The sequence below is a fragment of the Eptatretus burgeri genome, chromosome 2 (assembly GCF_056783735.1).
Source record: "Eptatretus burgeri isolate ZD-2024b chromosome 2, Ebu_testis_v1, whole genome shotgun sequence".
Taxonomy (NCBI): Eukaryota; Metazoa; Chordata; class Myxini; order Myxiniformes; family Myxinidae; genus Eptatretus; species Eptatretus burgeri.
Window position 1 is genome coordinate 111,661,199 of NC_140962.1, and position 72,089 is coordinate 111,733,287.

General features: G+C 46.7%; 1 protein-coding gene, 1 long non-coding RNA gene and 1 pseudogene across 4 annotated transcripts in view; 2 read left to right on the forward strand and 1 right to left on the reverse strand.

Annotated features, from left to right (window-relative positions):
- Positions 1-2,314, forward strand: part of LOC147032842 (uncharacterized) — a 3,921-nt pseudogene extending 1,607 nt beyond the window's left edge.
- A 16,053-nt stretch (positions 2,315-18,367) lies between these two features.
- Positions 18,368-51,944, reverse strand: LOC147032843 (uncharacterized). The gene is made up of 3 exons (XR_015055373.1): positions 51,721-51,944; positions 18,756-18,855; positions 18,368-18,548 (listed from the first exon to the last, which is right to left on the reverse strand). It is a non-coding gene; the product is annotated as an uncharacterized LOC147032843 (long non-coding RNA).
- Positions 51,945-54,412: 2,468 nt separating this feature from the next.
- LOC147032844 (dual specificity protein phosphatase CDC14AB-like) overlaps positions 54,413-72,089 on the forward strand; it is a 166,066-nt gene continuing 148,389 nt past the window's right edge. For 2 of the 3 annotated variants that reach the window (XM_085870753.1, XM_085870752.1), the window contains exon 1: positions 54,413-54,749. In XM_085870753.1, the coding sequence (XP_085726879.1) occupies positions 54,704-54,749 (46 nt within the window). In that variant the 5' untranslated portion in view covers positions 54,413-54,703. Of the gene's footprint in view, positions 54,750-58,073; positions 58,183-72,089 lie in introns of all 3 variants that reach the window. The other variant, XM_085870754.1, reaches the window with a different exon arrangement.

Below are 72,089 nucleotides of genomic sequence, written 5' to 3' on the forward strand. Positions count from 1 at the left end.
TCATCCTGGTGCAAGAGAACTGCTGGAAAGAGGGGCAATCAGTGCTGCGAGATCATTCATTCCAGGGAATAGATGCCAGGTGGACAAAACTATGGAAGAAACCTTCATGAAGAACGCAAAAAGTCACAGTGGACCTGGAGTAAGTGGCATGGGTGTTTGTGGAATTGCAACAAACTATGGTGCATACCAGCAATGGGTGAGAACTATGCATGAAAGCACCAAATTTGTGGAAGCCACACTCAGCATGGCTGATATGCTAGAAAGCTGAAGTTCAGGAAAGAAGCACAGAGATCTTCGGCCTGCAGAAATTCTGAAAAGTGAAGAAGCGGTGTCTGACATGCAAGACTCAATTAAGGGGTTTACAAACCCATTCAATGTTGAAGTCAAGACCAATCTGTACTGCATTTCATCAGGTGCATGCATTCCAGAAGAGAACGAGCATGATATACTCAAGGCTGAGGACAAAGGCAAGGCAGCTAAGGAAGCATTCATCAAAGACCGATTGGAGAAAAAGGAGAAGTTCTTTGAACCAGTGAAAAATATGAAGCTCAAGACCATGGAAGACACGGGCAAAGCTGTGAAGGTCAAAGCTGGAAGTAATAAAGTAGTGGAGTATCGACAGCAAGGCAATATCGCCTTTCAACTGCTGGTGAAATCCCAGTGTCAGGAACCAAAAGTGGATCTCGCAGAAATGCTGAAGTACCCTTTTTGACTCCAGTGCCCTACAGTATTGGCACTGCCGATGGCTTCCGAGCAAAGAATGAAAAATCCAAGGGATTCAAGTACCTTATGAAGGACACTGACATGGCAACTCCTCCTCCACAGGACCAGACACTCCTCGTGATTGAGGATGTCAACGCCTTGTTCCACTCCATGACAGACATGCCGAAGAACTTCAGTGGAATATGTGACAAGTTGTTCAACATGATGCCCCACAATGTTGACGTAATATTCAGTACTGACATGTACAAGAAAGGGTCTGTGAAAGCCATGGAAAGAGTACGCCGGGGTGGTGCCGAGAAGCTTCTGCTGCAAGGTGGAAACACCAAAAGGCCTGCACATTGGAAAGCATTTCTCATAAATGACGAGAATAAACAACAGCTTGTTCAAGTCATGCTCGATACATGGAACAAAGATGAATATGCAGCGCGACTTCAGCACCGAGAGATCATCCTGATCAGTGAAGGGAAGGCCTACAGATTCACATCCGAAGATGGAAAGGCAACAATAAGGACACCCCTTGAAGTACTGAACTCAAGCCAAGAGGAAACTGACAATCGGGTTATATTCTACACTCTGTACGGAAAGGAGATGGGGTACAATAATATCAAGGTGAAAACTCCGGACAGCGATATCTTTTTCATACTTCTGAGCGACATCTCCAGATTGGATGGTGTTTCAGTGCTATTTGAAATAGGATCCGGGAACAACAAGAAGCTTCTCGACATATCAGAGATTGGCAATGCTCTCACACACCAGCACAGGAAAGCACTGTTGGGACTTCATGCCTGTACCGGCTGTGACTCGGCAAGTGCATTCAAAGGCAAGGGAAAGGTCAGACCAATTCAGATTCTTGAAAGAATGCTGGTATATGTACCAGCATTAGCACGACTTGGTGAGACATGGAATGTGCCTCCAGACTTGATGCTTAAGTTGGAACAGTTCACTTGCGTCATGTATGGCAAGAGTCGATTTCAGGAAGTGGATGAAGTAAGGGTGCTCATGATAAGGGAGAAGTGTGGGGACAAGCCTCTGGACGCAGGCCGCAACATTGACCTTGGGAAACTACCTCCATGTAGAAAGTTCTTCGTGCAGCACATCTGAAGAGCTAATTATCAAGCAGCTGTTTGGAAGCGTTCTCATATCGCAGATCCGAATATACAAGATGACATGCAGGAACATGGCTGGACATACACAGATGGTGTTATGGAGCCACTGTGGATATCAGGCGATATTCTACCCAAGAAGTCGATTGGTTCACTGCAGGAGGCACTGGAAGAAGACAGTGATGATGAGGATAATGACGAGCCATGCAAATGTGAAGATTGTGTGGACTCGGACATTGAATAGAATGAAGGCCAATGAAGGAGATAGCAAGCAAACATCAGGCTCAGAATCTGCGAACTAAGGACACGTCTTCTATATATGACTGATAGTTAATCGAAACAGCGTGATTATCAACTGGTCGAGATTGTCAAACTCAGATGTATGCCACAAAGTTTGCTTAGACTCCAACAGATTGCAGATCATCTACTCATAGTTTTTGCCATTGTATCGATGTACTTCATAGTAGAGTGCACATGCAGGCGAACAATGTGAAGATAAATCATTTGTCAGATCTGGTGTGTGGCTAGTTGGCTCTCAAACATCTGGTAACTCTGGAAGAAAGGGGATACAGTAAATATTATTAGATTAATGTTTTTATATCCGAATGCATTCAAAGTGTGAGATCTTCAATTACTGCACTCAGATAGGCCATATGAATACATTTTTATTGTATATGCTCTCCTTTAGCCGCAACTAATTACACAACAGTTTAACTTTTGTGCCTCCAGGATGGTCACTATTTCCAGCCTCTGGTAGAGATACATTATGATATAATGACATCCACTCACCTTATTTACGTACCATTACATTTAAAAATATTTGATTTAACTTCAAGGCCCAATCTTATCAAAATATGTAGTCATGATGCTTATGTGAAACTCAAAACGGAGGACACATCGCTCCGTGCATTCTGTTCGTAGGGAATAAAGATGTATAGGAAATTCATTGTTCCATGATTTTTGCATGTAATTGAGCTATCCAAACATTATTCTTCATCTCTGACAACAAAGGAAATATGTTCACTCAATTCCTTGACCCTCCAAACATAGGTGTAGATTCCTCATTTACAAATTTCCATGTACCAGAATTTGAGATATTTACGAAAATGAGAATTTCCATAATGGCGGATCCTAATTAGCATATCAATGCATTTAAAATTATTTCCACTACTTTTACTCAAACAGAAAATAGTTATGTTTCCCTTAAACACCAACAGACATCATAAGTCGCAGTTATGTATTATATCAGGCCCAGGTAATTAATTCTATTGATTAATCTGATTTCGCATGATTTTCGAACGATTCATTGTGCTTTGTATTTTATGCTAATTAGCCTACTTTAAAAAATTCAAAAATTTTAATATTTTTTTGCCAACCTGGCTTGTATCTGACAACACTTAAGTAATGTTTTTTTGACAAAAAAACTGACATATGTGGTAATTACAAGGAAAGAGAATTGAAATTCTTGCATTTTTGTGGGAATTATTGTCTTTAAGTCAAATTTAATTAATATGCAAATGAGCTAATTAGCATAAGCAAAATACATTTTAATACGTAAATGTATAAGCTTAAATTTGACACCAATTTTGTGATTTTATGTTTATATTTGACAGAGATATTGACATTTTGCCGATCTTTGTGAGATTCGTCTATTTTTGATTGGTTGTCATGGAAACGGCTTAATAAAGCATAGTGCAAATGAGTTATTTTTCTGGGAACATCTTTTTTCTGATACTTGGGATATATATGAACACTGTGGTGTCAGTGAAAAATTGTCGTGGGGGGCGGAGGGGGGGGTGCAAGGTAGGTCCCACTGGCCCCCGGCCTACGAGTCTTCAAGCAAGGAAACAGCATGTACCATTTTTTAAGTGTTTGGTATGAATCATGACTCGGCTGTGGTTCGAACCGCTAACCTCCCACACTCAGAGGAAATGCTCTAACCATGACGTCACTGAATCTCGAGCTGGAAGCACGAGTGGGAGCATGAGGCTGGGAGCATGACAATTCTGAGGCTCAGGCGTGGGTAGATCGGGTACAAGAGGTTCGATGCGAGTGATTCATTCATTGATTCCCCATGAGATTTAACCATTCACTTTCACTAAGACCATAGGACAATCCTGATTCAATCATGGTAAATTTATTTAAACTCTGAGTATACTTTTGCGGGCCGGGTGAGAAGACACGAGCTACGTCGATTCCCACCAGACTCCCTGGAATTGAAAGCCGTCGCTCACGGATAATTCCGTGACGCGGCAGGTCGCTTAACCAACCGTGGACGCCAATAACTCAACCGCATGATCTAGGGTCCTCCCGCCTATGGAATCGGGTTACCTAATTAACCACGTGGTTTAACCACCGGGGAACCACGCCCTCCGTTCGCCTTGTCTGAACCGGATCACTTTACCGGATCGGATTACCTTTCTGGATCGGATGCAGCCGAGCGACACTGCCAAGGATGTACCGGCTCGAAGGAACGGACCGTTGGGAATAAAGACCTGGCTAAACCTGGATTCGAACCATGCTGAACCAATGAGGGAAAAGACAAAGGCAAGCTGGGAACATTTCTACAACAATTATTTATTTACAGAAAGCGAGGAAAAGCATGTGGCACAACAAAGGTTTATTGGGTATGTAACGCAGGGAAAGAGGAGAGGGGTGTGGGGGTGCGACAATTATACAAGCAACTTACCAAAGCAGACACAGTGCAGACTTGATGTGAGATTATTCACAGTAACAACAATAAAAGATCTTCTACAGGCTTACTTAACAGACAGGCGCCAGCACACTCAGACACACACACACACACACACACACACACACACACACACACACACACACACACACACACACACACACACACACACACACACACACACACACACACACACACACACACACACACACACACACACACACACACACACAGAAAAAGAAGAAACCCCAATGAAAAAAAAGGACTTTTGCAGCCAGGGAGGGAGGGGGTTGAGGTCATAGTTTTCGGTACCTGGGTGTTTCAGGGTAGGGGATGCTCTATGGTGCAGTACCCAACAATAGCCGCATTGTTCTGGCCACAGCCGCACGTGTGGAGATTGTGTTCCGAACAGGAGGAGCTTGAGTGGAGAAGGGAGGAGTCCAGAGGGCGAGGGTGCAGCAGTAGGCGGGACCAGGCAGGAGGCTTGGCCAAGAAGCAGGAAGCGAGGTCGTGTGGGCGGAGACGAGGAACAGAAGGCGGGCCGAAGAGGCGAGACGTGGGCAGAGTCAAGTAGCAGGAACATTCCGCGTGAAGACAACCACACCGAACACAAACAACAACAACAACAACAACGACAACGACAACGACAACGACAACGACAACGACAACGACAACGACAACGACAACGACAACGACAACGACAACGACAACGACAACGACGACAACAACAACAACAACAACTACATGGAGGATTTCTCCGTGTTTTATAGAGCCCGGAGGCCAGGTAAGGGGCCATGCCGAATCCGACGTCATCGCCTGAGTCGGTGTTCCGACTGGCCCCGACCCCTCACCTGGTCCACCATCCTGGGCCGGGTTTCGGCCAAACGCCGGTATAGCCAACCCACCTGGGTGCAAAAGCGTATGTGACACGCCGCACATGTCTGGCCTCGGGTAGACGGTGGAAGCTCAAAGCGCCAGTCTACTCCATAGTGCACGTTGCGATTTTGCCTCAGATGTGATCGTTGGTGAGGGTACCATGGGTTTTCATGCTGTGGTAAGCGAGACGAGGGGCAAGCGAGGAAGATTTACCTCAGAAAATAAAAGGTGGGAATAAAATAAAAGGGAAAAATGATTTAATAATCCTAACTAATAGCCCATCGCAATGGACTCCCTTGTCCTCCCACTACACAAAAGGAGGGGTCTATCTGCACGTATATTTATGGCATAACTGACTCGGGACAACTATCTGTTGTTTGCATGTGGTTCCGAGAACCGCAATACATATAGTAAAGGACATTTTGGAAACTGACTGTGCATGTTAGTCTTCCTCTTTTTTATATGGTCCTTGTGGACACGTAGTTTCTGGGGATGTGGATATAATTAGTGAGAGTGAAACTAGGGATATGATGAAAATAGGAGCTAAATATAGGGAACCAGTAACTCAACCTTGGAGCTGCATTAGGTCTTCAATTGTGGATTCTGTCTCTAATTTTGTTAACAAAATGTGCACCAAGTTAAACTTATCTGTAAACAGTTTTAATGCATGGTTAAACAGAGTTGTGGAAGTCCTGGATAATAAGATGAAGTTTTTTTTAGTCGTCAGGGCTTGCTATCACTGGGTCGGTGGAAACCAGTGTTGAACAAGCCGAGTGTTCGTAAAGACCTTCGTGATCTCCATGATAGCTACATAATAGCTCCAGCGGATAAGGCTGCTAATAATTTTGTTGTGGTTTGTAAAAAGTTTTACGTGGAGGATTTATTAAGAGTGTTCGGCATTGATAAGGTTACTTTCATGAGTATAGGAAATAGCACATACGTTCCTTGTCATAAGTCACTCCAAGATATTATCTCTGAGCATCAGGAAGTTTTTGTTAATAATTTCTATATTAAGTGTGAAGAGGTAAATCTTTGTATTCCTCAACTTTTCTGAATCCCTAAGCTTTATAAGAACCCGTACAGGTATAGGTTTATAGCAGATGCCATGCAGTGTTCCACCAAACAGTTATCGGTTTTAGTTAACTCAACTTACAAGTTGTTAGGGAACAGTTCAGGAAATACTGTTTAGTAATTGAGAAGAATTCTGGTATTAACACTTTCTGGAGCATTAATTCTTCTTTAGAGTTCCTCGATAGGATTAGATGCCTCAACATCAAGTCGGTTGAAGTGTTTGATTTTTCAACTTTGTGAACAAATTTGAATTTAGTACGAGTCAGGGATTCACTCTTCAAAGTGATTGACAAGGTTTTAAATTCTTTTAATAAGTTTTTGTGTTTCAGGTTTGACAGAGCATTCTTTTCTAAAAATAAATATTCAAGTTTTCATTGTTTTGTTAAGCAGGAGTTTAAGGATGCTGTTAATTTTATTTAATTGAATACTTTTGTATCTTTTTGTGTGATAATGTTTCAACAGGTTAAGGGTATTGTCATGGGTGGGAATTGCAGCCCCCGACAAGCGGACATTTTTCTTATTTTCTGTGAATTTTCATTCATGGAGAAACTGATGAAGGAGAAAAAATTACGATTAGCGAAAATATTATCTCATACATGTCGTTATATAGATGAAAGTTGTGTGGTTAACTATCATTTTTTTTGATCGGCAGCTTCACAAGATTTATCCAGATAGCCTGATTGTAAACAGGAGTGGGAATGATTGTACAGTTGCTGCATATCTGGATGTGTTGGTTAGAGTTGGACAGAATGGTTTTAGTACGAGTGTATTTCATAAAGTTGATGATTTCAGTTTCCCTGTAGTCTTGTACACCTTTTCAGGAAGCAATGTACCAATTAAAATGGGTTACAATGTCTTTTCATCTCAGCTACTTAGATTTGTGAGAAATTGTTCAGTGAAGGATGATTTTGTGGAACGTCCTGAGAAGTTTTTTTCCCATTCATATTAAACAGAGGATATATGGCTGATTGTTTGATCAGGTCTTGTGAGAATGTCTATCGACTCCATCGTCACCTTTCATTTAAGTTTGGTTGGTTTCCGTGTGAACAAGTTCCTATTGCATTGCATTTGACATTATAATAATGAATTAATTATTTTAGTGAGGTAAATTTTTTACTTAATATTATTGATTGAATATATATTGTTGCGAATTCACGCCCACCGGCGTGCGAGCGGCCACGTAACTCGAATCGCGGCACGTCACCCACCGGACGGACAATTCCGTCGTGACCCTCTCGGACTAACGCCGGGAACTAGTCACGGGTGGGCCTTTCGGCCTCACCACGATCGTGCCAATTGCCGCCCCGCGTGGGATAGGGTTGTTCGCCAAATTCGACCTACCTAAGTACCCACACGGAGGGTAGACCGGGCGATCGCACCTCGCCGCAGGTCGACTCCGGACTCGGGCCACTTTAAGCGACCCGTTCTGTACTATCGGGATTACCGAGCGGTGTTATCGTCAACCTCGACGGTTCCGATTAATTATCGGGCGTATTTAGCCCCTACCAACCCTTTACGTGAAATAAGATGGAGATTCAATTAAAGAAAAGACGAAGCGAAATGGGAAAAACAGTTAAACATAATTCACATTTATTCCGCGGCAAACGGAAAGCACACATATACAATTACAACACTTATGCACCAAAAGCAAATGTAAAAGAAACACAACAATTATGCACCAAAAGCAATTGCAACAAAAGAAACACAATGCAGATCTACTACCGACTACGCGAGCACACGGCAACACTTACACAGTTTTACTTTACAGACGGCGCCGACAACACATATACTCAAAAGCAAAAGAAAAGGGCCACCCTCAACGACAAGGGGGCAGACGGGCCTGGGGCCGAGACCGCGTGGAGCCTACCCGTCTTGTGATGAGCCACAAAATGGCGGCGGTGCCCCGACTCCGCGCTCCTCCGCGGGTTTCGTTGGCACTGCTTGGAATGGGGTGGGAACGGGGCCCCCGTTTCGCACTATCTCAGCGCGGGGGGAAACAGGGGGGGTTGTTGATGCTCTGGGGAAAGAGGATAGCTGGCTTGCTTGGGTCCCGCGACGAGCGACTCCACTGCGCCCTCGACCGCGTTCCCGGCTTCCCCTCTCTGCAGCTCCCCAATAGAACTCCGAACCCCGACAGACCGACTCCCTCCAGACCCGTCTTGACTGCCGCTGCCACACTTCGCCGCCGCCACACCTCTCCAACTCGAGTCCGAAACAGAAAACTGACTGAATTTGCCCCGCGCTCAGCGCTTTATAGTGCAGCAGGAGAAACCATATGCAAATTTCCGGATCAGGATGCGCTCGGGGGCGGAGCCACGCTCGCCCATTGGACGGAGGAAAAGTGGGCGTGAACCTCCCCTGATCCTCGAATTTGCATATATCGATTCTACTCCGATGCACCTGGAGGCGGGGCCAAATCGCGCCACACTTAATGATTGGAGGGATCAGAAGTGGGCGTGAATCATTCCTGATCCGACTTCCCCTCGGAAAGGCCGCTCTTTGTACCCGCGGCTCAGCGCGCGCCCCGCACGAGGCCAGGACAGCCTGACGCTCGGCGTTCACAAGCGGCGCGGGAATGGCTGCAGAAGGAGGAGAGGTGAAGGTGGTGGAGGGTTTATTGTGGCGGTGATGGCTATGGCGACGCTTGGAATGGCGGTGATGCGATGTTTACGGGAGCGAGCCGTGACGGTAAAGGTCGTGGCTGTTGGCGTTGTTGTTGTTGTGAAGCGGCGTTGCGGTCGGTGGTTGTTGTGTGATGGCGGTTGAGACGTGGTTGGTTCAAAATAAATATAGAACAGAAAAACGGCTATCTTGAAAGGTCGCAGCCCGAATGAATGACATTTATTCCCTCTAAACAACGGGTTTGGGGCTAACTGCACATGTACTTACAGAGATATCTCACCTACGGGACCTGAATGGTGGTCTGCGAATTTCCTCAACCACAACAATATATATACATATATATATATATATATATATATATATATATATATACATATATATGTATACATATATATATACATATATATATATATATATATATATATATATATATATATATATATATATATATATATATATATATATATATATATATATATATATATATATATATATATATATATATATATATATATATATATATATATATATATATATATATATATATATATATATATATATATATATATATATATATATATATATATATATATATATATATATATATATATATATATATATATACATATATATATATATATATATATATATATATATATATATATATATATATACATATACATATATATACATATATATATATATATATATATATATATACATATATATATATATATATATATATATATACATATATATATACATACATATATATATATATATATATATATATATATATATATATATATATATATAGATTGTTACGATATCTACACTGCCCAGTGTGCGAACGACCGCTTTAGCCAATGGCGGCTGTCTCGCCTACCGGACGGACAATTCAGTCGTGAGTTTCTGGAACAACGCCAGAAACCAGTCAGGGGTGGGTTTTTAATCCCACCACGGCCCAGTCCGTAATCTACCCGTGCGAAATAGGGTCAATCGCCAAATATCAATATACCTAAGTACCCGCGCGGGTAACCTACCAAGGGACCGTACCTCAGCGAAGGCCTCCTTGGACACGAACCGCTTAAGAGATCTGTTCCGTTATGGGACAACCGAGCGGGTATTATCGCCAGACCTCGTCAGACCCGATTCTATTTATCGGTTATTTAAAAAACCAACTAATATTGCGAGAGCGAGATAGCGGTTCAATATGGGAAAAAGGACATGACGAACGGGTTAACATTCACACAAGCACATTTATTGTTTTCCACAAGTATACAGTCATGCAGGTATGGAATCGATAAAAGCGAAGGCAAAGGGTGCTACGACCGTCTATAAGCAATTATGCACAGCCAGTTATACAGTTTTTACTTACAAGACACGGCGCCACAACATGCATTCGAAAGCAAAACCCCAGGAAAAAGACCACCCCCATAGACGGGAGTCAGACTGGGCCCGTGGGCCTTTATAACGTGGAGCCGTGAAGACCGCAGAGGGTCCGCGAGGCCGCGCAGGTTACCTTCCTCGCTGGGCGATCCACGATGCTCCTTCCTCACGGCAGCTAGCGTAACCGCGGTCCAGCCCAGGCCTCGTCTGACGGCCCGGTGATTTGGGCCCAGCCGGCAACGCCTCAGAGGAACGAACGGGCCTTTGCTCTTTTCGAGTTGATGCTCTCATTAAGAGCCCGTCCGTCCCTCGCGCTGCTCAGACTGTCACCTCGGACCGTTCAGAGCTGGTTGGCGAGTTCTCTCCGGCTCGTACACGAGCGCAGGTCTGCGCGGCACAGCAGGCGGGGCTGCGCTCCCAGCTCGCGTCTCCTCCTGGTGTCCGAACCTCTCCACCGACTGAATGCTCCAAGCGCCAGGCTCCAGACTTCTTCGCAGCTCCTCGACTGCTCCAGACTCGCCTCCAGACCCGACTTGACTCCACTCTTCCACCCGACCGACTCGACTAGTTCAACTGGCGTCTGCGTGGCCTTTTATAGGGCTGGTGAGACGAGATTTGATCTTCATACTCTCACCTCTGACCTCTGCTCGGAAAGCGAACGTGGTAGAAATCACCGGCCCTCTGGATCTGATTCTCCGAGAGCGAGCCGACGTGGTTGAAATCGTCACCCTTCGACCCCCACAGGCCCCGCCCATTCCTCTCCTGTGATCCGTTTTTTGAGGCGAAGCTTCCACACAGAGTGGACGTGGTAGAAATCACCAGACTTGCGCTCACAACGAACCCCCCCCCCCCGCGTCGGTTTTCAGCGATGTTGTTCACTGGGGACTCACCGCAGTTGGTGCAAAGATGGAGTCGTTTCGGAGACGAAGGTAAGGCGATGTTTGTGGTGTGGAGATGTTGACGGTTGCTGGCGGAGTGCTGAGGATGGCGTGGTTGTTGAGAAGCGTGTATGGTTGTGGTGGTGGAAGGACGGTGGGTCTGAAGCGGGTGTTTGAGAGCGATGTTGGTGGTTGGTCCCAAAATAACGATAGTGAAAGAAAAACGGCTATCTCAAAGATCACAGCCCTGTGACACGAATAAATCCCATTAAACAACGGTGGGGAAATCTCACTGAATACAGACATATCGATCTAACTGAACTAAGGACTTTTATGGTGTTCTGCGAATTTCCACAGCCATAACAATATAGAGAAATATATATGTATTTATAGATGGTATTAAATAATGGAGGCATTTAGATAAAAATACAATAAATAAATATTATGTATAAAATACATTACAAATAGGGGTTAAAATAATTTATTGGTGGTTACTAAGATACGCAGTGCAGCATGTAAAAATCAGTTGTAAAGGTGCTGTCACACCTTGACGTATTAGCCAGCAATGGCAACGTATAAAAATGTATGTAAAACGTTAACGTACGCTGAAGTTTTGAGGTTTTTAAAAAAGTTTTGGATGTATTCATAACGTGTTGGTCATATGCATAACATATTAGTAACGGGCACAGAACATTTCGTTGTCTTATTGATAACTTATACCAACTAATGTTTAGCCTGTTGTCGGCGTTAACAACCTATGCCCAACGATAGTTTAACTTAAGCATAGCGCGCTGCATGTATCGCCGACGAACTCGTGGCGTTCTCTGTTAAAAACCTGCCGCACGCCGATTTAAAGGCCCGGTCACACCTTGACGTTTTAGCCAACGTATGCCGATTTTTGAATTTTTTTTCTAAAACGCTGGCACACGTTGAATACGTTATGGGTAAGTTTTGATAACATTGAGAGCACGCTGGCATACGTCGTAGTACGTTGCCATACGTCGTTGTACGTTGGCTTTAAACGTTGTACTTTTCGGTTGTCCTCAAATTTTTTCATGCTTGAAATTTCACGACGTATGCCGGCGTATGACTCACACGTTCCGCTACGCTGGCCACAAGTTGTAGGCACGGTCTGCGATCGTTGACAGACGTCAACACATGCTACTTGTAAGTTAATCATAAGTTGAGACACGCCGAGGTAATGTTTAGAGTACCCGAAACTTATTTCCTACCTATGATTAACGTGTTGTTGGCACGTTACGCGATCGTTGCCACACATCGACAGACGTTACTTTTAAGTTACTCATAGGCTGAAAGACGTCGGTATCATGGATCGTCCTTGCGTCAGCGTCCACGGCCACGGCCAGGACACTTATTTGCAGCATTCTTCAAACTTTTCTTCGGCATGACGAGGATGTTCACACTTCGATGTCGAGCTTGGCTATGATTCCAATTGTCCGTCGGCAGCGTCTATTTGAAATAGTCGAGTTTGAGCGATTTAGCACGTTCAGAAGAAACGCTTCAAATTTCCAAACCCCAGCGTCAAAAAACCAAGGCGAGTGACAGCAATTTAAATCGTTCATTGTAAACAATGAAAATAGCTGAGTGGTACCGTTTAAAAGTCGTTGAGTGTAAAAAAATCCAATTGTTGAGCGCAAGCGTCTACTTTCAATCGTGGAGATGCAGCCATTTAAATCGTTGAGTGGCAGCCTATGAACCTACCCGTGGACACGCGGACGCAAGGACGATCCATCATAACCCACACCCTCCCCCTCACACCCACCTACTACTGCCAACATGAACAAACTACGACTAATACTAATACTAATACTAATACTGATACTGATACTGATACTGATACTGATACTGTTACTGCTGGCATGGACATCGACTCAAAAAGGACTCGAAAACACTGTTGGGTTCCCCTTTTATGAGCAGCATTTTTATATACCAATTCCCAAAACCGCTGGGAACACGTCTTTATATGGCAGTTGTAAGCTAGAAACACATTCATTTATTTTTTTTTGTCGACCGGAAGACGTCATTGGAATACGTCTACATACGTCGATGTGTGTTGGGACTACGTAAAGAATTGGTTCAAAGCAAGTCAAACACAAGTTAGAAATAAGTTTCGCGTAAAAAAGACATTACCGCGACGTGTTTCGACTTATGAGTAGCTTATAAGTAGCCTTTGTGGACGTGTGTAAGCGTCCACATATCGTGTGTAAAACTTATCCCCATCGCATGCGGAACGTGTGTCATACACCGAGTACGTCGTAAAATTTTGAACATGTTCAAAATTTCTTGACGTACTCTACTTACTACGACTTATGATAGCGTACTTTAGCGTTCTACTCACGTATACCAAACTTACCCATACCGTATTCGACGTGCCCCAACGTTTTAGACACATTTTTTGTTACGTCGGCATACGCTGGCAAGATCGCCAAGGTGTGACCGCGATGTTGTCACTTCCATTTCTACGGCAGTTATGATTTGAATCGTTGTGCGTCAGCCTTTTAATAGGCTACGTCACGACATCGTCGGCGATGCGTGCAACGCGCTATGCCTGAGTTAGACTATCGTTGGGCATCGGTTGTGTAGGCCGACAACAGGTTCAGCATTCGTTGGTATAAGTTATATATAACACAACGAAACGTTCTGTGTAGTTACCAATGCGTTATACATAAGACCAAGTCGCTATGAATACGTCCGAATCTTTAAAAAAAACATCAAAAGTTCAACGTAAGCCAGCGTTTTTACATACATTTTAACACGTTGCCATCGCTGGCTAAAACGTCAAGGTGTGACCGGGCCTTAAATCATAACCGCCTGAAAATTGGAAGTGTCAACATCGCAGTCACACCTTGACGATTTAGCCAGCGTATGCTGACCTATGAAAAATGTGTCTAAAACGCTGGCATACGTCCAATACGGTATGGATAGGTTGTGTATACGTTAGGAGCATGCTGAAAAACAATGAAGTACGCTGTCATATTGCGTGGTACGTCGAGTGCGTCGTGAAATTTCAAGCAGGTTGAAACATTTTACGACGTACTCGACGTATGGCTCACAAGTTCCGCATACGCTGGCATAAGTTCTCGGCACGCTCCGTGATCGTTGTCACACGTCGGACACACATTACTTGTGAGTTACTCAGAAGTCGAAACACGTTGAGGTAATGTTTAGCATACCCGAAACTTAATTTTTAACCTATGAGTAACGTGATTTGAACCTATGAGTAGCGTGCTTTGAACCTATGTGTAACGTATCTCAAACGCACATTGCCGTATGTAGACAAATTTGAGTGACGTCTTCCGGACGACCACAGAACTTACTGAACGTGTTTCTAACTTACATCTACCGTATAATGGCGATTTGGCAGCGTTTAGGGGAATTGGTATTTTCAAATGGGCTTCACAAGAGGAACCCATCAGTGTTCCAGACTCCATGTTGAGTAGATGTCAATGTCAGTAGTATCAGTATCAGTAGTATTAGGTGAGCGTGTCAGTAGTAGTCGTAGTAGTAGTAGTAATAGTAGTAGTAGTATTGGTAGTTGTAGTAGGTCCATGTCAGTAGTAGTAGGTGAGCTTGATTGGGAGGGTATGGGTGATGATGGATCCTCGTTGCGTCCACGAATAGGAGACTACTTTGCACCATTGTTCGATGTTCTTTTCGGCTAATTTTTTTTTCTCATTCCCACGATGAACTATTTTTTTGTTTCAGTTTTTAAAGTATTCAAAACGACTTGGACAAATGCATAATGTACTAGTAATGAACACCGAACGCTTCGATAACTTATAGATAAGTTATACCAACGATTGATTAGCGTGTTTTAGGCGTCCACAACCTATGCCCAACGATAGTCTAACGCCGAGGTCGGCAACCTGCGGCCCGCGGCCCAAATGCGGCCCGCGAGCTCCTCCCGTGCGGCCCGCGGCTCCTTGTCCGGATTTCTATTAGGTGCGGCCCGTGAAACATTTTTCTGAACCGACGGCAAATTTAACATATATGGACATATGATTCTTCCACATATATCACAGTCTCTGTACGTCACAATAAATTATTTTCGCTTCTAGTCCACTTCACTTGGTCTTAAATATTTTTTCGTTGTTGTTTCAGATGGCTGAAGGTCTTAAGGTTCAATATACAATTACATTTATTGTCATTGATTTTAGGTGTGTTTGTTATTTTTTCGGGTTGGGAGGGGGGGTGCGGCCCGCGAGGTGGCCCGAACATGGCCCAGTGGCCCACGGCCTGGTTTAGGTTGCCGACGCCTGCTCTAAGGTATGCATAGCGTGGCAGCTATCATCGAGGATTACATGATGTTTGCTATTCATAGGCTGTAACTTCACTTTAAATAAATGCCTGTCACTCGCCTATTGTTTTTGGACGCTGGTGCTCGGCAATTGAAATCGTTTTCATTGAACGAGTTAAATCGCTTCCACCTCACTGCAGTCACGGCACCAACAGCAGCAGCCTCAGTGCCAGGCTCAAGCGGATCCCTGTAGAAGGTGTACTGCTTGGTTATCCTTGGACCCATTCTGGCTAGCAGCTCGTCGAACATCGCTGGGGGAATTCACAGGAAGTTGATGAAGGATGCATGGTCCTCGTTCCGGAGTTCCACCATGAGCTGGTCATATATGCCGTAATGGCGTCGCCTCCCGATCCATGGTCTCACCCAGTTCCTTCTCCTCCGTTCACGTCTTCTTCTCCCGGCTCTATTGGCACGCAACTGGTGCAGTGTCAACTCGATGAGGTCATGTTGATGTTCGAGGATAGGTAGTTATTGTCGTCTCAGCCTTGCCGTATCCTCCATCTCTCAGAATGACATGGACATGTACTCACCACGAAGTCTAAAAAAGAAGACGGGTTCCTCCTGCGAAGCCCCTTTTTAGGTCATCTCTTCAAGCATGACCTAATAATATGGGTGTCGATGTCCTTCCATCCGTCCGTCCATTCACAATGAAGTTGAAGCGGGAGATCCGGTCATTAGTGATCCTGACAGAGGTCGATGAGACGTACACGATGGTATGACTTTCAAGGTCACCGAAGGTCAAGGTCAAGGTCACGAGGCCTTTGAAGTTGCGAAAATGACGATTTTCAAATTCTATCTCCTCCGCCATTTCTCAAGCGATCTTGAATTTGATTGTAGCAAATGAATGTATGGGACAATATCTAAATTTTGGTTGGGCCGGATTTTCGATATTCGCTTTCGTTTTCGTGTCACGTGACTTCAAAGTTGGCAAAAAATGCGAAAATGACGATTTTCAAAATCTATCTCCTCCTACATTTCTCAAGCAATCTTGAATTTGATTGTGGCATATGAATCTATGGGACAATATCTAAATTTCGTCAGGACGGATTTTCGAATTTCGCTTTAATTTTCGCGTCACGTGACTTCAAAGTTTGCAAAAACTGCCCCACCTTCAGGAGGCAATATATTTTCTCGCAGAGATGACCGTCACTCCCGCACGGGTGTATTTTTTATTATATACCAAATCCCCAAATCGCTGCCAATATGCCATTATACGGTATCTGTAAGTTAGAAACGCGTTCAGTAAGTTCTGTGGTCGTCCTGAAGACGTCAAATACGTCTACATACGTATTTATGCGTAGGACATGCTTTACAAATAATTCCCTAGCACGTTACTCATAGGTTATAAATAAGTCACTGGTACCCTAAACATTACTTTGATGTGTTTCGACGTATGAGGAACTTTCAAGTAACGTGTTGCGAAGTGTGAACAACGTTCGTGTAGCGTGCTTACAAAACGTTACTCATAGGTTAGAAATAAGTTTCGGGTACGCTAAACATTACCTCGACGTGTTTCAACTTATGAGTAACTTACAAGTAACGTGTGTCGACGTGTGTCAATGATTGCATAACGTGCCTACAACTTATGACCAGCGTAGCGGAACGTGTGAGTCATACGCCGGCATACGTCGTAAAATTTCAAGCATGCAAAAATTTGAGGACAACCTAAAAGTACAACGTTTAAAGCCAGCGTACTACGACATATGGAAGTGTTTTTCAGCGTGCTCTTAACGTATACAAAACGTACCCATAACGTATTCGACGTGTGCCAGCGTTTTAGACAATTTTTTCATAAATCGGCATACGCTGGCTAAATCGTCAAGATGTGACAGCGGCTTTAATGACAGTCTGAACGTTTGAATGACAGTTTGAGTCTATGATTAGATAGATGTGCTGTGTTATGGACATGTCTACAAAGTAAAGTGTTTATCACTTAATTTATTATCATATAAAGTGGTGTATGATTAAAGTTATTCACATGAAGTAATACTTTAAATAAAAGTAATTTTTTAATAAGTTTTTATAAGGATATTGCATTGCTGTGTTGACTGACTGTCTGGACACAACTTTGAGGTTGTGGGTCCATTGATGTTGAGTAATCTACTGATGTGGACCTGCGACCGGGGTTGTGGATCCACCGTTTGGACTTGGAGAGGTTCTGGGCTGAAAAGGATCAAAACCTCGATGAAAAACGGTGCCCAGCTGATGATCCAGGCAGTTGGGAAATCGGTAAATTGTTTATAAGTCAAGGTTGTAACTTGGAATATCATAGCTTTTGTAAGTACTTACCAGGACATAATACTGTATGTTGTCTGCCACTGGTGGCTTCTGGTTATTCATACTTTAGATAGCACTTCGGAGTGTTTGATTGGTCCCATATCAATTGGTAGATCCCTTTCTATCCGTTCTTCTATCTCATCTTATCTGTCGTTCATTCTATTCAAAACCTCGTTGAAGTGTTCTGCCCATCTTTCCATCTGCTCCCTCTCTGGAGTGAGTATATTCCCTCATTTTCTTTTACTGGATTGTCCCCTCCACAGTTAGCTGCTTGGAGATCTTCGCTGCTGTCTCAGCTTCTTCTTCCATGTTCTCCATGTAATATCCAGGGAGTTCGTAAAGTCCTTGAGTGGTTTTAAATATTTATTTAATTAACTAAACCCATTAAGGATAGAATGATGCTGTTTTGTGCATAATATGGAGTACACAATGGAGTTTTATTATATGAGTTATACAATAGAGTTTCATTCATTAAATGAATTACACAATAACGTTTTATAAAACTTCAATGTGGCTTCCTTTTGTGGCCCTCAGCACATCCAACTGACGATCGATTTCTTGCCATGCTGTTGGAAATGCCATGCATGCACCAATAGAATCTGCAACAGAATATAATGTGTTAGTAATCTATCTATAATTCCAGCAATGTGTGTGTGTGTGTGTGTGTGTGTGTGTGTGTGTGTGTGTGTGTGTGTGTGTGTGTGTGTGTGTGTGTGTGTGTGTGTGTGTGTGTGTGTGTGTGTGTGTGTGTCTGTCTGCGACCGCCGTTTCTCGATGACCGACGGTCCGATCTGATTGAAACTTGCCAGGAATATTGCTGGGGACCCGCTGATGTGCCTTTTCGAGGTTTGATATTAATCGGATGAGCAGTTCCCAAGTTACAGCCATTTATCTGTCGACCAATATCTGCGAGAGAGGGGGACGGGAGAGGGGGATGAGAGTGGGGCGAGAGAGGAGGGGGGGAGAGGAAGGGCGAGACTGGGGGGGGAATAGAGGGGGGCAAGAGAGGGGGAGAGAGAGGGAGCGAGAGTGGGGGGAAAGAGAGGGGGACGGGAGAGGGGGGATGAGAGGGGGATGAGGGTGGGGGCGAGAGAGGAGGGGCGAGAGAGGAAGGGCGAGACTAGGGGTGATAGAGGGGGGAAAGAGAGGGGGAGAGAGAGGGGGTGAGAGAGGGGAGGGAGAGAGGTGAGGGAGAGAGGAGGTGGGAGAGGGGGAGAGAGAGGGGGAATAGAGGAGGGGTGAGACTAGGGGTGAGAGAGGGGGGAGAAGGGGTAGAGAGGGGGAGAGAGGGGGGCAAGAAAGGGGCGAAAGAGGGGGTGAGAGAGAGGGGCGAGAGAGAAGGGAGAGAGAGAGAGAGGGCGAGAGAGGAGGGGGAGAGAGGAGGTGGGAGAGGGGGAGAGAGAGGGGGAATAGAGGAGGGGTGAGACTAGGGGTGAGAGAGGGGGAGAGAAGGGGTAGAGAGGGGGAGAGAGGGGGGGCAAGAAAGGGGCGAAAGAGGGGGTGAGAGAGAGGGGGCGAGAGAGAAGGGAGAGAGAGAGAGAGGGCGAGAGAGGAGGGGGAGAGAGGAGGTGGGAGAGAGGAGGGGCGAGACTAGGGGTGAGAGAGGGGGAGAGAGAGGGTGGGAGAGAGAGGGGGAATAGAGGAGGGTGAGACTAGGGGTGAGAGAGGGGGGAGAGAGGGGGACTGAGGGGGGGGCGAGAGAGAGGGGGCGTTACAATTCTTCTTCATTTGATATGATGTCACAATTGACGCTGGGGACCTGAATATGTTTCCCAGGTGTTTCCCAAGTTATGGCCATTTATGATACGGTTGGTCCGATCCAATTGAAATAATTCCCCAATCCAGTCATCGTTTACGCACCTACGGGCCCGTACTAGTACTATATAATGCAAATAACCTCATCATTCTATCCCTAATGGGTTTAGTTAAATAAATATTTAAAACCACTCAAGGACTTTACGAACACCCTGTATATTTATCCTACCATGCAGATTTCTTCACAGCTTTGTCTTGATTAATATTTATTTTACAGTACTTCCTTTATCCTCTGTTTGTTTGCAACCTTCTTGTTTCGGTTTCTTACTATCAATTAGTTTCCATGTTTTTGGTACGAGTCCATGGTTTGTTTTTAGTTTCCGCAACTCCAATCACTTGATTTGTACAATCATTAATCAACTTTCAAATTTTATCTATCACTTCAAAGTATCTCCATTCTTCCCCCCCCCCCACTTTTTTTCTAAATATCTCCAAACTGAATCTTCATTGTTTAAAAAACACTTCTCCCTTAAAAAGCACTTTGAATTGCTTTATTTTCTTATTTCTCCATCAAATGTACCCATGTTGTTCTTCTTCAACACAACCTATTGGTTCACGAAAAAATATTTTCACGAAAAATATAAGTGACCTCTGTATTCGTTATTGTTGTCTGTCTGTCTGTTGTCCCGAGCATAGCTCCGTGGGTTTTGATCCGATCCTGATGAAATTTTGGTGGGAGGTTTATATCATGATCTAGTTGTGTTTTCCTGAAAATTGGCATGGTGCGCCCATTATGGGCGGAGCCACGCCCAAAAAACATGTGTTTTTAGGGGGTAGCCGATTTCAATTTGCATCTTCTCCGAGGGGGTTTGTCGAATCTGACAGGGGTTTCAGTATTTGGTTAGCCCAATGGCACCTGCATAGCCCCACGGAGCTCGATTTTTCATTTTCGTCCCAAGGTCAAGGCCACAAGGTCACAAACTTAGAAAATTGCAAATTGTGTTTATAGGGGGTAGCCGATTTCAATTTGCATCTTCTCCTCAGGGTTTTGTCGAATATGACAGGGGTTTCGGTATTTGGTTAGCCCAATGGCACCTGCATAGCCCCACGGAACTCGATTTTTCATTTTCGTCCCAAGGTCAAGGTCACAAGGTCATGAACTTAGAAAATTGCGATTTTGACAGAAAAATCCATCTTCTCCGAGGGGGTTGTCGAATCTGGCAGTGGTTTCAGTATTTGGTTAGCCCAATGGCACCTGCATAGCCCCACAGAGCTCGATTTTTCATTTTAGTCCCAAGGTGAAGGTCACAAGGTCATGAACTTTGAAAATTTCGAATTTTGACATAAAAATCAGATGACCGCCCAAACTTTGAGAGCTAGGATGACAATATTTTTTATGCATAATCTTGAGGTCATTCCCCACCTAAAGTCTTCAAACCATTTTGCTCTATCTCGAACACCTTGCCCGTGGCGCCCCCTTCAAGTTTGTTTTTACGCTGATTTCATCAAAGTATGGATAATCCGTGGAGTGTGAAATGCCATATAGCCGACATGACGTTATATTGTTCCTGGAATGTTCCAGAGGAAGTTTTGCACAAAAGGTCATAATCCTTGACCTTTGACCTTTAAAGTTCACAAAGGTCAAATTTTCCAAGTTGTGGGAATCGAACCGGGTTTTCAACCTTCTTCGACGAACTAACTCCATTAAGCTATAGCACGTATCCTGTTTCCTTATTTTAATGTCCACAACATTGTTTTGGGACCTTTAAAGGTTATGCAAAGGTCAAATTTTTTAAAGTTGTTGAACGAAACCGGGTTTTCGACATTTTGCAGCTAATAACCCGTCACCCGTACCACATCATGTTGATCATTTTTATAACTTGGTCAAACATTATCACATTGTCTCATCCTTGACTTCTGAAACAATCTACATCGTCAAATACCGCTCGTGAACCATCGTCGTCTTCAGACTTGTTCCTCCTATTCTTCTTCACAAAGATTATTTTCCAAAATTATCACCGAAGTGCTTGGTCCACCAACCCTGCAACCATAACTGTTATCGTGCAACCATGACTGGAAAACGCATCACCAGCGCAAAGGTTGAAGCTCAATACAAGCAACAGTGTAAAAGTGACTCTCGATGTGAAACTGGACATTATTAAGTGAAGTAAAAGTGATGATTGTGCTGTCGACGTCACTCGCCATCTTGGCTTTCTGTCGCTGAAGATCATCCCTGCAAGATGCCAATGAGATCAGTGAGAAAGCAAAGCATACAACACAGCATCCAATGCAAAAGATAACACGTCAGCGCAGCCAAGCAATGAAGGAAATGGAAGGTAAGCTGGCTATGTGGCTTGAAGATCTTCATCAGAAGAACATGCCAATCAGCCTTGACCTTGTCCAGCAGAAGGATATTTTACTCTGAAAAAATCAAAAAAGAAGATGGAGAGAGCTCCACTGTAAGTCCCAGTGTGAAACAAAAGCCCTTTGGTACAAGCCGTGGTGGTTTCATCGGTTTCAGGCACAGAACGGTTTTAAGAATGTACGAGTGCAGGGGGAAGCTGCAAGTGCTGACATCGATGCTGCTGAGGCATTCCCAGACAGGTTGCGGCATATCATCGAGAATGGTGGCTACGACCCTCGCCAAGTTTTCAATGCAGATGAGATGGGTCTGTATTGGAAACAGATGCCGTCAAGAACCGACATCTCCATCACTAAGAAAAGTGCTCCTGGCTTTAAGGCTTTGAAAAACCGCCCACCTCTTTTAACAGGTGGCAAGGAAAAAGTGACAAGAAGCTGAAACCTTTGTTCATTTATCATAATGAGAACCCATGGGCAATGAAGAATTATGTGGTCTTGTCTCCATGTCTGGTCTCCTATATCGACTTCAGGATTGGTCTCCTATCACTCCTACCCCAGATATTAACTCAGCCTGGGAATTCTTCCACAGAAACCCTCTGTGTCTCTGTCTCTGTCTCTGTCTCTGTCTCTGTCTCTGTCTCTCTGTCTCTGTCTCTGTCTGTGTCTGTGTCTCTCTCTCTCTCTCTCTCTCTCTGTCTCTGTCTCTGTCTCTCTCTCTGTCTCTCTCTCTCTCTGTCTCTCTCTCTGTCTCTCTCTCTGTCTCTCTCTCTCTCTCTCTGTCTCTCTCTCTGTCTGTCTCTCTCTCTGTCTCTGTCTCTGTCTCTGTCTCTGTCTCTGTCTCTGTCTCTGTCTCTGTCTCTGTCTGTGTCTGTGTCTCTCTCTCTCTCTCTCTCTCTCTCTCTCTCTCTCTCTCTCTCACACACACAGATTCATCCTATCTCATCTTCAGTTATCCTACCCTTCTTCCCACCCATGGTACACTGAACCCTGTGGTTAGGCAGTTTCCCTGAAACAACTTGTCTTGTTTTCCTGAAAAGCAAACCTGACTGAAGGCATTCTTAGCTTATTCCACAAAGCCCTTATTCCAGTGTTCATTTTCACTGGAGCCAGAAAACATCTGTTCAACCTCAAGATTGAACTCTCAAACTTGTCTTCCTCCTCCAAAACCTGGTGCCACCTTGTTCTTAACAACGGACATATCAGCGAAATTCCAATGATCAGCAAGGTCATGGTATCCATCATTGCAACTAATAGTCTGGATGCAGAACTGGAATTTTACCCGAGGTGTGTTTTGGAGTACATACACAATTTTATTGCAGATTCTGGTAACATAGACTATACTAAACTCGAATCTGAGTGATGCCACTTTGTCACGCTTGAGCAATTTTTTTTAGGAGCAAAATTCAAAATGGCCACCATCAAAACCGTTTTTTGGCCGTAACTCGGCCAAAAATCGAGATATGAACCCGATTTCAGTGGCAAACCCTATGTTTTGGGGGTCAAGGAATACACTGATATGTTTAAATAAACCATACAACTCATACTAATAGTCTATATCGCAATTTTTCTATCGATATATAATATTTTGACTGAAAAAATATCGACCGAACTATTTTCAGCCGTAACTATGCCCAAAATCTATATGAAGCTGATTTAAGTGGTAAACAGTATATTGTCTTGTATTGTATTGTATATCTTTATTTCCAACAGTACAGTTAGGTAATACAATGATTAGGTAACTACAAACTATAATTAATTATATTAACACATAACCAAATAAACATAATAAGCAAGGTTTACACAAATCTAACACAAATTTAAATCCAAAAAGGGGTCTGTACATGCTATCAACTATGAATACCCTGATTGGTTGCTGATGAACTTTTTTCATTCTACTTTCACTCAATCTTTCTTTCACTCAATCTCACATACAAGACAGCTGCATAAATCAAATAACTAGTGTTCACTCAAGTTCCACAGCTTCGCTTGCTGATACAGACTTTGTTTGGTCGTTCTGACATTCCTCCATACCATGGCAGCCACAGAACAATGAACAGGAGAGCCTGGCGGCAGAGCAACTACATCTATTCGTTGCACAGGGTCGCACTGAGCTGCACCCACACCTGATCATCTTGAGAACATTATCAGGAGCTCTGATGACATCCAGAGGCAGAGACACAGGGAGCAACATGCTCGACACTTCTTCATGTGACCATCCATGACTCGTTGGATCGATCAATGGTGGGTCTGGATCTAATGCAGCCCGCCATATTGCTGCCTGCAAGTGCGCTCTGAGAACGTGTTGGATGAAAGCCACAGTGGTTGGTGGTAGAGTTTTTAACTCTGGTGCTGATGTCAGCTTCTTGTTAACCATCTTTGAAGACCAGACATCAAATCGAATTGCTGACATGTCTTCTGTTTCCTGGGATTCATAGCAAGCAGCAAAGAAGTCAGTTGCTTCAGATATGACATCTGGTAATTCTGCATCAAGATCACCAAGATAATTTAATTGACGACCATCTTTGAGGTGTTTCACAATTGTACCTTTTCCGATACTCCACAGGTAAGCAACTGTCACATCCAGACACCACAGTCATGTGCTGCCAGAACTTGGGTGACAATGTGTGCATGCTTCTGCACTGTCGCCTTGATGTCAACAGACGATCTGTCACGACTTGTACCAGCCATCACAAGGTTGCATGCCAGTACCTTCAGTTGGTAAAAATGCAACAGCAATATGAATACATCTGTGTCGTCTGAAATTACCTGGATACTCGGAACTCCTGATGAGGCCAGAAGGACCATTTGTTGTACCATAATAACATCGGCTTCTTCGTGAGTGGTTCTTAGGTCAGGCCTTTCTACTACTTGGTATTCTGCAATTTCCATAGGTATTGGGTTAGGTCCAGTTAATATGAGCTTTGTGTTGGTAGAAAATGCTTCAGGATGGTCTTTGATGGAGCTGCAAATGATATTTATTAACTGGACTTTGTTCTCTGTCACTGTCAAAATGATCTTTTGTGCAGGGAGTGGCGTCGTCAGATTCAGCTGGTGTCGTCGACTGGCATCTTTGCCTGCACGAGCGGTTCACGTGACTTTCTTGATGCTGTTGTCATAATACCGGTCAAAGACCAAATACGTATCACATATCTTCAGCTTATCTCTCAAATAAGAAAGAAGATTCTGCACATAGTCCCCTACTGTTCCTTTTGATGGCCATTGAATCACCCACAGCAGAGCACAACCATCTACAATGATTGCTCCATCAGCTGGAAACATTCTGTCAGACACCTCTACCTGCAATTTCTGCTTCAAGACTGCTTTCGATTTTCTGATTCGCATGTCACCGTTATCTTCAAACATAGAAGGCGGTACTGGGGCGAGCTCAAACTTCATGATATCTTTCAGGTTGATGTCCCTCACTGCCTGAAGGCCCAACACTCTTGAATATATGAGCCCCGTATCATATACAGGTGTTTGTCTGACCTTTATCTGCTTTCGGGACACTGCCATCGTGACGACTTGTTTGCTGAGCGGCTTGTTGAAGCTGTCTGGCCATTGCTCCTCATACTCCTTCATCTGCTTGACTCCTATGCCAACAGAAATGTCAGCGTTGACAATGTTTGGACTCATTCTTCCAGATACAATGTTCACAAGCCCATCCGGGTGATTCTCTGGTTGTAGAGGGTCAATACATGTGGCCAATCTTTCTCGTAGGTTCTGTCTGTCACTGAAATCGGGTTCATATCTTGATTTTGGCCGAGTTACGGCCAAAAAACGGTTTTGATGGCGGCCATTTTGAATTTTGGTCCTAAAAAAAATTGCTCAAGCGTGACAAAGTGGCATCACTCGGATATGAGTTTAGTATATGTAACCAGAATCTGCAATAAAATTGTGTATGTACTCCAAAACACACTTTAGCCAATGGCTGCCAGACTATAACATGAAATCCTCATTTCTCTCCAACGACCTCATCTCAGATCACCAATTTCGATTCAGACCAGGTCTCTCCACCTTAGACATGCTGCTCCAACTCTCCCAACAATGGATGGAGGCCCTCAATGTAAGACATGATATCAGGGTCATCTCTCTGGACATGTTTCTAGCTTTTAATAGTCTGGCATCCCACCTTGCTCTCCAAACTGTCTGCCTATGGCATTCAAAGCCAACTCCACTCTTGGGTTACTGACTTCATCCACTCTCGCAGCCATGTGGCTCTCAACGGAATCCTTCCATCTCTTCCTGTCAAGGCTGGAGTGCCACAAGGCGGTGTCTTATTCCTAATCTTCATCAACGATCTTTCCAACTCCGTGGAAAATCCCCTTTATACATTTGCTGACGACTTCATCCTCTGCCGTGACATCCCCTCATCCTTCAGATAGGTAGGCAGCAGCCTCTTCCCTCTTTTTAGACCTTGACAAAATCTCAAGCTGGTGAAACACTTGGAATATGTCTTTAAATCCTTACAAATCTCACACTCTTTCTCCGAAAGGACCATCTGCCAAACCCTCCAATCTACTTTCTTAACAATCCTCTTGAGAAAGTTCAGTCACTCAAACTCCTCGGTATCACCATCAGCCATGATCTTTCTTGGGCAAACTACATTTCAAAGTTGGCCTCCAAAGCCAGTCGCCAACTGGGCATTCTGTGTTGCACAAAGTCCTTGCTTAGCACACCTATCTCCTGTTCACCTAAAAGGCCTTCATTCGCAGCTTGATGGCATACTGCTCTCCCTTCTGGGCTGGTGTCCTTGCTTCACACCTTGCTCAGGTTGATACCATGGAAACCAAGCCCATCATGATTATTGGAATGCGCTGTGATGAAAATGAGTCTCTGGGTCTATCACTTTCCCATTGCAGACAGGTCGGTGGTCAGTGAAGGGGAATCAAGAAAAGTTTTCTGCATTTCAAGTCAAGCTTTGCCCATCCCCACCCAGTGGCAGCTTTACAATGGCACCAGGCCCACACTCAGAAGGGGCCCAAAGCAAAAAATGTATATATTTTAAAGTGTACACATATCGATACGTTTCAATAAAGCATATGTATATAATTTACTGCAACTTTCTAAAAAAACATACTATTTTAATTGAAACTAGGACACTTTGATGAATTCTCCATGAGTAGTCGCACCTATGGTGAAAATTTTGCGTCAATCGGTGAAGCGGTTGCAGAGAAAACAGAAAAGATTAGCATAGACGGATGGACAACCCAAAAACATCATGCCTCTGGCGACTTCATTAGCGGAGGCATAAAAAAACAAACCACTATTTCGTGGCGTGTGATGTCACCGCACTGTTAATGGCGTACGTTGCAGTTCCAGTTCCAAACAAAAAGAGCGGGAGAGTTAAAGTTACTTCAGAGGACAATTAGTAACACAAATTATGAAAAAACATTTGAGTGGTGCTCGGAAATGCAGGCGTATAGCAGATACGGATGAAAATGAAGCCAAACTGCCTCGTATCAGCAGTTATTTCAGTGACAGTGTTTCTGCTTCGACTTCGAATGAAGTTAGTGCCTTCGACTCCTCTTGATGAGTGTGTAATTGAGACTCTGTGGGTCCAGGCTGCACCGATGGCTCTGACGACGAACATGCTGTTTCTGATGAAATTGTTTCGCTAAACACACAGGAACATGCATGCAGATAGCCTACAGGAACGTATACCACTAGCTTCCTCCGATGCTGCCTTGTGGACTGTTGATGCATACACCCAACAATAAATATTGCATGGATTTGAGCCCCGATTTCTAGCGAAATTGTGATGAGAAATGTGCAATATCATCAAGACAGCATCAGGATAGAACAAGGTAATAAACGTTTTGATGCATTTTTTAAAATATGTAAATTAAGTTCGTTTAAAGTGAACAACTTTTCGAGCAGGGATTGACTTTTTATTTAACCTAAATGTCTGCTATAATAAAAATAACAACAACAATAATAATAATAATAATAATAATAATAATAAATGTTGGATGGTTTGCATTAATATTTAAATGTTTTTTTTATTTCAGGAAAATCTGTGATACAGCTTTCAATGAAGTGTCTCCGAATTGTGAAACTGTTGAAAGGCCCTGGATGATTGATTCACCATCGACTGGCTGTATCTTCTGCTTCATGTGCAAGTTGTTTGCTCCAAACAAACCAACTATACCAGCCAGTAGAGGATTTGAATTGTGGATCACGTGATTCACATTGGCAGACTTGGTGACCATGAACGATCGACTGAGCACCAACATCTCTCACAATATACACTACATGGCCAAAAGTATGTGGACATCCCTTCTAATTTGTGGATTTGGCTATTTCAGCCACACCCATTGCTGAGCGGTGTATAAAATTAAGCACACAGCCATGCAATCTCCATAGACAAACATTGGCAGTAGAATGGGTCGTACTGAAGAGCTCAGTGACTTTCAACGTGGCACCGTCAAAAGATGCCATCTTTCCAACAAGCTAGTTCGTCAAATTTCTGCCCTGCTTGAGCTGCTGCAGTCAACTGTAAGAGCTGTTATTATGAAGTGGAAACGTCTAAGAGCAACAACAGCTCAGCCGTGAAGTGGTAGGCCACGCAAGCTCACAGAACGAGACCACTGAGTACTGAAGCGCGTGGCATGGAAAAATCGTCTGTCATCAGTTGCAACACTCACGAACTAGTTCCAAACTGACTCTGGAAGCAACGTCAGCACAAGCGCTGTTCGTCGAGAGCTTCATGAAATGGGTTTCCATGGCCGATCAGTCGCACACAAGCCTAAGATCACCATGCGCAATGCCAAGTGTGGGCTGGAGTGGTGTAAAGCTCACCACCATTTGACTCTGGAGCAGTGGAAACGCGTTCTCAGGAATGATGAATCACGCTTCACCATCTGGCAGTCTGATGGATGAATCTGGGTTTGGCGGATGCCAGGAGAACGCTACCTGCCCGAATGCACAATGCCAACTGTAAAGTTTGGTGGAGGAGGAATAATGGTCTGGGGCCGTTTTTGATGGTTCGGGCTTGGCCCCTTAGTTCTAGTGAAGGGAAATCATAACGCTACAGCATACAATGATATTCGAGACGATTTAGTGCTTCCAACTTTGTGGCAACAAGTTGGGGAAGGTCCTCTCCTGTTTCAGCATGACAATGCCCCCATGCACAAAGTGAGGTCCACACAGTGATGGTTTGTCGAGATCGGTGTGGCAGAACTTGACTGGCCTGCACAGAGCCCTGACCTCAACCCCATCGAACACCTTTGGAATGAATTGGAACGCCGACTGCGAGGCAGATCTAATCCTGACCTCACTCATGCTCTTGTGGCGGAATAGAAGCAAATCCCCACAGCAATGTTCCAACATCTAGTGGAAAGCCTTTCCAAAAGAGTGGAGGCCGTTATAGCAGTAAGGGGAGGGAGGGGGGGGGGAGGACCAACTCCATATTAATGCCCATGATTTTGGAATGAGATGTTGGATGAGCAGGTGTTCACATACTTTTGGCATTGTTGTGTGTATATATTGTTGTGGTTACCAGATTCGCAAACCACCATTCAGGTCCCTTAGGTGAGGTATCTCGGTAAGTGCATGTGTAGTTAGGCCCAAACCCGTTGTCTAGTGGGAATACATGTCATTTATACGTGCTGCGACTCTTCAGGATAGCCGTTTTTCTTTTACTATCTTTATTTTGGACCAATCGCCACCATCACAACCACAACAACAACCACCAACCACAACGCAGCTTCACCACAACCGCCATGACCTTTACCGTCGCAACTCGCCACCATCGCATCACCGTCATCTCGCGCCACTCATGGGCACCGATGCTGGACTCGTGTAGGGCGCACGTTGAACAGCGTGTACAAAATCACGGATTTTCTGCTTCAAAAACGGATCCAAAACGACACACGCCCACTTTTTGCCGTCCAATCGGTGAGCGAGGGGCGAATTGGCCCCGCCCCCAGGGCGATCGATATATGCAAATTTGTGGATCAAAAAGCCTTCACGCCCACTTTTTCTCGGGCCAATGGGGAGCGAGTTGAAAGGTCAAAGGGAGGGGGTCAAAGGCGAAGTTACGGGGGGATAAAAGGACGGTGTTCGTCAGTCAAAGGAGTCGTAAAGGTCGGAACGAGGCGAAGGAGTCGGAACAGAGAGTCAAGACTTCGCGGGCGGTGGAGCTGCTCGTCGTGTGCGTTGAAGTCGGAACGGAGGGGACGAGCTGTGGAGAGGCGGCGAGGGCGGACGAGGGGGTGCTCGCGTCGTGCAGGGAGCTGCACCCCTGGGAGGCCGGCAGCGCGACCTGGCCGAGGTGGAGACGCTCGTCGCGCACATAATAAAGATCCTCTATACCCCGAGCATCAGCAACCCCTCCTGTTTCCCCCGCGCTGAGATAGTGCGACCAAGGGGGCCCCGTTCCCACCCCCTGCCAGGCACTGTCCACGAGGCCCGCGGGTTGCGGGGCCATCGCCGCTCCGCGTCTCATCACCAGACGGGTAGGCCCGACCAGGTCTCGGCCCCAGGCCTACCTCATTCTTGAGGGTATTTCTTTTCCTTGGTTTTGGGTATGTGTTGTCGGCGCCGTCTGTGAAGTAGAATTGTATAAGTGTTGTCGTGTGCTCGGTAGTCGGTATTAGCTCTGCACTGTGTTTTCACTTTTATGTTTGCTTTTTGTGTAAATGGAATTGTGTTTTCTTTTTTTTGTGTGCATTTGGTGGAATTGTATTTGTGTGCTTCCCGTGTGCCGAGAATAAATGTGCTTTATTGTTGAACTGTTTCCCGCTTCGCTTCGTCTTTTTCCCCATTGAACCCTTGCTTCACGTAAAGGGTTGGTAGTGGGCTGAATACGCCCGATAATTAATCGAACCGTCGAGGTCGACGATAACACCGCTCGGTTATTCTGATAGTACGGAACGGGTCGCTTAAGTGGCCCGTGTCCGAAGTCGACCTGCGGCGAGGTGCGATCGCCCGGTCTACCCTCCGCGTGGGTACTTAGGTAGTTCGAATTTGGCGAGCAACCCTATCCCACGCGGGGGCTGATTGGCTCGATCGCGGTGAGACCGAAAGGTCCACCCGTGACTGGTTCCCGGCGTTAGTCCGAGAGGGTCACGACTGGATTGTCCGTCCGGTGGGCGACGTGCCGCGATTCGAGTTACGTGGCCGTCGCATGCCGGCGGGCGCGAAGACCGCAACACTGGTGTCAGAAGTGGGATACAAATTCATCGCCCTCCTCGCGGCACTGGTATCGGAGAACAGGAAAACGGGCTCTCCTGTCTCCAGCGAAATTCACGGGAATCGGTCCAGGGGTGAGAGAAGCGACCCCCGATTCCCTCCAAATTACGAGCGAGCAAATTAACCCTTCACGAGAAGCAAGATGGCGTCTCAAGGCGAGCGGGAGCCGGGGGTATTAGAAATGTATATGTGTAATAATGTAGAGTCCATGGTCCAGGATGGAATCCCCGAGCAGGAAATGTTGATTGTGCAGGAACACGGACTCGCCCAACTAAACCCAGAGCCCGAAATGGGTGCGGCAGCGGCCGCAGTGTATGACACCTCCCCCCCCCTCTCCACCAAAACCCTTGCTGAAACGGCTCAGCTGAGTGCACCCGACGTGGCCCAGCTATGCGCCATGCTGGCGGCAATGACAAATGAAATAAAAAACGAAATGAAAGGCATGAACGAAAAGATGGATGCGAATACACAAAAAATGGATGAAAAGATGGATACAAATACAAATGAAGTGAAAACGACGATGGATGCGAATACACAGCAAATAAACGGAATGGAAGCAAACATGAAAGAAGAAATGAAAGAGCTGCGGGGTGAGACGCAGAACATGGGCCGATGCCTGCAGGCGGGCATGAAGGCCGTGACCAGGGAGCTGGGAAGGGCGACTCCACGTGTGGGAGCAAACGAGCTGGGTGGGGGTGCAACGGCTGACAGGCCCGCGGTGGAGGCGGGTGAAAAAATAATTCGTGGAACGTGTTGGGCGAGGGTCGTGACGATGACCGAAAGGGAAAAATTAAATGGGGAGACCAAAACGTGTGAGACGAGACACGAGGTGACGACAACAGAAATAATAGTTGAGACAAGGGAGGTAAAGGGTGAAGAGTTGGCAGAGACACGGGAGATGGGAACGATAGAGGGAAGACTACACGATGAAGACGGGGTAAGTGACGCGCACGCACACACGGAGGTAGTGGAGGACAATGGGGGTGAGCTCGCGGAGCGTGTTGGGACCCGGTGCGAGCACCTGGATGGCCTCCTCCAGGAACGAGGGGAGGGAGTATGCCCCCTTGAGGCGAGTCACGACCAGGTGAGTTCGGTCGTGCTTTGCGAGGTTGAGGGGACGAGTGCTGTGGACAGGTGCTTGGAGAGCTTGGGGGGTATAGAGGCCCCGGAGACCCTTGTGGGGACACGAATCCCCAGTGTGGTTGTCCCTGTGTGTGTGGTGCAAGGTGTGAGTGCGGCCCCGTGTGTGGAAGCGACCCCGTGTGTGAGTGGTGTAGTGGCGATGGTGCCAGGGTACGTGCTTCCCAGCACGCCGTGTGTGGATGAGGCACCGTGTGTGAGTGTCGCTGTGTGTGTGAATGAGGCACCGCGGGTGAGTGCCCTCGCGTGTGTGAGTGAGGCACGGTGTGTGGATGAGGCACGGAGTGTGAGTGAGGCACCGCGGGTTAGTGCCCCCGCGTGTGTGGGTGAGGCACCGTGTGTGGAAGAGGCCGTGTGTGTGAGTGAAACGGCCAGTGTGAGTGAGGCACCGCGGGTTAGTGCCCCCGCGTGTATGAGTGAGGCACGGTGTGTGGATGAGGCACCGCAGGTGAGTGCCCCCGCGTGTGTGGGTGAGGCACGGAGTGCGAGTGAGGCACCGCGGGTGAGTGCCCCCGCACGCGTGAGTGAACGGCCGTGTGCAAGGTCGTTGTGTGCAAGGGAGACCGTGTGTGTGAGAGAGCGGTATGTGAGGGAGATGTCGGTTGGCATGCGGGAGCACGCAGCCGCGTCTCCCGGTGTGAATGTGATGGAGTGGACTGTGTGCGTCGTAACACGCAGGTGTGCGTGGGTGGAATGGAGACGACGACGGCGACAGAGGAGAGAAAGCCGAGTAGCGGCTGTAGTTGTTTCGAGGACCGTGCCGGGTTTGCCCAGCAGTGAGCACGCGGTTCGTGCTGTGCAACGCACGAGACCACCACGTGCTCGCTTGCGAGAGTGAAGTCCCGGTCCGGAAACGCCAGCGGTGGATTTGCCGATCCCGCGGACGGACAAAGTTTAGGCAGGTAAATGGATTTGGACCGGACGGGTTCTCCACGCGATCGTGTGTGTTAAGCTCCAACGGGCAAAGCACATGTGTTCGCGTGGGGAACCCCTCGAGACTTGGGGCTTGTTTTTTTTCTGCGCACGGTGACGTCATGGCTGCACGTGGGGTTGGAATCCGGCAGGAGGGGTATCTCTGCCGGATGGCACCGTCCAAGGAGGGACGAGGAACACGTGCAGCTGCATGACGTCACGGCCAGGTGCAAAGTGCGCGAGCTCTGAGTTGCCGCGCAGGTGCTGCGCATGAAAAAAAAAAAAGCAAGCCTCACTTTCGGGTGTACAGGATTCCTGGGCAAGGGGTGAAAGACCCCCTTACCCTGGGCACAGGATGGAAACTAGTTAGGGGGAAGGGTTAGCTTAGTTAGACCGACTTCATGGGGCAGGGGTAAGTCCTCATGGAGTCCGTGGAATGGATTAGTTAGAGGGATTGTAGCCAGATTTAGGTTGGGAAATGGATTAATGAATTATTTGGAGACAGACAGACTTTGAGTGTGTAGTGGGGACGTAGTTTAGCTACGTAGTGTTAAAAGGAACGTGCTATAGTTGAAGGGACGACGTGGGAGCACGAGTTAGTTAGGGGAGGTAGTTAGAAGGATGGCAGAGTTCAGCGGTGAGTGTGTTGAAGAGTTGGTGAGTTGTGAGGTGAGTACTTGTTGAGTGAGTGAGGCCAGCGGGTCTGTGTGAGTGGAGTGAATGGGGAATGCATGGTGCGATGAGTGATTGGGGGGAGGAGTGACTCCCGCCCAAGGGACCCCGGGGTCAGTGTAGAGTGAGTTAGGGGGTTAGTCAAATTGAAAAATGGAGGTCGTTTTGTTGTTGGTGGGAAAGTAGGCTCGAGACCCATTTGGAGGGGTGCAGGAGCCCTGTTGACGGGCTTGGGAGCGTGGCTGCGAAAGGTGAGTATCGCTGAGTGGGTACCCCGGGCACCAGGCTAGTCGGCCGCGGTAGGCCAAGGGCCCATGGGGGGCCGGGATAGAGTAGTGGGCACGGGTGCGCCTGCTTGGTGCGGGGGCCCGGGGCGCCATTAGCCGCGTGGGCAGTGCAGTGGGCACGGGTGACCCTCGGAAAGGGGCCCGGGAGGCCGGCCTGCCACGTGTGCGTTTCAGGGGAGGTGCCATGGGGGGCACTCCCCGGTGTTAGGGAGCTGGTAGGCTCGGAGGCAGTGTAGTGCCCGGGGGTGCCATAGCGGGAGATTCGGCAGAGGGTCGTGCCTGCCAGAGAGAGCCACGTGTCCCAGCCAGGAGACCGTGTGAGGGCACGGAGCGAAAATTGGGGGGCGAGGCCCGAAATTGTGAGGACACCAACACAGGCGACGGGAATCTGGGTTGTTAGAACCATTAGTTTAAGCGAGAGGCGCTTGTTGAAAGCCCCGGGGTAGTTTAACAGTTAAATGGTTAGGGTAGATTAGGAGATGTACCCCTCCGCACCATCCATCCCCTCGCTGTCGTTGTGGGCCGCTGGACCCACTTGGTGTTAAGATCGCCGAACTCTGGGGAGGCCATTCTGAGGCTTCGTTGGGCCTCGACACAGGACGTTAGCTCTCCCTTGTTCCCCTCCGGGAAGGGAACGTAGGGGTTGGGAGTAGGCTAGGTGACAGGATAGGTTAGCCGAACAAGGACGATAAAGGGGGTTAGGGGACGATTTATAGTGGGGGAGTAAAAATAAAAACAACAAAAAAATAAGTTGGGGCTAAATTGGTGTTTGACAAATTAAGGGAGTGGGTATGTACAGTGACAGGCAAAGGCGATAGGTTGGGAGGGAGACAGGTAGGTAGGTCCGAGCCCGCCTTCCAAGTGGCCAGCACCACCGCACTCCCTCCACCAACCTCCACTGAACGGCAAAGGCTGGCCAGCTTCATCTGCTGGCTGCGTTGCTGCGAGGCAGAGGCCGGCCAACTTCATCGGCAGCTGTTGTTTTGCTGCAAGGCCTGTGCCATCGGCTGGCCGTGTTTTGCTTCAAGGCCTGTGCCGGCCACTTCATCTGCAGCTGTGGTACTTCAAGGCCTGTGCCGGCCAGTTCATCTGCCGGCTGTGTTTGCCTGCAGCGGCCTTCTTCTGCGGGCTGTGTTTGCCTGCCACCTTTGCCATGCCATGCCCACTGCCCACGTTCACCAGCCCCGTTCAATTTTTGCTTCCCCCCCCCCTGTTCATTTCCATGTGCGCCAGGATCCGCAAGGCAACAGTTTGCAAGCTGCAAGAACTGCCCTGTTGGCAGCTACAACACGGGCCTGCAGTGGCGGCCCGTGCACCGTGTTTGTGTTCATGCATCCATTCGTTGTGCTCATTGCGTGTGCCACTTGAGCTGGCACGGAGACTACGTTTGTGCGGCCCATGCACCGTTGTGGTTCACTGAGTTCAGTTCAAAAGGGAAGGCCTTGGACTGCGTGTGAGCAGCCAGCCACGTTCCCTGTCACCTGCATTGTTTGAGTCAGAGACTGCATGTGGGCAGCCTGGCTCCATGCTAACTGCTTTCTTTTGCAGAGTTCAATGATCCTGGGCCATGGTTTAGTGTAAGATTTGTAAGTTAAGGTTAAGATGTACTGTACATATGAGTGCGCCCCCGGCATGTATGTCTTAGCGCCGGCAATTTTATTTAAGTCGTCCGTGTGAGTGAGTTTGTTTAGGTAGTTACGCAGCCCTCAGGTTATTTATTTTGGGGACACGAATACCATGAATGTCGCACTCAGGGATCCGTAGGTAAAGTGTACTAGGGGAAAACTACACATGATGGCACACGAAAATTTGACGACTCGGGACGAGTCTGTAAAAAGGGAAGGGGTAGTGTTGTGGTTACCAGATTCGCAAACCACCATTCAGGTCCCTTAGGTGAGGTATCTCGGTAAGTGCATGTGTAGTTAGGCCCAAACCCGTTGTCTAGTGGGAATACATGTCATTTATACGTGCTGCGACTCTTCAGGATAGCCGTTTTTCTTTTACTATCTTTATTTTGGACCAATCGCCACCATCACAACCACAACAACAACCACCAACCACAACGCAGCTTCACCACAACCGCCATGACCTTTACCGTCGCAACTCGCCACCATCGCATCACCGTCATCTCGCGCCACTCATGGGCACCGATGCTGGACTCGTGTAGGGCGCACGTTGAACAGCGTGTACAAAATCACGGATTTTCTGCTTCAAAAACGGATCCAAAACGACACACGCCCACTTTTTGCCGTCCAATCGGTGAGCGAGGGGCGGGTTGGGCCCGCCCCCAGGGCGGTCGATATATGCAAATTTGTGGAGCAAAAGCCCTTCACGCCCACTTTTTCTCGGGCCAATGGGGAGCGAGTTGAAAGGTCAAAGGGAGGGGGTCAAAGGCGAAGTTACGGGGGATAAAAGGACGGTGTTCGTCAGTCAAAGGAGTCGTAAAGGTCGGAACGAGGCGAAGGAGTCGGAACAGAGAGTCAAGACTTCGCGGGCGGTGGAGCTGCTCGTCGTGTGCGTTGAAGTCGGAACGGAGGGGACGAGCTGTGGAGAGGCGGCGAGGGCGGACGAGGGGGTGCTCGCGTCGTGCAGGGAGCTGCACCCCTGGGAGGCCGGCAGCGCGACCTGGCCGAGGTGGAGACGCTCGTCGCGCACATAATAAAGATCCTTTATACCCCGAGCATCAGCAACCCCCTCCTGTTTCCCCCCGCGCTGAGATAGTGCGACCAAGGGGGCCCCGTTCCCACCCCCTGCCAGGCACTGTCCACGAGGCCCGCGGGTTGCGGGGCCATCGCCGCTCCGCGTCTCATCACCAGACGGGTAGGCCCGACCAGGTCTCGGCCCCAGGCCTACCTCATTCTTGAGGGTATTTCTTTTCCTTGGTTTTGGGTATGTGTTGTCGGCGCCGTCTGTGAAGTAGAATTGTATAAGTGTTGCCGTGTGCTCGGTAGTCGGTATTAGCTCTGCACTGTGTTTTCACTTTTATGTTTGCTTTTTGTGTAAATGGAATTGTGTTTTCTTTTTTTGTGTGCATTTGGTGGAATTGTATTTGTGTGCTTCCCGTGTGCCGAGAATAAATGTGCTTTATTGTTGAACTGTTTCCCGCTTCGCTTCGTCTTTTTCCCCATTGAACCCCCATCTTGCTTCACGTAAAGGGTTGGTAGTGGGCTGAATACGCCCGATAATTAATCGAACCGTCGAGGTCGACGATAACACCGCTCGGTTATTCTGATAGTACGGAACGGGTCGCTTAAGTGGCCCGTGTCCGAAGTCGACCTGCGGCGAGGTGCGATCGCCCGGTCTACCCTCCGCGTGGGTACTTAGGTAGTTCGAATTTGGCGAGCAACCCTATCCCACGCGGGGGCTGATTGGCTCGATCGCGGTGAGACCGAAAGGTCCACCCGTGACTGGTTCCCGGCGTTAGTCCGAGAGGGTCACGACTGGATTGTCCGTCCGGTGGGCGACGTGCCGCGATTCGAGTTACGTGGCCGTCGCACGCCGGCGGGCGCGAAGACCGCAACAATATAAATGTATACTAATAAAAGGTAGTGTGTGTCAGTGTGTGTTTCAGTGTGTCAGTGTGTCTCCTCCATTACTCCAAAACCATAAAACCTAGCAGCCTGAAACTTTACATGCATACTAAGAAAACTCCAAGGAAGTGAGAGTGAAAATTGGATGTTTGGGTTAATTAAAACAATCCTTTGGAAGATAATTAACAGCCATATTTCATTATATCCTTCATCAGGTGATCCTCGGCCACCTCGCTGTGGGTCTTAAGGCGTTTCCTGGGTAACCTTGCTGGGGTCTGAAGCGCCTCATTTTTTTGACCTGCTCAACTTTACCTTGACTTGGAACAGGCTGCAACTTGGAACAAGCTGTTCATCATAGCTACAAATCGCTGGTACATTGCAATGCTTACAAACGCCCGGAGACGTCAGCATTCGTTGCTTTATTTCATTTCCGCCTTTGCATTCGCCACAAGTATCTCTTAAACTAAAATGAATTACAAAATTTAAGCTCCAGAATCGAACTTACAAGCAGTTCCGACTCCGAGAAAAGTGTTCATTTGTCCAATTCAGACACGTGACATTTTGGGCTTCTCTGGGAGGTGTATGTTTAATATGATGGGTCGGTGATTGCTAATCGCGTGCCAAGGGAGCCATTTCATATCGACCGTTTCATTGGAGTGCTTGCTTGAATGCTTAAGCCACTTAGCGAGTGCTCTCCAAGCTGCTTGGTTGTTCGTTTTGGGAAAAAGTACACTTGCTTTCAATCTCACATCGACATGACGTACGTTTCCACCTTTGTTGGGTCCCGCGGTGCTGTGCGGTGAGTGTCTCGGGAGGTGTCTTATCCACTGAAAATGTGGAAAGATCGCTTTGTGTGATCTCCATTTGTAATCCACTTCTTACTTCGACATCGACGTACAGTATATTAAAAAAAAAACAATAAGGTCAATCCGACCAGGTGTTCGCCATGTTTGGTCTTGCTGTGAAGACATAAAGTATAGATCGACATTTTGTGTTCTGTGGCTTGATACATTCTTGAATTGAATTTCGCTAATTACCCACTTTAAATCTTTTTTCAAAGAACACTGTTTCAAGGAAAATCTTTGTGTTTGTCGTTTTTATTTACTTGATGCGTGTGTACATTTACATATGTGTGTATGTACATAAACTGTATTACCACAATGGCATTTGGCACTAATGGTAAGGGTGGTGGGCTTGGGATCCAAGGATCCCGAGTTCAAATCCCACTTGGCTGTTGAATTAATACCAGGTGGGGTTGACTCTGCCTGTCATCCTTCCAAGGTTGGCAAAATGAGTGCCAGGTTGCCGGTATCTTGTGGCGGAGTGGCGACCTGTCCAGGATTGTGCCCAATAGCCAAGGAGACTGCTTAGGCAGCACCAATGCTCTGCACCGAGTATGGTCCCAATAGATGGATGGATTTGGCGTGTGTGTGTGTGTGTGTGTGTGTGTGTGTGTGTGTGTGTGTGTGTGTGTGTGTGTGTGTGTGTGTGTGTGTGTGTGTGTGTGTGTGTGTCGTTGTGTGGTATCTCGATATGCTATTTTCAGAATGTGGAATGGAGTCCTCCCAGGATGGGCTCAAAGTATCCACCTTTATTTCGGTAAGGGGTGATGATTCATGGACCAAGCTGTGAAGTTTTCTGTTCTCAAAGTTTTGTTCCGACGGCTCTCTTCAGGATCGTCACTGAACCCTGGACAGCTTCCAAATGTAGTTTGTTTGGAATAATGTTCCCAGGCATGGTTTTTAATATCTCTGTGAGGTTCTTTGTCATCATTCCTGTAGCTCCAACTATCAATGGTGCAACTTTGGCATTCTTCAGCTTCCAGCGTCTTTTTACTTCATTCTTGAGGTCTTGGTATTTGGTCATTTTCTTGATTTCTGTCTCGTTTAGTCAAAAATCACTCGTATTAACACCTCACTTAGCAATGCTAAGTTGCACTGCTTCTCTCCTTTTTGTACCAAAGTATTGTTGTGGTTACCAGATTCGCAAACCACCATTCAGGTCCCTTAGGTGAGGTATCTCGGTAAGTACATGTGTAGTTAGGCCCAAACCCGTTGTCTAGTGGGAATACATGTCATTTATGCGAGCTGCGACTCTTCAGGATAGCCGTTTTTCTTTTACTATCTTTATTTTGGACCAACCGCCATGATCACAACCACATCAACCACCGACCACAACCACCGCTTCACCACAACCGCCACGACCTTCACGCACACCTCACAACCGTAGCATCGCCACCGTTCTTGCCCCGCTGTGGGTACCGGTGTTGGACTCATGCAGAACGCGCGTCGAACAGCGTGTACAAAACCACGGATTTTCTGCTTCAAAAACGGATCCAAAACGACACACGCCCACTTTTTGCCGTCCAATCGGTGAGCGAGGGGCGAATTGGCCCCGCCCCCAGGGCGATCGATATATGCAAATTTGTGGATCAAAAAGCCTTCACGCCCACTTTTTCTCGGGCCAATGGGGAGCGAGTTGAAAGGTCAAAGGGAGGGGGTCAAAGGCGAAGTTACGGGGGGGATAAAAGGACGGTGTTCGTCAGTCAAAGGAGTCGTAAAAGTCGGAGCGAAAGAGTCAGCAGAACGAGAACGAGGGGTCGGAACGAGGAAGAAAGGAGTAGTAAAGGTCGGAACGAGGCGAAGGAGTCGGAACAGAGAGTCAAGACTTCGCGGGCGGTGGAGCTGCTCGTCGTGTGCGTTGAAGTCGGAACGGAGGGGACGAGCTGTGGAGAGGCGGCGAGGGCGGACGAGGGGGTGCTCGCGTCGTGCAGGGAGCTGCACCCCTGGGAGGCCGGCAGCGCGACCTGGCCGAGGTGGAGACGCTCGTCGCGCACATAATAAAGATCCTCTATACCCCGAGCATCAGCAACCCCCTCCTGTTTCCCCCCGCGCTGAGATAGTGCGACCAAGGGGGCCCCGTTCCCACCCCCTGCCAGGCACTGTCCACGAGGCCCGCGGGTTGCGGGGCCATCGCCGCTCCGCGTCTCATCACCAGACGGGTAGGCCCGACCAGGTCTCGGCCCCAGGCCTACCTCATTCTTGAGGGTATTTCTTTTCCTTGGTTTTGGGTATGTGTTGTCGGCGCCGTCTGTGAAGTAGAATTGTATAAGTGTTGCCGTGTGCTCGGTAGTCGGAATTAGCTCTGCACTGTGTTTTCACTTTTATGTTTGCTTTTTGTGTAAATGGAATTGTGTTTTCTTTTTTGTGTGCATTTGGTGGAATTGTATTTGTGTGCTTCCCGTGTGCCGCGAATAAATGTGCTTTATTGTTGAACTGTTTCCCGCTTCGCTTCGTCTTTTCCTCCATTGAATCCCCATCTAGCTTCACGTAAAGGGTTGGTAGTGGGCTGAATACGCCCGATAATTAATCGAACCGTCGAGGTCGACGATAACACCGCTCGGTTATTCTGATAGTACGGAACGGGTCGCTTAAGTGGCCCGTGTCCGAAGTCGACCTGCGGCGAGGTGCGATCGCCCGGTCTACCCTCCGCGTGGGTACTTAGGTAGTTCGAATTTGGCGAGCAACCCTATCCCACGCGGGGGCTGATTGGCTCGATCGCGGTGAGACCGAAAGGTCCACCCGTGACTGGTTCCCGGCGTTAGTCCGAGAGGGTCACGACTGGATTGTCCGTCCGGTGGGCGACGTGCCGCGATTCGAGTTACGTGGCCGTCGCACGCCGGCGGGCGCGAAAACCGCAACACTGGTGTCAGGAGTGGGATACAAATTCATCGCCCTCCTCGCGGCACTGGTATCGGAGAACAGGAAAACGGGCTCTCCTGTCTCCGGCTAAATTTACGGGAATCGGTCCAGGGGTGAGAGAAGCGACCCCCGATTCCCTCCAAATTACGAGCGAGCAAATTAACCCTTCACGAGAAGCAAGATGGCGTCTCAAGGCGAGCGGGAGCCGGGGGTATTAGAAATGGATGTAGAATGTGTAGAATCCATGGTCCAGGATGGAATCCCCGAGCAGGAAATGTTGATTGTGCAGGAACACGGACTCGCCCAACTGAACCCAGGGCCCGAGGTGGGTGCGGCAGCGGCCGCGGTGTATGACACCTCCCCCCCCCCTCTCCACCAAAACCCTTCCCCAACCCCTGCCGAAATGGCTCACTCAAGCGTACCCGACATGGCCCAGCTATTCACCATGCTGGCACAAATGAATGCGGAAATGAAAGGCATGAACGAAAAGATGGATGCGAATATGAATGAAGTGAAAACGACGATGGATGCGAATACACAGCAAATGAAAAAAGAAATGAAAGAACTACGGGGTGAGACGCAGAACATGGGCCGATGCCTGCAGGCGGGCATGAAGGCCGTGAGCAGGGAACTTAAAATGGCGACTCCACGTGTCGGAACAAACGAGCTGGAAGGGGGTGCAACGGCTGACAGGCCCGCGGTGGAGGCGGGTAAGGAAAAAGTAATTCGGGAGACAAGAGACGAGGTGAAAGTAATTGCGAGGGAGAGAAAAGAACAATTAATACGGAGAGCAAGGATGAGGTACGCGGAGATCGTGAAAGAGCAAGGAGTGAAAAACAGGGAAGGACGGGAGCGACTTAAAGAGAAAGCAAGGTTGACCTACATAAAGATAAGGGAAAGACGCCAGAAAGAAGCAGAGACCAATAAACACGATGAAGACGGGGTAAGTGACGCGCACACACACACGGAGGTAGTGGAGGATAGTGAGGTTGAGCTCGCGGAGCGTGTGGGGACCCGGTGTGAGCAGCTGGATGACCTCCTCCAGGAACGAGGGGAGGGAGTATGCCCCCTTGAGGCGAGTCACGACCAGGTGAGTTCGGTCGTGCTTTGCGAGGTTGAGGGGACGAGTGCTGTGGACAGGTGCACGGAGAGCTTGGGGGGTATGGAGGCCCCGGAGACCCTTGTGGGGACACAAATCCCCAGTGTGGTTGTCCCTGTGTGTGTGGTGCAAGGTGTGAGTGCGTCCCCGTGTGTGGAAGCGACCCCGTGTGTGAGTGGTGTGGTGGCGATGGTGCCGGAGTACGTGCTTCCCAGCACGCCGTGTGTGGATGAGGCACCGTGTGAGGTGAGTACATGGTGTGTGAGTGAAACGGCCAGTATGAGTGAGGCACCGCGGGTGAGTGCCCCCGCGTGTGTGAGTGAGGCACCGTGTGTGGAAGAGACCGCGTGTGTGAGTGTCGCCGTGTGTATGGATGAGGCACAGCGGGTGAGTGCCCCCGCGTGTGTGAGTGAGGCGCGGAGTATGGATGAGGCACCGTGGGTGAGTTCCCCCGCGTGTATGAGTGAGGCACGGTGTGTGGATGAGGCACCGCGGGTGAGTGCCCCCGCGTGTGTGGATGAGGCACGGAGTGCGAGTGAGGCACCGCGGGTGAGTGCCCCGCACGCGTGAGTGAACGGCCGTGTGCAAGGGAGACCGTGTGTGTGAGAGAGCGGTATGTAAGGGAGATGTCGGTTGGCATGCGGGAGCACGCAGCCGCGTCTCCCGGTGTGAGTTTAATGGTGTGGACTGTGTGCGTCGTAACACGCAGGTGTGCGTGGGTTGAATGGCGACGACGACGACGACAGATGAAAGAAAGCCGGGTAGCGGCTGTAGTTGTTTCGGGGACCGTGCCGGGTTCACCCAGCAGTGAGCACGCGGTCCGTGCTGTGCAACGCACGAGGCCACCACGTGCTCGCTTGCGAGAGTGAAGTCCCGGTCCGGAAACGCCAGCGGTGGATTTGCCGATCCCGCGGACGGACAAAGTTTAGGCAGGTAAATGGATTTGGACCGGACGGGTTCTCCACGCGATCGTGTGTGTTAAGCTCCAACGGGCAAAGCACATGTGTTCGCGTGGGGAACCCCTCGAGACGTGTGGCTTGTGTTTTTTTTTTATGCGCACGGTGACGTCATGGCTGCACGTGGGGTTGGAATCCGGCAGGAGGGGTATCTCTGCCGGATGGTCCCGTCCAAGGAGGGACGAGGAACACGTGCAGCTGCATGACGTCACGGGCAGGTGCAAAGTGCGCGAGCTCTGAGAGCGCAGGTGCTGGGCATGAAAAAAAAAAAAAAAGGGAAGAACAAGCCTCACTTTCGGGTATACAGGATTCCTGGGCAAGGGGTGAAAGACCCCCTTACCTGGGCACAGGATGAAAACTAGTTAGGGGGAAGGGTTAGCTTAGCGAGACCGACTCCATGGGGCAGGGGTAAGTCCTCATGGAGTCCGTGGAATGGATTAGTTAGAGGGATTGTAGCCAGATTTAGGTTGGGAAATTGATTAATGGGATTATTTGGAGACAGTGACAGACTTGTGGATGTGTAGCGGGGACGTAGTTTAGCTACGTAGTGTTAAATGGAACGTGCTGTAGTTTAAGGGACGACGTGGGAGCACGAGTTAGTTAGGGGAGGCAGTTAGAAGGATGGCAGAGTTCGGTGGTGTGTGTGTTGAAGAGTTGTGGGTTGTGAGGTGAGTACATGTGCTTGGTGAATGAGTGAGGCCAGCGGGTCTGTGTGAGTGGAGCGAATGGGGAATGCATGGTGCGATGAGTGATTGGGGGGAGGAGTGACTCCCGCCCAAGGGACCCCGGGGTCAGAGTAAAGTGAGTTAGCTGGGTTAGTCAAATTGAAAAAGGGAGGTCGTTTTGCTGTTGGTGGGAAAGTAGGCTCGAGACCCATTTGGAGGGGTGCAGGAGCCCTGTTGACGGGCTTGGGAGCGTGGCTGCGAAAGGTGAGTATCGCTGAGTGGGTACCCCGGGCACCAGGCTAGTCGGCCGCGGTAGGCCATGGGCCCATGGGGGGCCGGGATAGAGTAGTGGGCACGGGTGCGCCTGCTTGGTGCGGGGGCCCGGGGCGCCATTAGCCGCGTGGGCAGTGCAGTGGGCACGGGTGACCCTCGGAAAGGGGCCCGGGAGGCCGGCCTGCCACGTGTGCGTTTCAGGGGAGGTGCCATGGGGGGCACTCCCCGTGTTAGGGAGCTGGTAGGCTCGGAGGCAGTGTAGTGCCCGGGGGTGCCATAGCGGGAGATTCGGCAGAGGGTCGTGCCTGCCAAAGGGAGCCACGTGTCCCAGCCAGGAGACCGTGTGAGGGCACGGAGAGAAAATTGGGGGGCGAGGCCCGAAATTGTGAGGACACCAACACAGGCGACGGGAATCTGGGTTGTTAGAACCAATAGTTTAAGCGAGAGGCGCTTGTTGAAAGCCCCGGGGTAGTTTAACAGTTAAATGGATAGGGTAGATTAGGAAGTGTACCCCTCCGCACCATCCATCCCCTCGCTGTCGTTGTGGGCCGCTGGACCCACTTTGGTTATAGATCGCCGAACTCTGGGGAGGCCATTCTGAGGCTTGAGTTGGGCCTCGACACAGGACGTTAGCTCTCCCTTGTTCCCCTCCGGGAAGGGAACGTAGGGGTTGGGAGTAGGCTAGGTGACAGGATAGGTTAGCCGAACAAAGACGATAAAGGGGGTTAGGGGACGATTTATAGTGGGGGAGTAAAAATAAAAACAACAAAAAAAATAAGTTGGGGCTAAATTGGGGTTTGACAAATTAAGGGAGTGGGTATGTACAGTGACAGGCAAAGGCGATAGGTTGGGAGGGAGACGGGTAGGTAGGTCCGAGCCCGCCCTCCAAGTGGCCAGCACCACCGCACTCCCTCCACCAACTTCCACTGATGGCAAAAGCTGGCCAGCTTCATCTGCTGGCTGTGTTACTGCAAGGCCTGTGCCGGCCAGTTCATCTGCTGGCTGTTTTTCTTCGAGGCCTGTGCCGGCCTGGTTCTGCGGGCTGAGTTTGCCTGCAGCGGCCTTCTTCTGTGGGCTGTGTTTGCCTGCCACCTTTGCCATGCCATGCCCACTGCCCACGTTCACCAGCCCCGTTCAATTTTTGCTTTGCCCCCCCCTGTTCATTTCCATGTGCGCCAGGATCAAGGCAACAGTTTGCAAGCTGCGAGAACTGCCCCGTTGGCAGCTACAACACGGGCCTGCAGTGGCAGCCCGTGCACCGTGTTTGTGTCCATGCATCCATTCGTTGTGCTCATTGCGTGTGCCACTTGAGCTGGCACGGAGACTGCGTTTGTGCAGCCCATGCACCGTTGTGGTTCACTGCATTCAGTTCAAACCGTTCATGCATCCATTCGTTGTGCTCATTGCGTGTGCCACTTGAGCTGGCACGGAGACTGCGTTGTGCAGCCCATGCACCGTTGTGGTTCACTGAGTTCAGTTCAAAAGGGAAGGCCTTGGACTGCGTGTGAGCAGCCAGCCACGTTCCCTGTCACCTGCATTGTTTGAGCCAGAGACTGCATGCGGGCAGCCTGGCTCCCTGCTAACTGCTTTCTTTGCAGAGTTCAATGATCCTGGGCCATGGTTTAGTGTAAAATTTGTAAGTTAAGGTAAGATGTACTGTAAATATGAGTGCGCCCCCCCGGCATGTATGTCTTAGCGCCGGCAATTTTATTTAAGTCGTCCGTGTGAGTGAGTTTGTTTAGATAGTTACGCAGCCGTCAGGTTATTTATTTTGGGGACACGAATACCATGAATGTCGCACTCAGGGATCCGTAGGTAAAATGTACTAGGGGAAAACTACACATGATGGCACACGAAAATTGGACGACTCGGGACGAGTCTGTAAAAAGGGAAGGGGGTAGTGTTGTGGTTACCAGATTCGCAAACCACCATTCAGGTCCCTTAGGTGAGGTATCTCGGTAAGTACATGTGTAGTTAGGCCCAAACCCGTTGTCTAGTGGGAATACATGTCATTTATGCGAGCTGCGACTCTTCAGGATAGCCGTTTTTCTTTTACTATCTTTATTTTGGACCAACCGCCATGATCACAACCACATCAACCACCGACCACAACCACCGCTTCACCACAACCGCCACGACCTTCACGCACACCTCACAACCGTAGCATCGCCACCGTTCTTGCCCCGCTGTGGGTACCGGTGTTGGACTCATGCAGAACGCGCGTCGAACAGCGTGTACAAAACCACGGATTTTCTGCTTCAAAAACGGATCCAAAACGACACACGCCCACTTTTTGCCGTCCAATCGGTGAGCGAGGGGCGAATTGGCCCCGCCCCCAGGGCGATCGATATATGCAAATTTGTGGATCAAAAAGCCTTCACGCCCACTTTTTCTCGGGCCAATGGGGAGCGAGTTGAAAGGTCAAAGGGAGGGGGTCAAAGGCGAAGTTACGGGGGGATAAAAGGACGGTGTTCGTCAGTCAAAGGAGTCGTAAAAGTCGGAGCGAAAGAGTCAGCAGAACGAGAACGAGGGGTCGGAACGAGGAAGAAAGGAGTAGTAAAGGTCGGAACGAGGCGAAGGAGTCGGAACAGAGAGTCAAGACTTCGCGGGCGGTGGAGCTGCTCGTCGTGTGCGTTGAAGTCGGAACGGAGGGGACGAGCTGTGGAGAGGCGGCGAGGGCGGACGAGGGGGTGCTCGCGTCGTGCAGGGAGCTGCACCCCTGGGAGGCCGGCAGCGCGACCTGGCCGAGGTGGAGACGCTCGTCGCGCACATAATAAAGATCCTCTATACCCCGAGCATCAGCAACCCCCTCCTGTTTCCCCCCGCGCTGAGATAGTGCGACCAAGGGGGCCCCGTTCCCACCCCCTGCCAGGCACTGTCCACGAGGCCCGCGGGTTGCGGGGCCATCGCCGCTCCGCGTCTCATCACCAGACGGGTAGGCCCGACCAGGTCTCGGCCCCAGGCCTACCTCATTCTTGAGGGTATTTCTTTTCCTTGGTTTTGGGTATGTGTTGTCGGCGCCGTCTGTGAAGTAGAATTGTATAAGTGTTGCCGTGTGCTCGGTAGTCGGAATTAGCTCTGCACTGTGTTTTCACTTTTATGTTTGCTTTTTGTGTAAATGGAATTGTGTTTTCTTTTTTTGTGTGCATTTGGTGGAATTGTATTTGTGTGCTTCCCGTGTGCCGCGAATAAATGTGCTTTATTGTTGAACTGTTTCCCGCTTCGCTTCGTCTTTTCCTCCATTGAATCCCCATCTAGCTTCACGTAAAGGGTTGGTAGTGGGCTGAATACGCCCGATAATTAATCGAACCGTCGAGGTCGACGATAACACCGCTCGGTTATTCTGATAGTACGGAACGGGTCGCTTAAGTGGCCCGTGTCCGAAGTCGACCTGCGGCGAGGTGCGATCGCCCGGTCTACCCTCCGCGTGGGTACTTAGGTAGTTCGAATTTGGCGAGCAACCCTATCCCACGCGGGGGCTGATTGGCTCGATCGCGGTGAGACCGAAAGGTCCACCCGTGACTGGTTCCCGGCGTTAGTCCGAGAGGGTCACGACTGGATTGTCCGTCCGGTGGGCGACGTGCCGCGATTCGAGTTACGTGGCCGTCGCACGCCGGCGGGCGCGAAAACCGCAACAGTATGATATCTGGTCGCAATGCTTTGTTTTCGATGTTCACGCTCGATGCGATCATTCGGTCATACATGAGCGGTACTTCCATGTTTTCAGTCCATGCTTTTGGTTAATGTTCCCACAAATTTTCTGGAACTGGGATATTAAAGTTTTTGTAGATGTGCCTGTGATTAACATTACAAATTCTGTTGTGTCATTGTATGTACAGCTATTCTGACATGAGTTTGTTTTTAATTTGTGTTCGGTCATTATGCATAACATATCACTCTCTTTGATAATGCAACCTCCACCTCCATCTCACCTATCTCTTTTTTCTTTTCCTCCTCCCCCTCCCCCCCACTCTCTGTCTTTCCCCTCCTCACTCCCCCCTCCAAATAAAATGCAGCACTCTCTTCCCACACCTCTGTCGCTCTCTCTATCTGTCTGTCTCTTTCTGTCTGTCTCTCTCTCTCCCTCTATCCGTCCCTCTCTCTCACGCACCCCTCCCTCCCACAGTGTGTAGCAACGTTTCATGAGGTGTTGCTCTCCCCACCTCCACCCCCCCTTCCTCACTCTTCTCCCTTTCCTGGCTTCCCCTTCTTCAGCCACTCTTCGCTTCCCTCCCTCCTCTCCCCTCCCTTCCCTCTGTCCTCTCTGCCTCCCTTCCCCCATCTCTCTCCTTTTCGCTTTCTCCATCTACCTCCCCTTCACACCACCGTCAGCGAAGCGACGGGTTATATTCGCTAGTATATAATATTGAAGCAATAAGTCAGGCACGCGATGAAAAGGAATTCGTAAAAACTTCACAACGACAACTACACCGCCTCGAACAGGATCTCATATAAAAAAATAAATATTACCTCAACATAATACCTCAACATTACCTTCACAACGACAACTACACCGCCTAGAACAGGATCTCATCTAAAAAAATTAATACTAGAAGTGAACGTAGTATTCTTCTTACATTAGCTTTTGGCTTTACCAATAACTTGTTCATAAATGTATATGCAATTTCCGGTTACTTCGGCCTGGATTCGGGATCAGCGATCAAATAATGTAAATCACGATTAAAAATTATTTTTTGATGATGCAGGAGATGATGTCTTTATTAAAATCAGTGGAGGAAATATACACCATGTCTGATATTTGGGTCTTTCATGTCTCCGACGATGCCTCTAACTCCCGGCATGCATCATTCCCCATGACAAAAACCGGAAACAAAAAAAAACCAGAAGCAAAAAAAAAAAACCGGAAGCAAAAGAGGCATAGCCAACGACACGTTCCAAATTGCCAGGGTATTGTGTTGTTGTTGTTGTTGTTGTTTCCTATTCTCTCATGTGCACGCGTTAAGTAATATTCACAAGATAGAAATAAAACCCAATCGTGTTTATACACCGCACGGCGTTAAAAAAAAAAACCGGAAGCAAAAGGATTATAGCCAACGACACGGATTCCAAATTGCCAGGGGTATTGTGTTGTTGTTGTTCTTGTTCTTGTTGTTGTTTCCTATTCTCTCATGTGCACGTGTTAAGTATGAAGCTCACTGCGTTCGCTATTAACATTCCACATGAGTTGTCACACCGAGGGTGAAAATTTCGTCTCAATCCGACAAGCGGTTGCAGAGAAATACATGAAAGTTCTGTGCGAACAAACAAACAAACGGACCCAAATGCAATAACCTCTCCTTCGGCGAGGGTAATCTTTGTCACCCAAATTTGTAGCATTCTGACTGGTGCGTCTGAAGAACAAGATTTATGAAATCATTTACCAAGTCCGCCATTTTGACCAACTTAGTCACGTGACTGGAATGAGCTTTGCAATTGCAATCCTCGATGCCAGTCAGGAGTGGAACGTTGCTGTTAGATTTCAGCCGGAAAAGTCGAAATAGGAGACGGAGGGACAGTAAAACGATTTGATTTTTAAATTTAAAGTTGAATCATAATGGTTAAAGATACATGTATAAAATCTCACCATTTCCCGTATCTTATTTTTAAACGTCAGACATTTGTGATTTGCATCTCCAAAACATTAATACTTGTGTGCGGTTGATACGGAACGGATGGCTTGGCAAGCGATATCGAAGGTGCTTTATCAGAGCAAGTACTCCACTATCATAAAAATTTCAAAACCCCATATATATTTATTTTATGTTATTAGGTCATCTCTTTGAGCATGACCTAATAATATTGGTGCTGAGCAGAGAGGTGACGATCCGTCCGTCCGTCCGTCCATTCACAATGAAGTTGAAGCGGGAGATCTGGTCAATAGTGATCCTGATAGAGGTCGATGAGACGTACACGATGGTATGACTTTCAAGGTCACCGAAGGTCAAGGTCAAGGTCACGAGGCCTTTGAAGTTGTGAAAATTATGATTTTCAAATTCTATCTCCTCCGCCATTTCTCAAGTAATCTTGAATTTGATTGTAGCGTATGAATCTATGGGACAATATCTAAATTTTGGTTGGGCCGGATCTTCGATATTCACTTTCGTTTTCGTGTCACGTGACTTCAAAGTTGGCAAAAAATGCGAAAATGACGATTTTCATGTGAAAATGACGATTTTCAAAATCTATCTCCTCCTACATTTCTCAAGCAATCTTGAATTTGATTGTGGCATATGAATCTATGGGACAATATCTAAATTTGGTTGGGCCGGATTTTCGATATTCGCTTTCGTTTTCGTGTCACGTGACTTCAAATTTGGCAAAAATACGAAAATGACGATTTTCAAAATCTATCTTCTCCGCCATTTCTCAAGCGATCTTGAATTTGATTGTAGCATATGAATCTATGGGACAATATCTAAATTTGGACAGGCCAGATTTTCGATATTCGCTTTCGTTTTCGTGTCACGTGACTTCAAAGCTTGCAAAAACCGCCCTACCTTCAGGAGGCTATATATTTTATATAGCCTCCTGAAAGAGATGACTGTCACTCCCGCACGGGTGTATTTTTTTCTTATAGCATCGATTAATATGAACTCATAGCTTTTGGAATTTTTGAAAATGACTGAATATTTTTCGAGATATTCAAGTTTTAAATTTTCAATATCGGCTGTATTTGGGGACAATATGTAATACATTTATTATATGTAACGAGTTGTGTCCAATACCCATTAGGAAGTTGTGTAAAAATAACACAAAAATAGATACAATGTCAATAACGTGCTTTATTACTGGAAAAAGACATTTAAAACCATATATCAGCATTTAGGAAATATTGAAAGCAATACAACCGAAGATAAATAAATGACCTTGTGAATGACCTTGACCTTATTTCTCAAGGTCAAAGCGTGGATATCGTGAAATAAGAAATGTACGGATATTACGTAATAATGGTAGAACGTAAGATAAAATGCCAATAAAACACCTGTATTACTCATTAAAAAAACAGGTAAAACCATATATCACCATGCTTGTAATATTGTAAACAAGACAAATAAAGAGAAATAAATGACCTTGGCAATTTTGGACCGCAATTTTCTCCCCTTGGACCTGACCTTCCCCTTATAAACCAGATAGCAAAATGACCAGTGAGTATTCATTTTTATGCTAGTCTTTATCTTTTACGTGCTGCTTTCAAGTAATATGCGATATATTGACAACTTCTGCTTACCACATTTTCGTGAGGGGGCCCCGCCATCTTGGAAATATGCAAATCGACTTCAGAGTGACACATTGATCGTTGAAAATAATTCGGAATCGCATCATATTATTTTTTTTTAACATGTTATACGCTATTTCTTTGCATTACCGCCAACTTGTAAATGTATAATAAATCGCAACGTAAAAAACATGGTCACATTTTGCAATGGCGTCGTGACGTCACTATTTTGACCGCAGCGCCCTATCGAGTACGGCAGTGCCTCCGTAGTCACGGCAGGCACATGTTCCGTTGAATAATTCAATGAGACCGTAGTTTTGTTTATTTTATCATTAAATAATTTTGATTATTAAATGGCCACGTGACTTGTAACTGTCATATGTTGAAGTGACTCATATTCAGACTCAAATGGGTTTTCTCCGAAACCAGCAAGAGGGAGAAGTTACAGACCTATTTAATAATATACACCACAAATTAACTTCGGGGAGCTCCACAGCCGTTCGCTCATAATTTACGCCAAGAATAAGAAGGATAAAAATAAGGGACAAAATAATATTAGAGAAAATTGAAAGATACTGCCAAAATCACGAAATGAACCAGAACTTGCACGTCTATTCACCAACGTCCTTTTTGGCGGGTTCTCTCAATTTAAACTTTTTATGTGGTGATTGACTGAAATTTTTTATTTATTTTTGTGTTTATGACGTTAAAGGTTGTAGAGTAGTAGTTAAAGAGCAGTAAGACTCATGACTTAAATCACGAATTAGAAATGTATTTCCAGTCGTGGTGTAAACGGCGTCCTTGTTTTATGCCTGCGAGTCACGTGATTGTTGCCAAGGTTTGACATGGCGGGCTCGGTGCTCCGTTGTTGGCACTCACGTACGGATTCGTCGGCGATCTTTAACACGACTCGCAGTCCGACAGATTGGGCTGCGGCTTCCTCCGTCTCAAAGGGAGTAGGACCGTCGCCTCATTTTAAATGATCGAGGCTTGGAGTCTTGTGGAGCGACTTTTAAAATCGTGTGTTTGTGAGTTTTAATATTCCCGTTGAAGGCTCCAGAATTCCTTCACGTAGTTTGCTTCTTCCTTTATACCATCCATACCATCCATACCATCCATCCCATCCATCCCATCCATCCCTTCTCATTTCGTTGCTTCAGCATCAGAATCGTTTCATCCTCGATATATCGGTGCATTCATTGATTCTTTCAACCTTCATTAATACTGCCTCTCTTTTTCAACTCTTTCACTCCCTCTCGACTCTCCCTTCCGTACTACCTCCTTTTCCTCCTCTTACTCTTCCTTTTCCTCCTCACCCGCCCCTCCCCTTTCCTTCCTCCCCTCTCCTTCCCCCCCTCTCCTTCCCTCCCCCTTCTTGCCTCCCTCCCTTCTTCCCTCCCTCCCCCTTCCCTTCTTCCCTCCTTCCCTCCCTCCCTCCTTCTTCCCGCCCTCCCTTCTTCTTCCCTCCCTTCTTCCCTCCCTCCCTTCTTCTTCCCTCCCTCCCTTCTTCTTCCCTCCCTCCCTTCTTCTTCCCTCCCTCCCTTCTTCTTCCCTCCCTCCCTTCTTCTTCCCTCCCTCCCTTCTTCTTCTTCCCTCCCTCCCTTCTTCTTCCCTCCCTCCCTTCTTCTTCCCTCCCTCCCTTCTTCTTCTTCCCTCCCTCCCTTCTTCTTCTTCCCTCCCTCCCTTCTTCTTCTTCCCTCCCTCCCTTCTTCTTCTTCTTCTTCTTCCTCCCTCCCTTCTTCTTCTTCTTCTTCCCTCCCTCCCTTCTTCTTCTTCCCTCCCTCCCTTCTTCTTCTTCCCTCCCTCCCTTCTTCTTCTTCCTCCCTCCCTTCTTCTTCTTCCCTCCCTCCCTTCTTCTTCTTCCCTCCCTCCCTTCTTCTTCTTCCCTCCCTCCCTTCTTCTTCTTCCCTCCCTCCCTTCTTCTTCTTCCCTCCCTTCTTCTTCTTCCCTCCCTTCTTATTTCCTCCCTCCCTCCCTTCTTCTTCCCTCCCTCCCTTCTTCCCTCCCTCCCTTCTTCCCTCCCTCCCTTCTTCTTCCCTCCCTCCTTCCTCCTCACCCACCCCAATCCATCCTTCCTCCTCACCCACGCCAATCCATCCTTCCTCCTCACCCACCCCAATCAATCCTTCCTCCTCACCCACCCCAATCAATCCCTCCTCCTCACCCACCCCAATCAATCCTTCCTCCTCACCCACCCCAATCAATCCTTCCTCCTCACCCACGCCAATCCATCCTTCCTCCTCACCCACGCCAATCCATCCTTCCTCCTCACCCACCCCAATCCATCCTTCCTCCTCACCCACCCCAATCCATCCTTCCTCCTCACCCACCCCAATCAATCATTCCTCCTCACCCACCCCAATCAATCCTTCCTCCTCACCCACCCCAATCCATCCTTCCTCCTCACCCACCCCAATCCATCCTTCCTCCTCACCCACCCCAATCAATCATTCCTCCTCACCCACCCCAATCAATCCTTCCTCCTCACCCACCCCAATCCATCCTTCCTCCTCACCCACCCCAATCCATCCTTCCTCCTCACCCACCCCAATCCATCCTTCCTCCTCACCCACCCCAATCAATCCTTCCTCCTCACCCACCCCAATCCTTTCCTCAACAACTGTTACTACACTTACTCCTTTTTCCTGCTGTCCTTCATGTTCCTCCTCGCATCACTCAGAAGCCCTGCATTTGCTCCAAACATCGAAGTAATGCTGACAGCACAGTAAACAAACAAACAAACAAACAAACATTCATTAACGAGACGTAATGGCAAGGGACGCACAGTTGAGAGTCTAATGACAAGCGGGCAGGAAGCGACCGAAGGGGTTGAGCAGTTCAAATTGTGACACTTCGATTGTTTCAAGTCCGCCTGGGTGGAGGAAATGGGCTTCATATCCTGGAAATGATCAATATTGATGCAACAATAAATCTTTGGTGCTAACCACCGACGTCGAGGTTGTGAGATTGGAGATCAAGCGAGGCACCTTGCAACATGGAAGATGAGAATGTAACAACAAAGTTTGCAGAGATCATCGAAGGTGAGTTATTTTTATTTTTTATTATTAATTTCCTGAGTTGCCTACACTTTGGCCAAATACGTTTGAGGATTTAAGTTTGTGATTCCTATTTATAAAACACGTTCAATGGATTGGGAAACAAGGACTTAAATTGTTGCTGTCGGTGAAGCCAATAACTTTGTCAAGCATGCATTAAAAAAAAAAACTTGGACAAATAGATGTATGATGCTCCCATGTTGCTCAAGGTGTGTGCGTGTGTGTTGATTGTTATCTCCATATGTGGGTTTCAGAAGGTGGAATGGAGTCCTCCCAGGGCTCAAAGTATCCACCTCCGTTTCAGTAAGGGATCACGAACCTTTGACCAATTTGTGAAGTTTTTTTTTGTTCTCAAAGTTTTGTTCCGAGGGTTCTTTTCAGGATCGTCACCGAACCTCAGACAGCTTCCAACTACCATTTGTTTGCAGTAATATTCCGTGTGATTGTTTTTTAAATCTCTGTAAGGATCTCATTCATCATTCCCATTGCTTCAATGATCACTGGTACAGCTTCGGATTTCTTTAGCTTCCATTATCTTTTCACTTCATTTTTGAGATCTTGGTATTTGGTCATTTTTTTGATTTCTGCATTGTTTAGGCCAAAATCACTGGGTACTGACACCTCAATTTGCAACGCCTTATTTACCTTTTTGTACCTCAGTACCATATCCGGTCGCAATGCTTTTTCTATGTTCATGCTTGATGGGATCATTTGGTTGTACGTGAGAATTACTTCCTTGTTTTCAGTGATTGCTTTTGGTTCATGTTTCCATTAGTTTTTCTGGAACTGGGATATTGAAACTTTTTCAGATGTGCTGGTGGATTACTCCACATACCTTTTTAATGCCTTTGGGTGTACAGCTGCTCTGACATGAGTTTTTTACATCCCTATAGTAGGTGTCTTGCTTTCTGTTTCAACATTGCAGAACCTACACTTGTTTGACTCATTTCTGCCATTTTCTTAAAGCCATTGATGTAGTGTCCATCTTGGGCATTTATGATTTGTTGCCATCCCAGTTGAGCTGACACGTCAGCCATTCCTAAAAGCCTTCTACGTCCATTCCCAATCTGTCAAACTTTATTTATTTATTTATTTATTTATTTTAAATACCTTCCACTTCCTGCTCTTTTGTCGTTTTCTCAGTTGTTGGGGTGCATCTGTTGATATTTAGTTATATTATCTTGCCAAAACGAAGTTTTTGCAAGATATGTTAGTCAGCTTGTATGTTTTTTTTTTTTTTTGTCTGTAATCATGTATAAAAAATTCTGCAGAGCACAGTTATCATCGGAAATTTTTGTAACTTCGCATATCAGAGGCCTATAGAGGTCCCTTTCAGTGCACAATATTTTGAAGGTCAAGGTCAAAGGTCAAGGTCACTTTGGCGCAAATCAGGGGAGTCGACGAAACCCTTATTTTTTTGAGTAATTTTGATCGGATCGTCTTCAAACTTCATGGGAATATAGTTCATGGTCTGGCGCTCAGCTGATTAATTTTTGGTGGTGATTGGCCTTGACCTTCATGGTTAGCGCCTCAGGTCAAACATATTTGACCCCAAGGTCAAATTTTCAAGTTTTAGGAACCATATTGTGTAGTACCTCGAATTGAACACCTCGATGAGTGCTTTCTAGATATGTCAAGCTTGAGACATTATGATGTCATTTGGTGACGTTATGAGGCAAAAGCATATTTTTCATGGTTACTCTGTAGAACGATTCTCATCGGAATCTCTCGTAGGCAGATATTCCTCAAGGAGTCGCTCCTGGTGGATAGCAGCTCTGTTCACCTCAGTGTGACCTTAAAGAAGTCACACGTGGTCACCTTTTGGCAAGATACGGGTCACCCTGCGGGTGACATTGGTTTATATTTTTCTTTTGTCTTTTTTTGCAATCGTTGGGGCAATATTTAACCTCTGCCATCGAAGATGGATGGAGGTTACTGTTTTCACGCCTTTCTGTTTGTTTGTTTGTGAACAGTATTACGGAAAAACTCCTTGACGGATTTCGACAAAACTTGGTGGGGGTGTTGGGTATGGTCCAAGAATCATGCCATTAGATTTTGGACTTGGTCCAAAATCCAATATGGCCGCTGTGGTGGCCAATTTGAAAAAATATTTGAATTTTTTTTTTTTTGCATTTCTACATGTTTTAAGTGATTTCCACCCCCCCCCCCAAAAAATGTTTAGAGAAAAAAAATTTTTTGCAACTTTTTTTTTTCAACAAAATTTCGATTTTTATTTTTTATTTTTTGTATTTCTACATGTTATAAGTGATTTCCAACAAAAAACATGCCAAAATTATAATTGCGGCTGATTTTGGAACTTCAGGTGGATATACCCACGTAAAATCAATTTCTGTCTCAAGGAATCTAGTTATGACGAATGAATTGAGTATGTAAAAGTTAAAAGTAAAAGGGAAAGTTGCAACCTATAACTCTGTGAGCACTGTTGACGTCAAATTGAATGAATAGGATATCAGGTTCACTTGAGTGACCTCGCAGTATTGGCGGCGGTGGTTTTGCACTCTACCGAGTGCTCCCCCTCCTGTCATCATTGTTTTGGTTTCATGAGTGACATCTTCCATTTGCACCTGTCTTTGGAATTTTTTGCTAGGTGGGCTAGGAATACCTTCTGTGGTTTATCTTCGTGTTTGCTTACAAATTTGAATTTGATAGTCTGTTGCGCCTTTCACTATTCAGCCAATCCCACAATTGTTATTCTTTGCACTTGGTTGAGCTCCATTATGCTGCTACCTCCTCCTTGTCTTGGTAGGTACATTCTCAGGATTGATTTTTTGTTTTTGTTTTTTGTGGATGGAGAGGAGTTTCCTTGTTTTGATATCCAGTTTATTGATTTCTGATTGAGGCCAGTTTATTATTCCGCATCTGTGCTGGAATTACTGGTATTGCAAGTTGGTTTATGGCCTTGATTTTGTTCCATGGTGAAAGTTATGTTTTCAGGATCAGCCTTGTTCTATGCAGTTATTCTTTGGTAATTGTTTTTCTAATTTGTTTGTGACATATTTTGTGGCCCTCTTCCACTCCAAAGTATTTGTATGATACTTCGTTGTCTAGCTCCCATATTGTTGTATTTGTCAATTTTTGTGTTGTCCGTTTTTGTTGGTCTACCCTGTATGAATGTGCACTTCGCACACTTATGTTGGCCAAACTCCATTTGAATGGTGTTAAGAGTACCGTTTCACTAATTTGAGTGTCTGCCAATTTTTTTTTTGTCATTTGGTGCAAGGAGTTTTAAATCGTGCATGTAGATGTCAGCTTTGTTCTTTCTTTGAATGTTCTCCTCTTTGATGTCAGGATCTATCCATGTCCTTGCTCATGAATGAGGTTGCTTGGTGGGTCCAGGGTTAAGCAAAACTGGAAAGGCTGTCTCCCTGAAAGATCCCTCGACGTATCTTCACCCCTGGTATTTCGATCTTTCCTTCCGAGTGCTGTAATATCAATGTGGTGTTCCAAAGCAGCATTGTTTTCTTTTATCTGTTTGATCATTTGGGTGTTTATCTCGTACAATTGCATGCATTTATCACCCATGAATGTGGGACACCATCAAAAGCTTTCTTTTTTTGTTGACTGTCCATGCTATGGATAATTTGATTTTTTTTATTTTTTTTTTGTATACCTTGTCGAGGCTCGTGTGAGAGCTAACACACAACACGCATCAAGGGGGCATGAGACAAGCGGGGTGGGAGTGGGAGGGGACAAAACAGTGGGGAACAGACACATTAGGAGATGGAAGGGAGAAGGATGGGACGGGGAACATGGGGAATAGAAGATGGACATTACCAAACTTGGTATCAAAGTTCACTCTCCCCAGGATGGTTTTGCACGACGACCTTCTACTACAATGCCAAACCCTCCCCTTCCCTCCCTGCATCCTCCACCCACCTAAATATATGTAGATTCAATAAATCTTGTGTAGATCAGCACAAAAAAATTCTGGACTTTCACATCATTCAGCCTTGAATAACCCTGCACTTATTTCACGGATGTACTGAACAATCTGTGCAGTGGAATTGCCGATGCACATTGCTAATGGTGTAATCGATATCGGCCTCACAGCCAGGGATTTCCCAACTCCCCCCCCCTCCCAAAATTACCCCAACATCCCCCCTATAATTCAGCAGTAAACTTTCATATACCCCCTCTAAAACCCCCCTCGCTTAAATTTCTGGAGAAACCACTGCTCACAGCCCTGTTCATTGATCAGCTCACTTTGTGCTCCTCACCACATGTTGCTGCAGAGGCATAGGTATCTTTGACGTGCTTTCTCTGAGAGTGAGGGAAGGAGGGGAATGGTGGGTGTGGGTGTGGGTTTGTGGAGGTGATGGTGGATTGGGGGTTGTGTGGGAATGGTGGAATTGTGGAGGGGGAATGGGGTGGATGATGGTGGGGGAGGTCAGGTCATGTCAGGTCAGGTATGGGAGCATGTGCCAGAACAGCGCGTCGCTGCGTCCACTTTCCGCCGGTACTCCAGGGGCCTCCGTCTGGCCATCCTCCAGGCAGATGCCAGGCCCATCCCCATCTCCATGAGATGATGGTCAACCTGCTGCAACCACGAGGCACGTGGTCGGCCCACTGGCCTCCTCCACTCACAAGACTCCCCCGCTGAGAGAATCTGGTGAGCAGGATCAGCGTCAGGAAAACGAGCCACATGCCCATACAGCCGCAACTGACGCTCACGGACTATGCAGGTAACAAATCTCATTTGAGTCTCTCTCAGCAACCGCTCGTTGGACACAAAATCCGACCAGCGATAGCCAAGGATTCTCCGAAGAGACCTGGTACCAAAGGAATTAAGTCTCTGTCTCAGATCCTTGGTCAGAGTCCAAGTCTCGCATCCATAGAGCAAGACTGGAAGTACCAAGGACATGAAGACTCGGACTTTCGTCCTCCCGCACAGGTACCGGCAGCGCCACACCCCATGATTCAGTGAATCCATGACTCCCCAGGCCCGACCCAGATGTCTATTGACCTCTGACTCACAGCCAGCAGAGACATGAATATCACTGCCAAGGTAAGTGAATCTCTCCACGACCTCAACATCCTCAACACAAACAGACACAGACAGGACAACAGGATCCAAGATGTCACTGAAAGCCTGGATCTTAGTTTTGACCCAAGAAACCCGTAATCCCAGCGGCTCCGACTCCTCATTCAGCACCTCAAGGGCCCCCAAAAGGATATCTGAAGTCTCCGCAAAGATGACTGCATCATCTGCAAAATCAAGGTCCGAGATCTTAACATTCCCAAACGATGCACCGCAGCTTGATCTCTCCGACATCCTCCCGAAAATCCAGTCCATACAAGTGCTGAAAAGTGTGGGGGCCAGTACACACCCCTGGCGAACTCCAGTAACAACTGGAAATAAGTCAGAGATGGTACCACCACACTTCACAGCACTCTCAGTACCAGAGTAGAGTTCAGACATCAGATCGATCAGTTTTGGTGGCACCCCACGAAGACCAAGAATCCTCCATAGGACATCCCGATTCACTGAATTGAACGCTTTACAGAGATCAACATAGGCTGCAAGCAGCCCCTGCCGAAACTCTCGTCTGCGTTCGGTGAGGACACGAATGGAAAGGATACGGTCAATCGTTGACCTCTTTGGTGTAAAGCCTGACTGCTCTGGACGCTGGTGCTCAAGCAGATGGTGGTGAACCCTATCAAGAATTATCCGAGCAAAGACCTTGCCCGGCACTGAGAGCAGCGTCACCCCTCGGTAGTTGTTGCAGTCTTGGCGATCACCCTTCCCTTTCCAGAGAGGACCAACAAGGCCCCTCTTCCAATCAGTTGGGATGATGCTTGTGTTCCAGGCAGAGCACAAAACTGCATGCAACGACACGAGTGCAGCATTTCCACCAGCCTTGAGAAGTTCAGCATGGATGCCACAGATCCCTGGCGCTTTGTCCCATTTCAACTGGTTCACCACAGCCCGTGTTTCCACAAGTGAAGGTGGACCACAGTTGATTCGAGGGTCAGCAACAGGGATTGTAACACCCTTGACGTCCAACTCGACAGCTGGGGGATCAGCCTGGTACAACCGCTCAAAGTAACCGGCCCAGCGGGCCTTCACTTCAGACTCCTCTGTCAAGAGCCTACCACTCTCTGCTCTAACTGCAGTGCTCCGAGGGATGGGCTTGGATGAACGCAATGCGCGAATTCCCCTGTAAGCGGGACTAGAATCACCTGTCCACAGGTGATGCTCTACCCACTCACAGATTCCTCGCACATAGGCCTCCTTGTCCACCCTCAGTGCACGTACAGTTTTACGCCTCAACTCCCTGAACAGCTCAGTTCTGCCATTCAGCCTGGCCCTGCGACTGGGCAATGGTATCCAGTGTCCCTTGAAAGACTTTGTCCTGCCCTTTGCCCTGCGGTGAGTTCCAATTCTTCTTTGCCCTGCGGTGAGTTCCAAGACATCCACTGGCAACATCAAGGATGGTGGTCTTGAAGGCACTCCACAACTCTTCAGGACCCCCCAAAGCACCCAGACCCCCCAAGTGTCCACTCAGCCTGTTCGCAAACTCCTCAGCTACTCTCTCATCCCTGAGCTTGGCAACATCCAGCCTAGGCTGGGATGGTACCATTCTCCAGGATTTAAGGTGCAGCTTTAGAGTTGCTACAATAAGCCTGTGGTCAGTGTTGAGGAACTGAGTACTCCGGTAGACCCTGCAGTTCTGGATCATTCTCCAGTGACCGTCGATGAGGACATGGTCAATCTCCTTTGCCGCACCGCCAGCGTTAGAATACCAAGTCCAGCGATGAGCTTGTGGGCGCTGAAACCATGAACCAGCCACCCTAAGTCCATGACTTCTTACAAAGTCAAGGAACTTAGTGCTATTCTGGTTCATAGTTCCTGACCCATGGGGACCAACACACATCTCATAACCATCCCTATCAGTTCGAGTCGATGCATTGAAATCCCCCAAGACTAGAAGTGTATCTCGTCTGGGGCACTGATCAACCACAGACTCAAGCGTGGCGTAGAATGCATCCTTCACGGTGAGATCACTCGCCTCAGTCGGAGCATAAACAGAGACCAGGGAAATGACACCTAAGGAGTGACGAATCCTTAATCTCATAATATGCTCATTGACCGGTGTTACCTCAATTATCATTGGGGTCAGCTTATTGGACACAGCTACAGCAACTCCTTGGGTATGGTAACCATCAGAGCGACCAGACCAATAGTGGGTGTAACCACCCACCATTATCTCGCCGCAATCCGGTCTCCGAACCTCAGAGAGTGCGGCAATCCCGATGTCCAAACGCTTGAGCTCAGATAATAACAGAGACAAGTGATCATCCTCTCTTAGGGATAGGACATTCCAGGCACCCACCCGAAGGGACCCCCTCAGGTTAACCCAAGGAGACGCCGTCTGGTGGACGACACCTCAGCACCACTCCGACACACTCTCCCCAAATCTGACCCAGGGATGTTACCCTGTGGTTTCCCTCCTATCATCAAAGATTGGGGGTCCCGAAGGCTTTGCCCCAATCCCGTCATCCGGTGAGCTGCCCTGCGAAGGGAAGCTGCACAGGAGGTATTCCCACGGAGTGGGTTTTCAGATTTTTTTTTGCATTTTTGTGTTTTGCGGAATGAAGGGTTTTACGGTGACTGGAGTGTAAATCCTGCCACCAACCTCCTTATAAAAAGTAACCCAACTGCAGGAGGCCATCCACAGACACAGTTGGGCACTAGATATGGATGGCCGTTGGCTCACAAGGAGCTCCTCCGCCCTTTGACAGGTTATGTTTTTAATCCTGCTGGGTGTCCATATCCAAACACCCTCCTCACCAGAAAACCTGGTGGGGGAGACGGTTTAGTCGCCGACAACCCGACCATGGACCCTTCATGGTCGGCCTTTGGGAAGAAGGGGAGGTCAGCCAAATATATTTTGTGCTCTGAGTATATACTGTAAATTAGAAGTCAAAACCCAACACGAATAAATACAAAGGAACTCAACATATCTTATTTGATTTTTTTTTTTAAATGATCAGTTGGAGCTGGACGGGAAGGTCAACACAAATTTATCAACAATATCCCCCTTTCGCCATGCGGCGGGGGATAAAAACTGGAATGGAAATTCCAACTGTCAGCTGTACAGAGCAGACGTGCCCCCAATACACCGCTTCCCTTGGACTTCTGGCTGGTTTTTACAGCGTTTATTTTAATTATTTTGCCCATATCTCAATAATAATTGTGTTAGGTTAGCTATATTGGCATCGCGGGGGAACCACGAGGGAAGAGCAGTCTTGGATTTCTCTCCAGGCTCACCAGGAATCGCAGGCCATTGCACACGAATAACTTGATGTCGCAGCAGGTCGCTAATCGAATGCCAATAACTTGACCACGTGATTTGGAGTCTTCCGTCTAACAACCATTTACCTTAGGACATGTGGCGACCTTATCAGGGAATTGCGCCCACGGTACATACTTGCGCTATTTCGGTTCCCTACCGGATCAGGTGCAGCCGAGCAGAGCTACCAAGTACGTACCGGCTATTTAACAGTTTCTTGTGGAATAACGTCCCGGCTAAGCTCGGGTGTGGGCCACGCGAGACCAATGCAGGAAAAGACAAACACAAGCTGGAAACATTTCTAACAAACACATTTATTTAAATCGGGAGCGAGGAAAGTTATGTGGCACAGTAATGGGGTTAATTGCAAATGTACAACGGGGAAAACAAGGAATTTGTGGGGTGTGGCAAAAGACATGCAATATATACAAAAGAAGAAGAGACAGTGCAAAGTTATCCCGATGAGACTTTCTTGTATAGTCTTAACTTGTGCTATGACGGGTGCCATCACCCACACACAAATCCGAAGAAAAGTAAAGATAGCCCAGATTGATAGAAGCAGTTGAGGGTTAACGAACTCTCAAGACCTGGTACGAACGGCAGACCTGCGCAACCCAGAACGCTTAGGAAAGGGGAGGAGGGAGAAATACTGAGGGTGTCTCGGGTGTGTGTTTGAGAGGTTGCAAGTGTAATGCAACGTGGGTTGCGGCGTAGTGTAAGAGGATGAAAGTGAGGTGCAAGTCTGTTCGGTTCAGTTTTGAGTTCGCTCTTGGGTTTTGCTTTGAAAAGAACAGTCGGTCGGGCTTGCCCGTGTTGATTGTTCTTTTGCATCCACAGTAGACGAGAGCTTGATGGAAGAAGAAAGTTGTGTGAGAGAAAAGATCCTATCGTAAATCATGTAAAAGTCTGTTTGTGCAAGTGTCACTGCAGGATGCAACCTAAATGAGCAACTGAAATGGAAGCAATCCCGGATCGCAGCCGCAATGCGTGACCCCACGCCTGTTCACGCTGACTTGACGCCTGTCCTTGCGCCGCCTGTCTCCCCGCCAAGGTCCAATGTCTGGTAATATTTTCAACTGCGATGCTCTCAACGTTCTCTCCAGCTCTGTCCCTGTTGATACTGCTGCTGCCTGGTGATATTCTCTGCTGAAATGAGCCACGCTTGTTCCTTTTATGAGCCCCGGACAAGGGGAAAAGTCAAACATCGGATTGAAAGAGGCTCTTAACGAAATTGAGCTTCCCTATTTGTGCATAGCAGTTGTAGCCATGCCCTGCCAAGCCCCGAAGGCGAAAAATGGCCATGCATAACAGCTCTGACCTTTACATGGGGCCACGGTTTTTGGAGTCACTCTGGACAGGAATGTGTGTTGGCCTTCATTCAAATGTCAGATTTTAGAGAAATCCCTGTGCTACCCGTAGGTCCTAAAACAAACTCCAGCGCTCGTTCGCGCTTTGAGCTGTGCACTAAAATAACTAGACCTTTGGCTCCTCCATGTTCTTCGAGGCTGTGGTAAGTGTTCGATGAACATGCGGCAGTTGTAAAGTACCCGGGCATGTTGTGGAATTTGTAATAAGGTAGGATTGTAACGTGGCGTTGTGGGGAAGAGGTTGAAGTTCCTAGTTAGGAGATTGTGAATCATGGTCACGTTTGTAATATAAAATATAAGCATGGGATGTTGCAGGGATTTTTATTTGTCGCATGAAGTGGTTGTGATGAGCATGGTGTAATTTGGTGAGCGGAATAAAGGTCTAAGGTGAAATGGTGGTTGAGAATTGGTGCGCAAATGCAAATGAGTCGCTCATGGCATGCTTGCTGGGTCACTGGTAATCTTCACTGATTTGTGTGCTTGCTTGCATGTTTTGTGCGAGAGAAAAGTGTGTAGCAAAGGAGTGGAAGAACTGCAAGGGTTGAAGAATATTGAGGTCTAACTGAAGGAGACTCACCCAATGCATCTTTCCCCATTAAACATATGGAAAGGATGAACAAATACACATACTATGGAAAATAACTGCCTTGGGATCGCTGTATGTTGTGTTCCATTGCCGTGGAGGCACACGGTTTTACAGACCCACAACAATATGTAGAAACAACTTGGCTGAATTTGTTGGAGAAAATTTGAAGAAGATGATGTTATCGTCAGAAATATACATACATCCATAACCATTTACGTTTACTCCATTAAAATAAGATAGACCAGCACAAAAGCTCATTAAAATGAGGGGTGTTTCCGATTGAAATTCTGCTTTGCCATTTACTGTACTATAAACAAAGCCTCAAGATTGTTGGCATAAGTCTCCAAGAGCCCCCATTCACATATGGCTGCTGTACGTGGCAGCGAGCTGAGTGGGAAGCCCCAAGGGACTTTTCATCCATGGTAATGAAAATAAAACTCAATATTGTTCACCAGGAAGTTCTTCAGTGACATGAAGTCAGCTGCACTTTAACCTCTGTCGACATTGCAGTCCCTCATTTTCATTGTGGTACATGTAATAAAAACAATTTTCTCCTGTTCACCACGTTTTGACTGCTGCTCTGGTGTGTGTGTGTGTGTGTGTGTGTGTGTGTGTGTGTGTGTGTGTGTGTGTGTGTGTGTGTGTGTGTGTGTGTGTGTGTGTGTGTGTGTGTGTGTTTTTGAATCTTTGACCATACCATCTGATCCATGGGGCTCCAGATTGGAATCCAGTGTGTCCATTCCTCCATGATGGTGTTGCATTTTGACCTTCTACCACCCCAACACTCCAGGCCTCCCACAACCCCACCAATTTCCATCGTTATCCTCATACTCAAACTCAGGTTCACCTGGTTGACCAGGTATATCCCCCACTCCTCTTTATACTCCCATGTCCTTTCCCCCTCCTTTCACAAGCTCCTGCCCATTCCCCCCCCCTTCACATACTTAGATTTCCCCAGACTTAGAATGGGTATTTCAGCTTTTATAATATATATGAGGAAGTCGTACTTGGAGCACCCACCACCAGGATCACACAACCAGACACTTTGTGAATTATATTTGGAATGATAAATGAAGAAATATAAAAATATCTATAAGCATTATTTGAAAAATGTTCAACATTTCATAGGAGGGGTCGACCTGGCATTGGGAAATTAACTTGCAACATTTATCACAAGATGATAAACTAACTAACTGTTGCAATTGTTCCCATTGTTTTCCATCTGTTTTTTTTTTTTAGCTATCTTTAAAACCTATTTAAACCCCTAACTTACCTAATGTTTTCCCTGGCTTTAAAATTTATTTTTATTTTTTAAAATCCTTTTCCAATTGCCCCACATTAACCCCGAGAGGGCGTACGTTGTTGCCTCCGCTCCCGAAGGTTGACGGAGGTTATGTTTTCACCCCTGCCTGTTTGTCTGTTTGTGAACAGGAAATCTCAAAATGTTGTGGATGGATTCTGACAAAATTTGGTGGACAGGTCGGGTCTGTGACGAGGTCGAAGATTCGATTTTGTTGAAGATCCGAATCGGATAAGATCAATTTTTAAGTGATTCTTCACCATTGAGAGATGGGGCCAAAAATGATATATAGCATGATATTTCAAAAGTTAGTGATGGCTTGTAGCATGGTATTGTGTACACTGTGGTCCTAAATGAGGAGAAAGCTTAGAAAATGAACCCAGTTTTAATAAGATAAACAATCTTAATGTTATATAATGCCCAAGTGTCTGTGCTTTCAGAAAATGTATAATTTGCTATGGGTCCTATGGATATATATTTGCTTACAAAGCATGTTTTTTTTCTATCCAAACACAGGCTATTTTTTCCATTTTTATAGCTCATTTTTTAGAAATGGGTTACATGAATGATTGTATATGTTGTCCAAAATGGTTGAAAATGCATTTTTTGTTTGATATATATCATTATAAATAAGAATAGAACAATTCCTCGAAAGAGTGCATTTCTTATGACCTTCTGCATATCTTGGCACCTTCAAATGTGTAAAATCTCAAATTTTGCAAAATTTCCCCCAGTCATAGTGAAGCTTACAAAATCTTATTCCAGAAAATTAAAATGCATCTGATAGAACATCTTGAATAGCAATTTACTTCTGCAGAAAGTGATGATTTAAAATGGCAAGTTTCAACATGGATCATTACTACATACCAATTTTTAGGTTCACTTCCATGATTGGGTCAAAAATGTTAGGAAGTACATAACAAATTGCATTTACCAAGCTGCTACAAAATTACTGGTAGCTATAAGCTTGATTTTATAACCAGAGAATAAGTTTACCAAGATGGCCCTATGATATAAAAATCAATACCAAAGGCCAGTTTGTGTTCAGTATACAAAACACCAAAGGTCGTTTGGAAGTACGTAACGTTTTTGAGAAATCTGCACTTTTAATCCTAAGATGTTAGTTTGGTTCATCACAGCATGTATTTCTATGCTTCAGTTTATGTGCATATATATATATATATATATATATATATATATATATATATATATATATATATATATATATATATATATATATATATATGTATATTTATGACCTGAATGAACACTGATCAATTTGTTAATTTCATATGACCTTGACCTCTTTGCTCAAGGTCAAATATCAGGTAAACCAAATATTCTCCATATATGTAGTTTCCAATTAGTGTATAATACATATCTAAGCCATCAGACCAATTTTAGAATGATGTGAGTGGTTCCTTGATACAGATAATTGATACTCTTTGGGTCTATTTGACCTTGAACCTGTCAGAGCAATAGAAAGAGCAATAATTAAGCTCTGCCCAAATAGATCCTGAATCCCCATGATGTTGGCTAACAAATGATATGCAAAACTTAATCATACAATGACTTTCATTTTTTGGTCCCCCGTGTCCTAAATGTGTACATAATACCTTGCTACAAGCCTGATTAGTTGCAACAAAACGAGGTCGATGAGTTGGTTCTGTGAGAAGAACAGGCCAATTCGATTTTGGTTCTGGCCCATCGGTGGGATACAAAACGTAAACTGTTCAGTCTGGTGGATCTACCGAGTGCCGTTTTAATTTTTTGTGTGTTTTGCAGCAGCGCTATTATAAAGCACCTCCTACTCATCTTGTATATTATTTCCGAGTTTGTGGTTTCGTATCGCGCTATCTTCGACTTTGTTCTGTGCTCGAATAACGTGATATTCAGCTTACATTATCTCAAAGACCATATGAGGTGTATGGTACAAAAAAGAGTAAATAAAATGGTTCTGAAACAGTGAAATCGTATTCCACTTGCTGCATTAAAGTAAAATTACTACTGATGCTCTGCATCAGTTCCTTTCTCAAACACACCCACCCCAACATGTCGCGCAGAGCGCGGGTTATGCTAGTCTGGGGATTAAAAAAACAACTTTCGATCAACACACAACCAGACAGGTGTTTGAGCAATGTGGTTAAACTGGTACTTGTATTTTTCCCTTCTGGTATTGTTGCATGGTGGTTACCTGGCATCAGGCCTGGTCTAAGGCATCTGGCAAGGTTACCTTGCATCAGGCACAGAGGTATGTCCACTCGTGCCTGAGCCATCTATCTTGGGGGTTCTTGTCTTGGCACAGGCAGACTGATTCTTCAATGTGTGTGCATCACGTCTGCCAGCATTGCTTGGTATACTTTAGTCTATGATGGGCTTGGCAAGGAGAAGGTGAGCTATCACCGGCAGCCTGGACAAATTCCAAATTTCTGCTTGGACTGTAGGTGGCAAGTGTTCTGGTCTTCTTGGAGGCTCCTTGATGCCTGGTTACATTGCTTGCTATGTTGTTGCTGTCTGGACAGCAGCTTCTGCACTATAAATAAATTGACTAATTCGTTCACGTTTCATGTAAGCGGCCTTCGTCGGGTATGAAGGGCACCCATTATTGCTTACTCTCTGGCATTGTTATCCCTTTGCTTTTTGAAAGAAAAAAAAAAAAACGTGGGGATATTGTAAATAGGTCTGTCTGTCCCTCATGCTATCTCCTCAACAGTTGTGCAGAAATTCACCAAACTTGGTAGTTGTGATCAACACATGGCAAGAAGTTGAGAGCAATATCATTTTTGCCCACTGCCCCCTTCCCTCCTGGGGTCCTGTGCATGATCAAAATGTCAAATACCAAAAAATGCAATTCCAGGCACATTTTCAAACTTTTTTTTTTGTGAATGAAATTTGTACAGTATATGCAATCAACATTGGGGGACACATGCAATATGTAATGATTTTTCAGATTTGATCCCCGCTTCTTGCCCCAGGAGTTGCAGGGGTCGATGCAGAATTTTTTTATGCGGGGGTTCACTTTCGGTTAAGATGTTCTCATGTTGTGAAATGTACCACCAAGCCTGATTCAAGCTGATGTAATCGTCGAGGAAAAACTGGTTAATCTATCAAGAGTTCCCTGACCCCGGCAGTGTCAGACCATAAATTAATTTTCTCCAAAGGAAAATCTGGAAATATCGACGACTTGATGAAAAGGCCTAAGGCCTGTCAATAACTGATTCTAAAGAAAAGCTGAAGATTTTGGAATCTTTGCGACGGATCTTGACAACAACAATGTAAATACACAAATTGTTTTCAATACAAATCCAATGAAAACATCGAAAGGGCAAGAACAAAATTCGGCGAAATGACCCTGAGCAATGAAGCCAAAACTCGCCGTTGCGGATCATCAGATCATCTATATATTAATACTGAAGGACCAATTTTGTGCTCCTCCGAGCGGTCGCGTCACGTTTTTCTCGGTACTGTGACCTGGACTGAAAGAAACTTCGTACCTGTAAGAGTGCATCGCACATAGTGGCGATAGTCAAACTTCAACTCTGAAGCAGAATAAACACTTTTTGTTTTACATTCGTTTACATGGCGACGTGTGACGTCACCACTGAGAGGCGTCAGGACGTCATGACATCATCGGTCATTCGCTGACGTCATTATGTCTGTCGTAGACAGACCGTTACCCCTGGAGGTGTAATTCCACTCAAATAGCGTCTGCAATGTAAAACCCTCTTCTGTACATGCTGACTACCTCAGAATGTGAATTTGACACAAAAAATGTAACAAGAAACATTGTATCCCTATATTAATACTGAAGGACCAATTTTGTGCTCCTAGTGGTCGTTTCACGTTTTTCTCGGTACTGTGACCTGAGAAGTTTTGACACGGTGTTTGTACGTCAAAGTAGACACGTGCACAAATCAGGGGACTTCTTCACAAGGAGTAGTGTACAAGGACGTTTTGTAGGCCTCATTAGGTAAGGCCATGGAGTACATCGACTGGGATCCGGCTCTTACAAGAGCCACCACTGGTTGTCATATTGGGCTCATTGAACGGAATCCGTCTATGACGGGGTTTCGGCAAGTTAATTAGAATGGACGATGTAGCTACTGACTTTGAATTCGCTGGTGAAATGGTACTTAGGATTGTACTGCACTTTGCTTTAGGACACGATCCCTAAAATGTTGCCTTTCTCTTTGGAGTTATAACTAAACACTGATTCCCAGGGATTAATACAGAACCAGCGGCGAAAAGTATCACGGCTTGGATTAATTGCCGAGTGAAAGCAAAAGACTTGCAGACAGTGATATCTCGCACGATGATCATGTGACAATTGTAAGGGCGGAAGGGGGGGGGGGGTTCACGTGCACCCGGTGAACACCCCCCGGATCCGCCATTGAGGTGGGGACTTCGGGTCACAGGAGTCAAAAGAAAAGAATTTTTTGTTTTCTAACTCAAATTTGATATTGGGTCATTCATGGTGGAACTCTTTGCCATCTTTATGCTTTGCTTTCAGTGGAAAGCATGGGGATCTGCGATTGTGTGCCATCTACTCTGCTCTAGTTTGATTTACGACATTGGTATGACCGACTGGTTTCAAGGTGTTGGTTTTGCTAAGGCAGTTCCACGGCAGGGGTCATTGCAGTTTGCCATCCCTCTCCCAACAGTAGTTAGATCAGGAATGTGGTATTTGTTGATGGTGCCGGCAATGGCTCACCTCTTCGCGAAGAACACCGTGGGATCTTTGACGTCCACCAACCAATGCTGGCAGATGGGATGCCAGTCTAACATCCGTCCGATGGACAGCACACACATTGACAAATCACCTTGTCTGTGAAACACTGGAATGACAGTTTTGTTTTATTTTGTTTAGCTGGGTTGCGATTCAAACTTTTTTTCTAGACGCTATACGCGAGACGGTTTTGAGGCGAGTGGGCTCTCGGCCATCCTGTGAGCCCATCATTAGTGTACAAGAAACAAATGGAGTGTAGTACGTGAGATTTTAACCTAACCCGGTGACCTTAGATCTTGACCTATGACAAATATGCTCAGACAGGTAGATTAAACAGGTTTGCAGAGCTTTGTGAAGTCATTTGGTTCACAAAAATGTGAAATTTGATGTTCCATTTAAGAACCAAGAACTTTCAGGCTTGGTGATTTTCTGACTATTCAAAGCAATAGACCGGCCTGAGAAAGAATCACGGTGTGCAGTACTTCCAGGCTTCTCTTGACAATTAAATGTTGAAGGGCAAACTTGCATAATCCCTTGTTTTTGGCCACTGATGACCGATATTTTAGCCAGAGTGTGATGATTGAAATTATCCCAGGATTAATAAGAATCTCATGAGACAGGCATAAGTTATTTGTAGCATTTACACAGACTTGCTTTTGGTTACTTTTAAGGACAGGGCAAAATCAGATGTTCTGAAAAGTGGTCATGTTTAAGAGACGTTGAACCTTGTGACAGTGCAGATATTCCTTTGGTGTTTGCTGACCCTCGATCACCTATTTTATTCTTTCATGATGCTTACTGCCTCACACAGCTGCCCCCATTCTCCACCCACAAGCTCATCCATTCCTATCACCAACTCATCTTGCTGTCTCACAACTCGATGATAATTCTGAGTTTGTAATGATTTTGCAAGACGATGTTAAAAAAAAAAAAAAAAAACTAGAGGGGGAGCACTCGGGAGAGTGCAAAACCTCCGCCGCCAATACTGCTGGGTCACTCAAGTGAACCTTATATCTTATTCATTAAATATG